At 43.9% G+C, this 60948-nt stretch overlaps 2 protein-coding genes across 9 annotated transcripts; one reads left to right on the forward strand and one right to left on the reverse strand.

Moving 5' to 3' along the window:
• Positions 1–26042: 26042 nt before the first annotated feature.
• On the reverse strand, positions 26043–35894 carry SLBP (stem-loop histone mRNA binding protein). Its single transcript, XM_070751435.1, has 8 exons — positions 35441–35894; positions 32542–32667; positions 32108–32212; positions 31676–31735; positions 31283–31414; positions 30027–30176; positions 28411–28495; positions 26043–26773 (listed from the first exon to the last, which is right to left on the reverse strand). Exons 1-8 carry the CDS (start codon positions 35485–35487, stop codon positions 26732–26734), a joined length of 747 nt encoding a protein of 248 aa, XP_070607536.1. The 5' UTR covers positions 35488–35894; the 3' UTR covers positions 26043–26731.
• A 1280-nt stretch (positions 35895–37174) lies between these two features.
• On the forward strand, positions 37175–59823 carry TACC3 (transforming acidic coiled-coil containing protein 3). 8 transcript variants are annotated; one of them, XM_070751442.1, is made up of 17 exons: positions 37175–37443; positions 39570–39732; positions 41606–41739; positions 42706–43063; positions 43139–43401; positions 45339–45423; positions 46418–46568; positions 48761–48804; positions 48974–49104; positions 50039–50132; positions 50678–50839; positions 52301–52377; positions 54294–54337; positions 56199–56347; positions 57684–57790; positions 59056–59176; positions 59391–59823. In XM_070751442.1, the coding sequence occupies exons 2-17, from the start codon at positions 39571–39573 to the stop codon at positions 59457–59459; spliced, it is 2151 nt and encodes a 716-aa protein (XP_070607543.1). In that variant the 5' UTR covers positions 37175–37443; position 39570; the 3' UTR covers positions 59460–59823. The 8 variants fall into 8 exon arrangements, with proteins under 8 accessions (XP_070607543.1, XP_070607542.1, XP_070607539.1 ...); XM_070751441.1 differs by having other exon boundaries at positions 37200–37443; positions 42703–43063; XM_070751444.1 differs by having other exon boundaries at positions 37287–37443; positions 46430–46568.
• The last annotated feature ends 1125 nt before the right edge of the window (positions 59824–60948 follow it).

The following is a 60948-nucleotide window of genomic DNA, read 5'->3' on the forward strand; positions in this document are numbered from 1 at the left end:
AAGAGTGAATGCTTGTACGTATTGAAGCACTACAGCTTTAAGAGTTAGTGTTGGAGATTGCCACAAGAGGGAGCCAGAAGCGTGATTCTCTCTCTCTCTCTCTCTCTCTCAGTTATTTCTCTGTTTGGTATAGCTGATTCATTGTGACTGCTGTAGTAAGAACTGTGTGTTCGATGATAGTTTATGTCTTTATAAGCTGTACAATAAGGCTTATAGTATTGTTAATGTATTGAGAGTTATTGACTGATTTGACTGTGTATGATTGGACTGTTTAACTTGACTACAATATTTGTTAAAGTAAATACTATTTTAATAATAATAATAATAATAATAATAATAATAATAGTAATAATAGTAATAATAATAATAATAATTTTAATGTATCTGATTTGTTGGACTGAAACATTACTCATATCTCCTCTATCTACTGGATATCTGCTAGGATTCCACGTTTCTTTTGCACATGTGCACCCGAATCTTTGGAGAGGGGCGGCATGCAAATCTAATAAATTATTATTAATTATTTATTAATATAATAATGATAATGATAATAATAAGAAGAAGAACAACAACAACAACTCAGGGGTGACTGCACACTCCTTAAAACCTTCCTGTCTCATAACTGGCGTATAGTTATGTTTTTTGAATAGTGCAATTAGCACTCGCTTCCTGTCATTTGTACCTAGCATTTGACATTCCTCCCTCATCAACACTAATGGGCCAGCAATTAGTGCTGATTACTGGTTATTCTTTCTATTCCACTGATTTACAGATTGGCAGAAGCATCCCGGAAGCAGAGTCTTAATACCTGAACCAAAGGACAAAGAGGGACCTATGGCTTCTTCCGTAATAATTGTCGTTGAAAACCCCCTGCAATAATGGGGCAATGACTTGAAGTAGGCAAAACAGGCGGCCATGCTAACTGCCTGAAGGACCCCATGGTCTCCCTGGGAGTCAAAGCCCTGGAGCTTCGTCTGGGCTTCTCGAGAGAAATGCAAAGATTTCTTTGCAGACCACCAAAATTTTCTCACGGACCACCCGTGGACCACAGCACTAACTAACTACTATTGGAGATCACCGATTACTAGCAGACAATACATTTCACTTTTTAAGTCTCTGACACCAGTGAAGGGCTGCAATTTTTTTTACTTGGGGGGGGGGTGTAATTTTTTTTTTCTCCATACACAATTTTTCAATACATTTCAAAATAAGTTCATAATACAATAAAAACAGTATTGAGTTAGTATGACAATTATAACCCCCCCCAATTTATTAGTTCCCAATTAATTACCAAAAAAACCTGCCAAAATCTCGTACGTGAGTCTTTTGAGAGGGAAGGCATACAAATCTAATAAATAATAATAATAATAATAATAATAATAATAATAATAATAATAATAATAATTTTACTTCTGTGCAGTGAAGGGATGCAAAGGTTTTTACTACCAAACTCTGGGCATGGCTTATTTTGTGGGTGTGGCTTGCTGGCCATGTGACCAGGTGGGAGTAGCTTGTTGATCATGTGACCAGGGGGTGTGGCTTAAAGGTCATGTGACTGGCTTAAAGGGGGGCAACTTGATGTCACTCACGTTAAGGGTTAGGGTTAGGGTGCCTGGCCTCTCCGCACCTCAAAGAGATATAATTTTCCTATCTATTTATTGTCACTGAACATCCAAACTGTACTATTTAATTCTATCTTTGTTTGTTTGTTTGTTTATTTATTTATTTATTTATTACCGTAATTGGATTTATTTGTTTACATATTACACACAGGCACAGAAAAATATACATTATCTACTATATAAACTGTATGTGTATGTACACAAACATACGCACACACAGCTCTTCTAAAATTATACACATTCAACTTCATTTACTGCGATAGGAAAAACAAACCCAGAGCCCAGAAGGGGGAAAAAAGAAAAAAAAATCATAATTTTTCTACCGGTTCTGCGTTCCTAACCGTACCTGTAGGCACCCATCACTGCCTACCACCTTTAAAACAATATCGTTATTTATTTATTTTTTTAAAAAACCCAGCTATTTCAACCAACAAGCCCAACATGCAAACTTTGAAAACAATGGATTATTAGTAAACAAATGAGAAAAAAAACCCACTGTCCAATTCTTTTCATTGTTACTGCAAATATAAAGAGAAACTTCAGTGGAGACAATCAATTGACATTAGATAGGTTAATAGATTAAGAGGAGAGAAATATCTCCCTGTTCCCATAATCTTGCAAATGTTTACCACACCATGCTAAAAGCCCATTTTGCTAACCAGTTCAGACCCAGAATTGCACAAAAGTAGCCACGTTTGAGTAAGGCCCCATAGATCAAATGAGAAAAAAATCACTGTTGTCTCTTTATAAGAATCCTAATTTTTTTTAAGACGAGATAAATGTTCTTTGTGTTTACATGTGTAAATATACTTATGCCTCTTTCTGTTTAGCAGAAAAAAACCTAATTTATTCAACCAAACAAGTGACTACGTAGCCGATGAATAAATTAGAAACAATATAGGAAAGATCAGTAGAGACCTATGTTAATCAGAATAATATTGGTCTGGCTTTAGTTCCACTGAAATTAATTGAGACAACTTATTCATGACTAATTTAAAATCCTATTGATTTTGCTAGAACTAAACTGTGACAAAGCTCCTTGTGATCCAACCTATTAATAATATAGAAATAGATATTAACCAACCTGAAATGGAAATAAAATAAGTTACATAAACCAGCCCATTAATATTGCTTTTCATATTCATGCATCTTCCCCAAATACAGTGTGATAAAAACCATAAATCAACAGCCTTACTTTGTGCGTTAGTAAGATTATTTGCAAAAAGGATGAATAAGAATAAGGATATAGCCGCCTCTTGCTACCTCTTCATTGTAACAAATGGCACAAATGGTCATTAACATTTTTCACGAAGTTCGCAAGGTGCTTCCTGCAGCCTAAAAGGTATGTGTGTGTGTGTGTGTGTGTGTGTGTGTGTGTGTGTGTGTGTGTATATATATATATATATATATATATATATATATATATATATATATATAATTTTCTTCTCTTAACTGAAAATATTCAGTCAGTATTGCATTGCCACTGGAGTTCATGAAGTTTAAACGTCATCGCATTTACATCTATTTGTACTGTGTGAAATCGGCAATTTAGCAGCTGTCAACAAATTCAATGGCACCTGATAAGGACATAGAATAATAGAGTTGGAAGGGACCTTTGAGGTCTTCTAGTCCAACCTCCTATTCGAGCAGGAGATTCTATGCCATTTCAGACAAATTGTTGTCCAATCTTTCTTAAAGGTCTTCAGGGTTGGAGCACCCACTCTGGTGGCAAGCAGTTCCACTGGTTGATTGTCATTGCTGTCAGGAAATTTCTCCTTAGTTCTAGCTAGCGTCTCTCCTTGGTTAGTTTCCATCCGTTGCTTCTCGTCTTGCCTTTTAGTCCTTTGGAAAATAGTTTGACCCCTTTCATCTTAGTAGGAGCCCCTCAAATATTAGAACCCTGCTAGATGGCATTGAGCACCATCAAGATTGGCAAAGATATTTCCAAACACAAATTCGACCTGTTGGACTTGCAAAAAAAGATGTAGGAACCTTCTTTCACATGTGGTGGTTATGCCCCAAAGCCAAAAATTACTGGAAAATTACTGGCTGCAACAGATTGCAGAGAAGAAAATAGAATAGCTCCTGAATTTTATTATTTATTTTTTTTGGTATAACAAGAAAACAACATTTATTATTAATTATTATTATTATTATTATTATTATTATTATTAATTAGATTTGTATGCCATCCCTCTCCGTAGACTCAGGGTGAGGGATATACAATATTTATTACTATATATCATTACGGCAGCAAGAATTGCCTATGCCCAATACTGGAAAATGCATTGATTGATAAAATATACAGATGTGCTAAAAAGGACTAAAGGACTTGGGTTACTACAATGTTTGGACTAAATGGTACATTTGGATTTTTAAAAAAAGAGAGAGAAAAGGTAATGTGGGGGGAAAAGAAATAGGATAATGAAAAGTTATGAAGTATTGTAATTACATATGTAAATAACAAAGTATGAGATTTGGGTGTAGATTGGTGTAAAACTGATGTGATGTTTAAAGATAAAAAAAATTTTAAAAAGGAAAAACTGAAATGGCTATTTGGTAGCTATGATTCACATGGATAGTAGTTCTGTTAAAACGTATCACGTTCAGCACATATTAATTAAAATTTGCAGGAAAGGCATTAAGCAGGTTTCGATAGTTTATTGCTCCAGAAACCAACACTCAGAGTTTGCACCGCATAAAATGGATTATTCTCAAAAAGATCACACTGGAATGGCTTCCGTTCAAGGATGCTTTAATTGGCCATAAAATTCCAACCATTATTATATTTTCAAAAATGGTTCTATTGTCTCACTTGTCAAACTGAACAGTACACCGAGACAGCCCTCACCAGCGCTCTAAAACATTTCAGAATATTTTATCCTAGCCATCTTTCTATTTAGATTTCTTCTCCTAAGCGTATATGGTATAAATAAGGCTCGCATTCCAGCAGGCATCAATTTACCAAACGTGGGGCGAGAAAAATCCCCAAAAGTCCCTTCAGTTTTCAGATCAAGGATGATCTGAAATGAATTGATGCGTTCTGACTGGTGAGTCGAAATAATTCACTTTCCCCCCCCACCCCCGGTCTTAAAGCAAGTCAATTTTACCAAACTATATTTGATATCTTATTGTTTATTTTCAGTTGGCAGACAGCAATTTTCCAGAAGAGCTCGTGATCTACAGCTCTGATATCTTACAGGTCACATGTCAATCAAGAAAGGTCAACGATTCATTTAAAGTTAATCATTCTTCACATAAACAGGCAAATACCGTTTCATTCCCGGCCCCCTGGGCTGCTCGGCTTTGACAGGCCGTCCATACCGACACCGGAGAAGTTGCCTCCGTGGATGCCGGAGAAAAACCCTGGGTCGAAACTGCGACCAAATATTGGGATAAATTTCCAGAAAAAGGAAATTTCCCTAAAGGGGATTTCATTTAAAATCTCCCCCGTGTCTATTCTAGACTTTGGCCCTGGTCCTTTCTCATCAGCAGGGATGCCAGGATAGATATTATTATTATTATTATTATTATTATTATTATTATTATTATTATTATTATTATTATTATTTATTAGATTTGTATGCCGCCCCTCTCCAAAGACTCGGAGCGGCTCACAACAGTAATACAAAATACAAATCCAATGTTAAAAGCAAAAAAAACAGTTTTAAAAACCTTAATTAAAAGGAATCCTACAACCCAAACAAACCATACATAAAACGGAGCGGCTGAGGGGAATCAATTTCCCCATGGTTTTGATCTTTTGGGGGAAAGATCAAAAGCAACATGAGAAAATATTATTTCATTGAAAGAGTAGTAGATCCTTGGAACAAAATTCCAGCAGACGTGGTTGGTCAATCCAGTCACTGAATTTAAACCTGCCTGGGATAAGCATAGATCCATCCTAAGATAAAATACAAGAAACAGTATAAGGGCAGACTAGATGGACCATGAGGTCTTTTTCTGCTGTCAATCTTCTATGTTTCTATGCCTGGTGACAAAGGTGGGTTTTAAGGAGTTTGTGAAAGGCAAGGAGGGTGGGGGCAGTCCTAATCTCCCGGGGGGAGTTGATTCCAGAGGGCTGGGGCCGCCATAGAGAAGGCTCTCCCCCTGGGTCCCGCGAGATGGGACCCGTAGAAGGCCAACTCTGTGGGACCTAATTGGTCGCTGGGATTTGTGTGGCAGAAGACGGTCCTGGAGGTGTTCTGCTCCGATGACATGAAGGGCTTTACTGAAGATGTGGATTTAAGCACTGAGACCTCCTCAATACCCATCCTGAGACTTACAGCACTCCTGAATTGTGTGTGTGTTTGTGTGTGTACTATCCTACTATAAGGATAGTATTTCCTTATACTATTTCCTGCATTTTATCTTAGGATGGATCTATGTTTATACCAGGTATGTTTACATTCAGTTCCTGCGGATTGACCAACCACGTCTGCTGGAAGTTTGTTCCAAGCCTCTACGATTCTTTCAGTCAAATAATATTTTCTCCCGTTGGTTCTGATCTTTCCCCCAACTAACCTCAGATTGTGCCCCCTTGTTCTTGTGTTCACTTTCCTATTAAAAACACTTCCCTCCTGGACCTTATTTAACCCTTTCACATATTTAAATGTTTCGATCATGTCCCCCCTTTTCCTTCTGTCCTCCAGACTATACAGATGGAGTTCATTAAGTGTTTCCTGATACGTTTTATGCTTAAGACCTTCCACCATTCTTGTAGCCCGTCTTTGGACCCGTTCAATTTTGTCAATCTCTTTTTGTGGGTGAGGTCTCCAGAACTGAACACAGTACTGAATTCCAAATGTGGTCTCACCAGCGCTCTATATAAGGGGATCACAATCTCCCTCTTCCTGCTTGTTATACCTCTAGCTATGCAGCCAAGCATCCTACTCGCTTTTCCTACCACCTGACCGCACTGTTCACCCATTTTGAGTGTCAGAAATCACAACCCCTAAATCCTTCTCTTCTGAAGTTTTAGCTAACACAGAACTGCCAATGCAATACTCAGATTGAGGATTCCTTTTCCCCAAGTGCATTATTTGACATTTGGAAACATTAAACTGCAGTTTCCATTGCTTTGACCATTTATCTGTTTTTAGTATTGGATTATTATTATATGCTGTCTTATTATTGTTGTTAGCCGCCCCGAGTCTTCGGAGAGGGGTGGCATACAAATCAAATCAAATCAAATCAAATCAAATCAAATCAAATAAATAAATAAATAAACAAACAAACAAACAAATAAATAAATAAATAAATAAATAAATAAATAAATAAATAAATAAATCTTATCTTTGACCACTTATCTCTCTTCTCTTCTCTCTTCTCTATATTTTTCTCTCTCTTCTCGTCTTGTATTCTATGCTCCTCTCTCTTCTCTCTTCTCCTCTTCTCTCTCTCTTCTAGTCCTCTATTCTATGCTCTTCTCTCTTCTGTCTTTTCTATTCTTTTCTTTTCTATTCTATTCTATTCTATTCCATTCTAGTCTAGTCCAGTCTATTCTATTCTATGGTTTTACAAAGTGATAGTAACACTCAGGGGTGGGCAGCAGGCAGGACAGGGTGGAAGGCAGTTCCACCGGTGGAAATGAAGATGCGTGCGCAGTTCCAGCTGATTGGCGGCTGTCACTTCCTGGATTACTGGTTTCGGCTCAACTCTCCTTTTTCCCCCTGCTGCTGCTGCTGCGTCTGCGCTCCTTGCTTTTTCCCTCTTTCCTCCTTCCTGGCCTCGAACGAGCTTCCCTCTCTCCTGCCCGGCTCCCCTCCAGCCTGACGCGGCCACCTCCCGCCTGTGGTGCAAGCAGAAGGCGTGGATGGAAGCGGCACTGGCAGCACCCGTTCGCCTAGCTGTCCAGCCTGAGGCGGGGAGGCGACCCAGGAAGGAGAGCGCCGGAAATGCGAAGCAAATTGTCACCCCAGCGAGCGACACTGGTAAGGTTGTACGTCAAGGACTTAACAGTTCACTTGAACAATGATGATCGTTCAAGCCACTTCCACCTGATCCCATGGCCGGCAACCCACTCCTACCCAGTCACATGACCATTAAACCACACCCACAAAATAAGCCACACCCACAGTGTGGTAGTAAAAATTTTGGCTGCCCATCACTGGTAACACTTGCCATGATTTTGAGTCTACGCCCCTGTTCAGAGACTCTGGGAAAGGTGTGTGTAGACTCACCGTACAGCGAAAGAAGTTGGGGAGGTGCATTTGACGTGCAGTGTTGTTGTTTTCGATTCCTCTTAATGTGCCCCCAACCTTTCATCACAACCCAAGCCGTTGTTCCTGTTCCGTTGCTGGTTGGTTGATCAGCCTAAAGGAAACGACATGTGTGTGTAAGGAAGGAGGATGGATCGAGTTTGTTTAAAGCCAAGGGATTGGAAAACCATCTTTCAGCTGTGGCGAGGGGGGCGTTTGCCCAGGTTTGCCTGGTGCACCAGTTGCGGCCCTATCTGGACCGGGAGTCACTGCTCACAGTCCCTCATGCCCTCATCACCTCGAGGTTCGACTACTGTAACACTCTCTACATGGGGCTACCTTTAAAAAGTGTTCGGAAACTTCAGATCGTGCAGAATGCAGCTGCGAGAGCGGTCATGGGCTTTCCTAAATATGCCCATGTCACACCAACACTCCGCAGTCTGCACTGGTTGCCGATCAGTTTCCGGTCACAATTCAAAGTGTTGGTTATGACCTTTAAAGCCCTTCATGGCATTGGACCAGAATACATCCAGGTCTGCCTTCTGCCGCACAAATCCCAGCGACCTATTAGGTCCCGCCAGATGACAATGTCATCTGGCGGGACCCAGGGGAAGAGCCTTCTCTGTGGCAGCCCCGACCCTCTGGAACCAGCTCCCCCCGGAGATCAGAATTGCCCCCACCCTCCTTGCCTTTCATAAGCTCCTTAAAACCCACCTCTGTCATCAGGCTTAGGGGAACTGAACTAACCTTTTCCCCCTAGGCCTATACAATTTATGCATGGTATGTTTGTGTGTATGTTTGGTTTTAAATAAGGTTTTTTTAAATTATTTTAAACATTAGATTTGTTATATTCTGCTTACTACTGTTGCTAGCCAATAAATAAATAAATAAATTGAATTGAATTGAAATGAAATGAAATGAAATAATAAAAAATAAAATAAAATAAAATAATAAAATAAAATAAAATAAAATAAAATAAAATAAAATAAAATAATAAAATAAAATAAAATAAAATAAAATAAAATAAAATAAAATAAAATAAAATAAAATAAAATAAAATAAAATAAATAATGGAGGGCTGTCTTGGTGTCCATTGCTGGTCAACGGGGGTGGGGAATGGCCTCCTCCAACAGAAGGCATTTCTGTCCCAAAATTTCTGTTGTGAAATGAGAGTGTTGTTAAGTGAGTTTTATCCCGCCTCACAACCTTTCTTGTCATAGAGTCGGGGTTCCAAGTAACACCCTCAATAAAAGGAGACTCTGAAGCCAGAGGTTCCTCAAAGTTCCTATTCTGTCCCAGCGCCGAGACCCCCCAGGAATCAAATGCAGACCACCAGGTTTAAATAAATAACAGGTTACATAACTGTTTATATATCACATTTTAACATAACAGTTAAATAACTGATGTTGACACAATGGAGGGAGTCCAGAAATACTTCACAAGAAGAGTCCTCCACTCCTCCTTTAGAAACAAACTACCTTACTCCTCCAGACTTCAAATACTACAGCTAGACCATCTATGACTACGTCACCTCCAAACTGATTTAACTGCTGTTCATAAGATCATACACCATAATGTCCTTCCTGTTAGTAACTACTTCACCTTCAACAACAACAACACAAGAGCAAGTAATAGATATAAACTCAATGTAAATTGCTCCAAACCCTGTAGTTCAACAGTTCAAATCTCACCACCAGTTCAAGGTTGACTCAGCCTTCCATCCTTCCAAGATGATGGGTCAAATGAGAACCCAGATTGTTGGGGGCAAGAGGCTGACTCTGTAAACCATTGAGAGAGGGCTCTAAAAGCACGATGAAGCAGTATATAAGTCTAAATGCTATTGCTAAATAATACAATAACAATAGAGTTGGAAAAAACCTTGGAGGTCTTATAGTCCAACCCGTTGCCTAGGCAGCAAACCCTACACAGAGGGTTATCTAACATCTGCTTAAAACTTCCAGTGTTGGAGCATTCACAACTTCTGGAGACCAGCTGTTCCATGGATTAATTGTTCTGACTGTCAGGAAATTTCTCCTTAGTTCTAAATTGCTTTTCTCCTTGTTTAATTTCCACCCATTGCTTCTTGTTCTGCCCTCAAGTGCTTTGGAGAATAGGTTGACTCCTTCTTCTTTGGGGCCACCCCTGAGATACTGGAAGGCTGCTCTCATGTCTCCCTTGGTCCTTCTTTTCATTAAACTAGCCATGCCCAGTTCCTGCAACCGTCCTTCATATGTTTTATCCTCCAGTCCCCGAATCCTCTTGTAAAGTGGTATTAACCCTTCACGTGATCTTGATTCTCTCCCTCTGTTGATGCAGCCTAGAACTGTGTTGGCTTTTTTGGCAGCTGCTGCCCACGGCTGGCTCAGATTTAAATGGTCGTCCACTTGGACTCCAAGGTCCCTCTCACAGTTGCTATTGTTGATCAATGTACCATATATAATGTACCTGTGCATTTTGTTTTTCTTGTCTAAATGTACAACCTGACTTTTTTCACCCCTGAATTTCATTTTGCTAGAGAGCGCCCATGGTTCAAGTTGGTCAAGATCCTTCTGTATTTTGTGACGATTCAAGGCTCAAGAGGGCTTCCAGGCATAACACACACACACATTCATTGACTTTGTTACACAGTAGTTCAGCACGTTGTGCAAACAGGACATTCGACAGCTGTGAGAGCAACCAGGAAATTTTGACTGAAGAAAGAGAAACCGCTAAAGTCATTTTGTCCCTAAGGTCTCCTGAAGATGACATTGATCTCAAGATAAATCAGACTTCGATAAGATCTTACCACGTAAAAACAAAGTTTGCAGCTTGTAGGAAGCAGGTGATCCAGGGCTCCTTGAGGTCGCCTAGGAAAGGAAGAAATGTTTGCTTAACTGCATTCTTAGGGAGAAAACCACATATTTTTTTAAAGAATAAAATAGAATTCTTTCTTGGCCAGGTGTGTTTGGACACACAAGGGATTTGTCTTTGGTGCAGATGCTTCTCGGTGGACATAAAAGAAGAGACATTCATCAAGAATTAGGAAGTACAACAATGATTGTTCATAAGGGTCAAATAAGCAAAGAAGAAACAATCAATATTAATACAAATCTTAACGATACAAGCAACAAGTTATAGTCGTACAGTCATAAGTGGGAGGAGATGGGTGATAGGAATGATGAAAAAACTAGTAGTAATAGTAAATAGTTTGACAGCATTGAGGGAATTGTTTGTTTAGCAGAGTGATGGCGTTCGGGGGAAAACTCTTCTTGTGTCTAGTTGTCTTTGTGTGCAGTGCTCTGTAGCGACGTTTTGAGCATAGGAGTTGAAACAGTTGATGTCCAGGATGCGAGGGGTCAATCAATATTTTCCCCACCCTCTTTTTGACTCATGCAGTCTACAGGTTCTCAGTGGGAGGCAGGTTGGCAGCCATTATTTTGTTCTGCAGTTCTGATTCTCCTCCGAAGTCTGTGTCGGTCTTGTTGGGTTGCAGCACCGAACCAGACAGTTGTGGAGATGCAGATGACAGACTCACTGATTCCTCTGTAGAACTGGATCAGCAGCTCCTGGGGCAGTTTGAGCTTCCTGAGTTGGCGCAGAAAGAACATTCTTCATTGTGCTTTTTTGATTTTAGGTCTTGAGATATGATAGAACCTAGAAGTTTGAAGGTCTCTACTGTTTTATACCATTACTGTCTCATACTATTTCATCCAGTGAGGCCGTGGAGCACAGAAGACCTTGCTTACAGTCTGCCTTGCTCTGCAACCTTTTGAAGTTACGACAGTGCTCATCTATGTACAAAGTAAGACGTTTGCTTTAACTCAGGGTTGGTGCTCTGTTGATTTCCACATGAGAGCAAAGCCCACATCTGGATTGATATGGTAGATGATACCAGGCACGGGGCAATCTATGGGAGACCTTATGGTTCAATGGGCAAGGATAGCCTATTTCCTTTGAACGTCCATCATCTATTGCCTCATAGCTCACAAGAAGTTGATAGGATGTGCCAGAACGGAGCAACATCATTGCTCAGCTGTAAATAATCTGGAAATTAAATCAATAAAGGCCTGGCCATTATTAGCAGGGCATCTGCATAGAAACATAGAAGATTGACGGCAGAAAAAGACCTCCTGGTCCATCTAGTCTGCATGCCTGGGATAAACATAGATCCATCCTAAGATAAAATACAGGAAATAGCATGAGGGCAGACTAGATGGACCACGAGGCCTTTTTCTGCCATCTATGTTTTTTAGGGAATTGTAAAAAATTGGGATTGAGGACATCACACGTCAGTTAAGGTTTCCATCAGCTGAACCATGGCTGGGAGCCTCTTCAACCTATCAATCAGGAAAGCAGTGAGCAACACAACCCTGACCAACATAATACAAAGGCCTCCAAATCTCAGGAACCCCCCCCCCCTCACACCATTTCTCCCTGAGTGGATCGGGCCCTTGTCTTCCTTCCAAGCACTTCTAAGGTGAAGTCAAAGTTCATTGCTATGCGCTCTGTACTTGGCGCGATGATGGTTTTATATTAGCCATTGACTCAACCTTCATTGATCCTGGAGAATGTATCGCACAAATCATTTTGCACTAAACTGCTCAATCAATGGAGAAATCTCCTGGAAAATTTATATTAAAAGTCACTGTTTGCCTAAATGAGTTCCCACTGCCCCGTATTGAATATTTTGCTGATGAATTGAGCGAGTTTAAATTTGAACATTGCAGACCCATTAAAGAATGAATTCTTAAATCAAATCCTGCCATTTATGATTGAAATGAGATTTCCTCTGCCGTGGACTCGCTGCTGTATAAATCAGTTGTGCATTTTATACTGTGCTATAAACAAGATATAATTCTTTTAAATACACAACAAGTGCCCTAAATCTTCTGATGCATCGTGCTTTTATCTGATGTTATTATTGCTATATTTACACCAGCTTCATGAAAGAAGAAAGTTTTTGAAGGTTAAGAAAACCAAAGAGTTCCCTATTAAGTTTCCTTAATTTTCCAAAATAATTCATCAGCACTGGGTGCAGGTTTTACTGAGAACAAACCATTTCCATCCAAATTAAAATATTTATTTATTTATCTATTTATTTATTTATTTTTATTTGTTTTGTCCAGTACATGTTGGTGGTATATAAAGATATAATATTTATATACATGATACTAGTAAAAGAGAAACATGAGGACAGGAGATGGAAGGCACTCTGGTGCACTTATGCACGCCCCTTACTGACCTCTTAGGAATCGGGAGAGGTCAACAGTGGACAGTCTAAGGGTCAAGTTTTTGGGGTTAGGTGATGCTGCTAGAGTCCGGTAGTGAATTCCAGGCATCAACTACTCAGCTACTAAAATCGTATTTCCTGCAGTCGAGTTTGGAGCGGTTTACTTTGAGTTTGTATCTGTTCTGTGCTCTTGTGTTGTTGAGGTTGAAGTAGTCATTGACAGGAAGGACATTGTAGCAGAGGATTTTATGGGCTATGCTTAGGTTGTATTTAAGGTGACGTAGTTCTAAGCTTTCTAAACCTAGGATTGTAAGCGTAGTTGCGTAGGGGATTCTGTTGAGAGTGGAGGAGTGGAGGGCTCTTCTAGTAAAGTATCTCTGGACATTTTCTAAAGAATAGAATAGAATAGAATTTTTATTGGCCAAGTGTGATTGGACACACAAGGAATTTGTCTTGGTGCATATGCTCTCAACGTACATAAAATAAAATATACATTTGTCAAGAATCATGTGGTACAACACTTAATGATTGTCATAGGGGTCAAATAAGCAATGAAGAAACAATATTAATAAAAATCTTAGGATATAAGCAACAGGTTACAGTCATATAGTCAACATGGGAGGAAATGGGTGATAGGAATGATGAGAAAAACTAGTAGAAATAGAAGTGCAGATTTAGTAGAAAGTCTGACAATTTTGAGGGAATTATTTGTTTAGTAGAGTGATGGCGTTCGGGAAAAAACTGTTCTTGTGTCTAGTTGTCTTGGTGTGCAGTGCTCTGTAGCGACGTTTTGAGGGTAGGAGTTGAAACAATTTGTGTCCAGGATGTGAGGGGTCAATAAATATTTTACCCGCCCTCTTTTTGACTCGTGCAGTATACAGGTCCTCAATGGAAGGCAGATTGGCAGCAATTGTTTTTTCTGCAATTCTGATTATCCTCTGAAGTCTGTGTCGGTCCTGTTGGGTTGCAGCACCAAACCAGACAGTTATAGAGGTGCAGATGACAGACTCAATGATTCCTCTGTAGAACTGAATCAGCAGCTCCTTGGGCAGTTTGAGCTTCCTGAGCTGGCGCAGAAAGAACATTCTTTGTTGTGCTTTTTTGATGATGTTTTTGATGTTAGGTGACCATTTTAGGTCTTGAGATATGATAGAACCTAGAAATTTGAAGGTCTCTACTGTTGATACTGTGTTGTCTAGTATTGTGAGAGGTGGAAGGGTGGAAGGGTTTCTCTTAAAGTCTACCACCATTTCTACGGTTTTGAGTGTGTTCAGTTCTAGATTGTTCTGGTCACACCACAAGGATAGTTGTTCAACTTCCCGTCTGTATGCGGATTCATCATTGTCTCGAATGAGTCCGATCACTGTTGTATCATCTGCAAACTTCTAAAGTTCTAAAGTTTTCTAAAATTCTGCTGATCTTCTTTCAAGTGGAATAAACCTCCAAACACTTAGGCAGATGTGTTATGGGGTTTTCTTCTCCACTTAAAGGCATTTATTTCTACCTGAGTTTCGGTGCGTTTTTCCACCCTAAAGACCCCTTTAAATCAGACGTGCCACCAAAGGGTTGAATCGCTCACTTCCACCAGGTTGTAAAATTTCAGCACTGCAATTGTAGTAACGGATGTGTTTATGTCTCCATGGGCCTCTTTCATCCAAGGACAAACATCAAGGGTTTTATAACTATCACTTGATAATTTCTGTTAAAGTAGAGGAGGTAGATTCTCAGAGAGATAACGGAAGTATTATCTCTACCCAGGGACAATATAAAGGATATTGAGCTGATAACATCTCACAGAAGGTTCCATTTTCCACGTGCCAAATTGTTTTCATGATTAATTGATTTACATCAACTTGGCCTCATCGGAAAAGCATTTTTTTAAAACAAAAACCATTGCTTTGGGTATTTTCTTTCAATTAAATCATAGAAGCATAAAAACTAGGCAATATTTTTTCCCTAAGAAGCGCTTGCAATTTTGGGTCAAAAAATACTATGGTGATTATTCAGACGGCCGGATACTTCCTTATGAAAATATCATGCGACAGATAATTTTGAATGTATGGAATTCAATCCTGGTCCTATTAAATCATCATTGCTGATGATGAGTCCTGAATGGAATCAGTTGTCAGCGTTTGAGGTTTGTTCCTTTTAAACCAGCTTTCTGCGTCATCTGTGCAGCTACCGTAAGTTGAATTCCCAATATTTTTGATGCACGATGAATTTTGGATTTATTTGGCTTTTTGACAGGTGCATTTATCTCAACCTCTGAACCTTTTGCCCCAATAAATTCAGCTCCACTGCAACTTTCACACTAATGCTTTGCTTTCGGTTCAAATTATAAATTCATTTCTTTTGCACCTTTCACATCCCTTGAGTTGAGAGATTGGTATAAAGCAGTGGTTCTCTGTTATAAGGGAGCCGAAATTTAACGCCTTGAGGGCTTTAGCTCATCAGAGGATTTGATAATTACAGTGGAGGGGCCTAGCTATGCTGTAACTTAAGCAGAAATCTCACTATCATCCCAGTCTGGATCCCTTTTTCTTGCAAATTATGGAAAGTCTTTTTTCTTTTCCTTTTGGTCCCCATTCTTTCCTAATTAAGAAAAAGCATGTCTTTGGGGAAGGAGTGGCCGGATAATAATTGCTTTCATGAGCTCAAGCCAATATATTTCCTTTGTCCGTTTAGCTTTCTAAATCACTTTACACGTATGGAGCGTTTGTGTGTAATTGGATGAAGGCGCTTAATTCACATTTTTTTTAAAAAAAAGAAGAAAGTCAAATTGATATTACTTCATCAATCTAATAAAGCCTGGGAATATCTGAGAGTAAAGAGGGATATCGGCTCTTTAATTAGGAGAGGAATTTATTCAATGGGTTATTGGAGGAGCCCATTTGCTGAGCTGGATTTTGCCGCCCGTGTCCAGGACGTGGGGCCGGAGACTTTCCCAGAACTGTGAAGGTGATAACCTTGCGATAACCCACGTGTTCATCAGTCAAATTACTGTCCCCAGTAATGATAATGCTAAAGCTCTGGAACACCGGGGCAGCTAATCTGTATTCAAATTACACTCAATGAAAGAGCCAGCACCATTCGAGTAATAACTCACTGGAACTGAGAGGTGAAGGGAGAAGCCCAGGCCCCTCCACGCAGATTGGACATTATCATACATTTCTTAGGTGTTGGACAGGTCTGCATGAGAGGGCCGTTAATGAAAATATCAATCAAAAACCTCTGCTGACTTAATGGTCAATTTAAATTAATTAATTGGAAAAAGGGGGAAGAAAAAGTTGAGAGGAGCCACATTGATTGTTTGGCTCAAAGCTGTTGGGCAAGAAGGAGAACGAGGATGCCCAGACCACAGACAAACAAGGTTTCTCCAGGGGGGGGAAGGGGTGTTTTCATGCATGTATGTATGTATGTATGTATGTATGTATGTATGTATGTATTTATGTATGTATGTATGTATGTATGTTGCTCAAAAAAGTAAAGGGAACACTTTAGCAACAGAATATAGCTCCAAGTCAATCAAACTTCTATGAAATCAAACTGTCCACTGATTGACAATCCATTTCACCTGCTGTTTTGCACCTTCAACTTTGTACAGAACAAAGTATTCAATGAGAATATTTCATTCACTCAAATCTTGGATGTGTTCTTTGAAGGTTTCCTTTATTTATTTTTTTTGAGCAGTATGTACATATGGATGGATAGATGATAGAGATTAAATAGATAGAGATTAGATAGATATAGACAGACAGACAGACAGACAGACAGACAGACAGACAGACAGACATATATATATAGATAATGGATAGAGATGGAGAGAGCAAGAGAGGACATAAAGAAATTAATAGATAGTATGTATGTATGTATGTATGTATGTATGTATGTATGTATGTATGCATGCATGTATGTATGTATGTATACATACACTGCTCAAACAAATAAAGGGAACACTTAAACAACAGAATATAACTCCAAGTCAATCCAACTTCTGTGAAATCCAACTGTCCACTTAGGAAGCAACATTGACTGACAATCCATTTCACCTGCTGTGGTGCACCTTCAACTTTGTACAGAACAAAGGATTCAATGAGAATATGTCATCCATTCAGATCTAGGAGGGGTTCTTGGAGGGTTCCCTTTATTTTTCTGAGCATATATTCGCTCGAGCACAAAGCCGAAAGCATCAGCCTGAAGATGACGACTGGGACCTCGTCGAAATGTCGCCAAGAATCTCTGAAACTTACACGGGAAGAAACCTGAATATGCCAAGACTACCTACAGTATATGTGTGTCTGTGTGTGTCCTTATAGTGGCTATTCAAATAATAATAATAATAATTATTATTATTATTATTATTATTATTATTATTATTTATTAGATTTGTATGCCGCCCTTCTCCAAGGACTCGGAACGGCTCACAACAATACACAAGGTGCAAATCTAACGTTAAAAGAGCAATTTAAAACCCTTATTATAAAAAACAAACACACAACCTAACAGACCATACATAAAAACCCATCATAGCTAAGGGGCTAATTTATTTATTTATTTATTTGTTTCAATTTTTTATGCCGCCCTTCTCCTTAGACTCAGGGCGGTTTACAACATGTTAGCAATAGCACTTTTCAACAGAGCCAGCATATATGGTTCCCCTACAATCCGGGTCCTCATTTGACCCACCTCGGAAGGATGGAAGGCTGAGTCAACCTTGAGCCGGTGATGAGATTTGAACCGCTGACCTACAGATCTACAGTCAGCTTCAGTGGCCTGCAGTACAGCACTCTACCTGCTGCGCCACCCCGGCTCTAATGGGACTTAATCAATTGAAAAAGAGTCCCAGCACCTATTTGAAAACTTATCTTGGTCGGTAAGCCACTCCCATTTGGCCACATGATCTTTAAGCCACCCCGTCACATGATTGTCCAGCCACTCCCACCTGGTCACATGGCCGGTAAGCCACTCCCACCTGGTCACATGACCATCAAGCCACACCCACAAAATAAGTGACGCCCACAGTGTGGCAGTAAACATTTTGGCAGCCCATCACTGTGTGTGTCGGGATGTCGGGCACCTTCTGGCCATGGGAAGTGCACTTGGTTCCATCCAGTATTCGGTTCCTACCTTGATTGGGGGTGGCGGACAGCGTTCTGGTAGCAAAAATGGAGCTGCACACAAATCTCCATGTGACTGGCGGGCGCACAGGCGCATCGGAGCAAGATTTGGCTTCTGTGCATGTACAGGAAGCAAAATCTCATGAGAGGATGCACAAGCTCTTTCGTTGTTACTCTTTGCGAAGAATGTTTTCCAAGCCCTAAGTCTTCCCAGGGTTTTTTCCATTGCTCCACTTCCTCCGAATGTTTCTTCCCAGGTGCTAATGATGTTCCCAGCTCTTACTGCCTTGCAAGCTCTTTCATTGTTACTCTCTCCAAATAAGGTTTTTTTAAAGCCCTAACAAGGGGATAAAATAATGTGCTGGCTAAGGACGCCAGCCAGGTGAATACCTGGTAAGCAGATTCTTTTCCTTATTTTTCTCCCCAAAAACGAAGGTGTGTCTTATACTTTGAAAAACATGGTACATGACAGGCTATCAACTTGCCTATATAGATTAATCATTCCTTTTTTACCTATTTATTTTCCCAATACAGTGTTCCCTCGATTTTCGCGGGTTCAAACTTCGCGAATGGCCTATACCACGGTTTTTCAAAAAATATTAATTAAAAAATACTTCGCTGTTTTTTTCCCATCCAATGATGTCATACGTCATCGCCAAACTAATAATTTTTGCAAATAAATAACAAAAAAAAAATTGTTAATAAATAATTATGTTTAGAAATATCAGGATCACTAAGTGTCTTATTCAATGGTGAGTACCAGTAATAATGCTGAGTAAATGGTTGTTAAGGGAATGGGAAATGGTAATTTAGTGGTTTAAAGTGTTAATGGAAGGCTTGTGATACTGTTCATAGCCAAAAATGGTGTATTTACTTCCACATCTCTACTTCACGGAAATTCAACTTTTGCGGGCGGTCTCGGAACGCATCCCCCGCGGAAATCGAGGGAACACTGTATACACGGTATCTAAATTCGAATTAATTTTGAAGCTCCCCATCATATTCACTAACATCTGATCTTGGTTCTTTTTTTCATCCAGTTATATAATTTATTCCAGGTGTGTCCAATTGGTCCTTCAACTCTAGTGTCAGTTTTGTCCATCTCTGTGTCTGGAATTTTAAACAAATTTTAAATAAAATTTCTTCTCCTGCCAGGGCATCTTTACTCTCCCAATTCTGAGCATAGGCTATCTATGCCTATGCGCTAAGATATGATGGCAAGAGAGATTTTTGCTTAGAATTCTTTGTCCCATGCCGGATACTTTCGGGCCAATTCCTGTTAATGTCATGCATGGTGAGTTGACGTCCATTTGATCTGTCTTTCGGATATTTATTTTATCAATAAAGGAGATATTATGCCTCTGAAGATAGTATCATTTATACGAATTGTCTATTGACGGACACATTTAACAAAGGGTGTTTATGTGCTGAACAATCACATATTTTATTTATCCAATAACCACATGATCGATTTTTTTTAAAAAGGATATCGGGTTGAAGGACTTCTTGAAGACGTAAAGATTTGCCGGGATTTGAATATGTCTAAAACATTCAATTTGTGTCAGGGCTGTGTTACATTTTATTAGTATTGTCCTTTCGAAGATCACATATTGATACCAAGTTAAAAAAAAAAAAATCAAACCCAGGATGTTGACTTAAGATGATTGCCTGCTTGTGCGTGGAAGTTAATTAGTGTGCCTCAATTGATATCTTACTGTATAAAACGGGTTGAGGCCTCTGCTGCCCTAATCAGAATAATGGAGCTGGAAGGGATCTGCGAGGCCTTCTAGTCCAACCCCCTACTCAAGCAGGAAACAATTTCAGCCAAATGAATGACCAAAACTTCCAGCGATGGAGCAGCCACAACCTCTGAAGGCAACTTCTGTTCCACTGGTTAACTGTTCCGTCAGGAAATTCCTCCTTAGTTCTAGGTTGCTCCTCTTCAGATCTCCAAATCTCAACCAAGAAATGCCCTGTCCTACACATTGGCAAAAAGAATCCAAACACTAAATAAATACAAACTGAATAAAGAAGACCTCACAGACAACCCTCACTCCATAAAAGACCTTGGAATACTCATATCCAACGACCTAAGTGCCAAAGCCCCCTGCAACATTGCCAAAAAGGCTTCAAGAGTTCTTAACCTAATCCTACGTAGCTTCTGCTCACACAGCTAACCAGAACATACAAAAACTTTTGCCAGACCAATCCATGTTATCTACTCCTGCCAGCTTAGTATCATGTGAAAAGTCCATGGAGAGGGGCGGCATAGAAGATAGATATAGATAGATAGATAGATAGATAGATAGATGGATGGATGGATGGATGGATGGATGGATGGATGGATGGATGGATGGATGGATGGATGGATGGATGGATTAGATAGGTAGGTAGGTAGATAGATAGATAGATAGATAGATAGATAGATAGATAGATAGATAGATAGATAGATAGATAGATAGATAGATGTGGTGAGTTCCCCTTCTATTCCCTCAATTAAGTCATTAATGAAGCTTGTGGTACCCTATTGCTTACTTCTCTTCATGTAGTCTTAGACCCATTAAGGAGTACTCATTGAGTATGGTTTGTCAGCCGTTGTGAATCCATCTGGTGGTGAAGCTGTCTATCCCACTTTTTTCTAGTTTATGAAGAAGCATACTTTGTTGAATGTCTTGCTGAAGTCTAAGTATCTTATGTCCCCACTATTTCTCTGGTCGGCTAATTTAGCCACTGTGAAGAATGAAATAAGATTGGTTTGGCATGATCTATTTTTAACAAACCCATGCTGGCTGCTAGTTATAACTTTACTCATTTCTAGGTGTTGGCAGATGTTTAGAAACATAGAAGATTGACGGCAGAAAAAGACTTCATGGTCCATCCAGTCTGCCCTAGATGGACCATGAGGTCTTTTTCTGTCGTCATTCTTCCGTTTCTAAACATCTGCCAACACCTAGAAACAAGTAAAGTCATAACTAGCAGCCAGCATGGGTTTGTTAAAAATAGATCAATTAATTGTTTAATTATCTTTTCCAGTACTTTCCGTGGCATTGATATTAGGCTGATTGGTTTGTAGTTTTCTGAGTGTTCCCCCCACTCCCTTTTTGAAGATGGGAACCACATCAGCTCTTTTCCAGTCCTCTGGTATTTCCCTGGTGTTTCAGGAGGAAGGAAAGAAGGAAGGAAGGAAGGAAGGAAGGAAGGAAGGAAGGAAGGAAGGAAGGAAGGAAGGAAAGGAAAGAAAGAATCCATCTGGTCCTGGTGATGTGTATTCATCAAGAGCAGACAGGTGTCCTCTTACTTTTTATTTATTTATTTATGCTTATTTTAACTTTTATTTCCAGTCTGTTTTTTAGAGTGATGTTACTGGTGGTTGGGTTATAGTTTCTTTTTGTGTGAGGACCCATGCAAAGAATGAGTTAAGGAGCTCTGCTTTCTCTCTATTGCCCATTACGTCTTTGCCATCATCTCTTTAGTGGACCAACTGTTTCCCTGATTTGTTTTTCTTGTTGTTTATATATTTGGAAGAAACTTTTTTTAAATTATCTTTCATTTTTGTTGCAAGGTTCATTCTGAGCCTTTGCTTTCCTGACTTCATCCTTGCAGATTCTGGCTATCTGCTGACATCCTGACTTGGTTATGTGTCCTTCTTTACATTTTTGTAATTTTATTTTTTTTATGGTATTGTGTTGTATCTTATATTTTATACACTGCTCAAAGAATAAACGGAACACTTAAAGAACACAATATAACCCCAAGTCAACCAAACTTCTGTGAAATCCAACTGAAGCATCCCTGATTGACAATCAATTTCACCTGCTGTTGTGCACACTCAAACTTTGTACAGAACAAAGGATTCCATGAGAATATTTCATTCACTCAGATCCAGGATGGGTTGAGTGTTTCCTTTATTTTTTTGAGCAGTATATTTTATATTTTTTATATTTTATTATTTACATTTATTGTAATTTATGTTAATTTCTTGTACAGCTAAGTAGGGTTATCCTCTGTGCCACATCCCAGGTCAACACAACCAACGCCCTTCATGAGATGGTACAAAAGTCCATATTTTAGGAGCGTGATTCAGGCTCACATTGAATTATTTGAATGTTTTTTCTAAATACTGATCTGAAAGCAAAGGAAACTTTGTTGTGATGTTTACAGCCTCAATGTAGTTGGAGCAAATACAAAAAATCAGTTTCCACAGTAGCCAATGCTAAGATATCCCCAAAATGTTCATGGATTTATTATAAAGTCACCCCTGAATTCTTGTTACACAATTAAGGAAACCCTCAATTCGTTGCTTTAAAAACCACGCGCTCTTGATACTGTTATTGTTTGAATGTTTTCCTTAATTCCAGGCTGGCTTTCTCCTTGTAAGTTTCCATTCTTTACTTTCCATCCTGCACTCAGGTGCTTTGGCAAATAAGTTGACCTTCTTTCTTTCCGCAGTGGCTCCTCAATTCCATGAAGATGATCACTCCCAATCCTTCTCTCCACTAGACTAGACCTTTCACTATCCAGGCATGTACATTGCTCAGGGGGGGGGGGGGGGGGGATATCTCACCCAGAAGAGGAAGGTAAGCAAGGAAACTTCGATTTCACCTGCAATTATTCTTGGCTGCCTGTCTGCTGCAAAGTTGGATTTCTGGAACGCTGGCGCCATCTAGTGGTGGAGTATAATAGCATCCATTGTCCTGCAAAGATGGCGTCTTGCCTACTGTTAATACATTTGGGCCACACTGTCACGTATATTCTTGCTGTGTATGGAGTTACACCTGCCTCTGCTCCCATTCGTTTTGGTCTTAAATATGGGCTGAAGAAAAGATTGCTTCAGACCTTCCCTTTCACTCTTCATGCTCTATATAAATGGCCTTTGCGATCACGTTACAAGCAATTGTGTTCTCTTTGCCCACAATGCCAAACTTTTCACCACTGATATCACAGCTGTGCTCCAGAAAGACTTTAACTGTGTCTGGTCAAACATCTGGCAACTCCAAATCTCAACCAACAAATGCTCTGTCCTGCACATTGGCAAAAAGGATCAGAACACCAAATACAAGCTGAAGAAACAATACTTTACAGACAACCCTCACTCCGTCAAAGATCTTGGAATACTCCTATCCAACTCCCCCTGCAACAATATCGCCAAAAAGGCTTCAAGAGTTGTTCACCTAATCCTACGTAGCTTCTGCTCTGGGAGTCTCACACTACTAACCAGAGCATACAAAACGTTTGCCAGACCCATCCTCGAATGCAGCTCATTTGTCTGGAACCCCCACCGCATTTCAGACATAAATACTCTAGAAAATGTCCAGATACTTTACGAGAAGAGCCCCCCACTCCTCCACTCGCAACAGAATACCAACTAAAATTACAACCCCAGGTTTAGAAAGCTTAGAACTACGTTGCCTTAAAACAAGACCTAAGCATAGCTCATAAAATCATCTGCCATGTCCTTCCTGTCAACGACTACTTCAGCTTCAACCATAACAACATACGAGAACACAACAGATACAAACTCAAAGTAAACTGCTCCAAACTCGACTGCAGGAAATACGACTTTAGTAACCGAGTAGTTGATGCCTGGAACTCACTACCGGACTCTGTAGTGTCATCACCAAACCCCCAAAACTTTACCCTTAGACTGTCCACTCTCCCGATTCCCAAGAGGTCAGTAAGGGGCATGCATAAGTGCACCAGTGTGCCCTCCATCCCATCCTAATGTTTCTCTCTTACTAGTATCATGTATATAAATATTATATCTTTGTATACCACCAATGTGTACTTGACAGAACAAATAAAGAGAGTCCGAAAGGAGTTGGGCAGCTTAGAAATCTAACAAATATAATAAATATCACTTGGGGTAAAACTAAGCCAGATAACATTGGAAAAGTGGAATCCAATTTCTTCTTATTTCTTAATTTTTTCTCACAGCTTTCCATTTCTGAGAAATCATTTCCAGTAACTGACAAGAAGGAACGATAAAGTGGGCAAAGGGAGCGTCCGCTCATCCATCACAGCTCTATCTTGTTCCAACTCATTTTGCAGGTCTAGATAAATATATTTAGGCTATTTAAAAACTGGGGAGGATCAGGGAAGCCTCCACACCACGTACGTAGCCTCAACCGATGTCATGAGCTCTTGCAGGGATGGCTTTTGCAATCTGCCCTTAGAGAAACCTGGCCCCAAATCAACTAAGACGCGAAACGCAGGCAGGTGGCGGCACAGCTTTGGCTAGGAGAAATGTGCCAGCTACAGAAAGCGACTTAGGGCAGGTCTTAACCCTTGCAACTGTTGTTGTCCCTGGTCACATGATCAAAACTGGCATAGATTGGCAGTCTCCCAGGATCATCACCTTTGCAACCTTCTGTCAAGCAAGAAATGATGCCAGTCACTTAACTTGTGTTACTAATTTAACTGCAGTCACTGAACAGTTGGGCAAAGCTCATTTTAACAGTCTTGCTTAGCAACAGTTGGGGAATAATTGTGGCTACCTGTCGAGGACCCCCTGTACCTCCTCCACCTCTGCAAGGCCAGCTGTGTTGTGGACAGAATAAGAGAACTGGGAAATTTTATTTTATTTTTATCAAACACCGTATCAAACCAGCCATTGGGAATCAGATGGCTAGTGGGTTCACCCATCACTTTTGTTGTTTGAATGCGTTTGAGAAAAAGGAATTTCATTTCAGTTAGCCGACACTGGAGTCGGTCACAAGGCAGAATGGTTCAAATGTAGGGGGGGGAAAAGACAAAAAGCCCTTTACATACACACACACAATTTCCCTGTAGACGTATGCAGAGAATATCTGAGCTGCTTGGAGAGAGCGCAAAGGCCAAGCATGAATGAAACACAGGGAGTCAGATAACCTGAGAAAGGAAACTAAGGTGTGGCTAAATTGTTGGTATCTTTTCCAATTAAATATTTTGTCCTCCCAATTAAACTTCTCAAATAATTCAGGTCAAAAGGTAAGAGTGGCTGTAAATATGAGGTGTAGGCTCCTAATTGAACAGCTACAGAGCACTGACAAAATTGTGCATCAGACCAGCTGGAGACTTCGATCCAAATCAGACCTGAGCTAAAAGCCTCACAAAAGAGCTCTCGGAAGGCTTCCCTTCATCGCTTTCTGCAACCAAAACAGACTTTCTCCATGTGCGTATGCGCATAAACAATTTGAGCTGCCATGTGTCAGGAAGGCCCAGGAAAGGATGCAGCCTCCTGAGGTGGTATGAAAAAAAAAAAAAAAGTGCAGGCAATTGGACCCAATTAAAACACGGCTGTTTCCCGGGCCAGTTTTGGTGCGCCCGTTTATTTGAGAGCAATAATGCTCTTAAGCACAAATGCTCCACATAATCGAAGGGCATTTCTTGAAGGGTGAATGGACTATTGACTCCAGAGAGCAGAAATCCAATCAGTAATTGCTCAGCTGTAGCAGAACAGGCCAACAATGACCAGGAAAAGGGATTTATTTATTTTTTTGCTTAAAACAACCACATCTCCCAAGACCAGCCATGTCTCTTCTATTGGTTTTTGGAAAGTAAAATCCCTTTCTAAGTTGGGACTTGGGCAGCTCAGTCTTGACTTTAAAAAGTTGTTTCGGGGTCTGCAGATTGCAAAGCAAATACAATTTAAGTCCGAGACTCCCAAAAGTTTTGCACCAAAGGCATTTGTTTTGCGAAATCAATTTCATTTCCTCTTTCACTCAGAAACAAACCCATCTGATTAAATTCAGGGCAATAACCCAAACTATGCAGCTTCAATTTCAAAATGACTTTTTAAAGAATTAAGATATCCCTGGTAGTTAGTCCTTCACAAACCAGCAAACAGCTGGTTTGAGTTATTTGGATCTTTATCGGCATCTCCTTTCAGAATCCCCGAAAACGACTTTTATTCAGGTTATACAAAGACAATCTTGCTTTATTTAGATTGTATTCCATACAAAAACAGCAACAATAGAAAAAAAATTATATTAAGAATGAATAAAAATAACATTCCCAAGCTGCCTTCATTCAAGCATCCTGCAGAAAACTATTTACAAGCTATCGGCTTAAAACTCAGTGAGGTTTGCCGCCCGAAACGAGGCCTGCATCTGTCCTGGGGGAAGGTCTATTGCCAATCGCTTGGTAATTCTGAAATTATTTAAAAAGCGTCAACTTTCACATTGTAAAACATATCAGGGCAGGGGGGCAAAACCACTTCTTCCTTTGTCTACACTTGCCTCATGGTGAAAAAACATTAATCAACTGCTAAAACTATTTTCTTACAAAATGTCAAGTTTTAAAACTGTGGCAATGAGGCCACGTTTGGGTTTTTCTCAACTATAATCCAACTGCTCACAAAGCCTCCTGGTTTTCTATGCAGGGCTATAAATTAGGCAGTGACTCAAATAGACAGGACTCCGTTTTTATGCTTTCAAAGGAGGTCAGAGAAACATTGGTTTTCATCTTAAAGGTTTTCGCAGCTCACGCAATAAAAGTTCTTGCTTCTGTTTGGATCTTCTGGAAACGGACCCTGCAGGACACAAGGTTCCATAAGCTTCACCCCACAAGGCGCCTCCAGCTGGGTTTGAGTCGTCAAATCAATGCTCAATACTTCTTCTCACTTTGGTTGGTGTCTGTACAATTCACCTGCAATGAAAGGCCACCCAATTAACAGACCAGGAACTTCATATTACAGTATTATTGGTTCATTCCTCTTGAGAACCACGCTGCATTTCTTGGGCACACTACATCAAAAGGCCAAGAATCCCAGAGCTGGAGGGGATTTTGGAGGTCCACAAGGGAGGAGGCCCTTATACCATCCCAAATGAAATTTTTATTTATTTATTATTAGAGCTGGAAGGGACCTTGTAGGCCACCTAGTCCAACCCTCTATCCACGCAGGTGACCCTACACCACTGACAAATGGCAGCTCAATCTCCCCTTGAAAGTCCCAAGTGTTGGAGCGCATAGTTTGACAACACAGTTCCCAGTACTCAGAAGTGCAGGCATCCCTCAACTTATGACCATTCAAATATAGAACGGAAGACCCAAATGGGGCTTCTTACCACGTGGATTCAAAGTTCTGATATGTACTCACTCCCACTGTGACCATGTGACCCCACATTTTGGGTTGTTGCCAACAGATTTTACTAAATCTGCACTTCTATTCTACTAGTTTTTCTCATCATTCCTATCATCCTTTTCCTCCCACTTAGGACTGTATGACTGAAACTCGTTGCTTGTATCCTAAGAGTCTTCGGAGAGGGGCGGCATACAAATCCAAATAATAAATAAATAATAAATAAAATAAATTTTTACTAAAATCGTTTTGTTTCTTCATTGCTTAGTTAACCCCTATGACAATCATTAAGTGTTGTACCACATGATTCTTGACAAATGTCTCTTGTTCTCTTATGTGCGCTGAGAGCATCTGCACTAAGACAAATTCCTTGTGTGTCCAATCACACTTGGCCAATAAAATTCTATTCTATTCTGTTCTAACTGGCTCAAATGGCTGTAGGTAGCGCCCTGCGGCCACATGGCCACGATTTATGGTTTTGCAGAACCCACAAGTACCCCGCTTTCCCCAGCAAAACCCATCACATAGCCAACAATGAGTCTGTTAAACAGCCATGCTGTTTGCTCAATCACCAGGGCTCTTGCTTTAACCACCACCACCACCACAGAAAAGGAGGTCCGGTCATATGGTGACCTGTTTTACAACCGTCGCAACCTACGAGCATAATTGCCAAGCTCAATTGTAGCCATAGCTCAAGGACTATCAAGTGAACAATCTACCTCAAGAAAGCACAATTATTCTCAATAAAATGTACATGACAACCCTCCCCCACTCCTGGGTGCATATTCACAGCTGATTTTTCTACACACACCACAGACTTATTCTAGAGAAAATACTTTAAACTTTACTCTGACAATTGCAATGACATATCTTAGTGAGGGGGCATCACTACGGTGTCACGTCCACAACGGATGCCTCCTTGGTTAAGCCTCACTTAATTAAAGCAGTGACTGAACTAATGGCAGAAAACGTAAAGAAAGGTAAGGAGAAAAAGACAGCGTGCAAGATGACTAGGAAATGAAGGAAAAAAGAGAGGAAATTCAATGAGGGTGAGAAGAGGCAGAGAGCAGAGGGGAAGATAAGGGGGGGGGGACCCTACTTCGGAATGGCCAGGGATGGACTACTCCTGACAGACACTGCACAATTATCAATTTACGCAAGCTGACACAATATTGCAACTGAAACCAAACTTCCAATGGCTTACACTGTTGTCTTGGGAGCTTCCCTGTAGCACCAAGGAATCACTTCCTACTGATTCTGTTTCCATATCACCGAGATCAACAGAGCTACTGCAAAGATAAAACACAGAATTAGAAATATTAGAAAATATGTTTCTCATGTTGAGATAAAGGAGAGAATTTACCTTAACCCATCATTTAGCCTCTCTTTCGACCAGGGGTTCTCAACCTTCCTAATGCCACGACACTTTAATACAGTTCCTCATCTTGTGGTGACCCTCAACCACAAAATCATAAAATTATTATTAGGGGTGGGTTCTAACTTACCTCACTGCCGGTTCGCTAAATCCTGCGCTGCGTGGCCATGCCTCATGGGCTTGGGTACCCTTCGCAAACACATGCCAAAAAATTTCAAAAAATTGCAAGGGAATAAAAAACCCCAAAACAAGATGGCGACGCAGGCAGTGCCAGAAATTCTGCGCACATGCTCAGAAATTCCCATGATACAGATTATCTATGTATATATATATAGATATATATTGCAATATTCTATTTGCATGTGGCTGGACCCACCTGGAGATGGGTAGAGGAGCCAGGTCTCGGTTCCTCAGACCATCGGAAATATGTGTTTTCTGATGGTCTTAGGTGACCCCTGTGAAAGGGTCATTTGACCCCCAAAGGGGTCGCGGCTCACAGGTGGGGAACTGCTGCTTTAGACAAAACCTGCCTCCCGATTTACCCAATGACCTCAATATTTGCTGGAAGTTAGGAAAATAGGAACTGAAAGCATAAATCACATGTCATTTCCAATGATTTCTAGTGTTACATTTAAATAATTCAGAAAAGTATTCCAGCAACTTGTTTAATTGATGCTTTGTTAATGTATAGATCCATTTGTATTTTAAACAAGCAGACAGCAATATAAACAAAACCTTCAGGAAAATAATTTGTTTTAAAATAACTGCACGTGCTCTATTGCACCAACTATGTTTTGGAGGGGGCACAAAATTCTGATAACCAGTACATCATATTACACTGTTCAATTTTTTTCAAGAAAAAAATAATAATGAAACAAGTTAATTCATTACAAAGACTAGGAATTGTTATATCAACATACGTAGCACTATAGCTGCCTACATTTGTAGAAAACTACGCCTAGTCCTCACAATTAAGACTAGAAGCAATCTTACTAAGCCCTGTGGCCCTTGAGCAAAGCACCACAGGACCACAATGGACTTAAAAGTCTCGACTCAAATTCGGCTGTTAAATCACGTGACCCTAATTTGCCCTTTCACTGCCACTTTCTCCAATGACTCTGCTTATCCGAAAGAATATACGAAGGTCAGTCACGTGACCTTGTGATGCTGCAACCATCACAAATGCCTGCTGGGTGCAAAAGGCTGGCAGTGCTACTTTCTTTAGCACTCTTGTGACTTGAAGCAGTTGCTAAACGAGGCAGTCATTAATTAAGTGAGGCCTGCCTGTACTATGGCCATGGAACTCAATCCCACAAAAAAGAAGGATAAGAAACAAGCCTGATAGATTTCAGGAAACTTGCCACTGCTGAATGATTCCCCAGTTGAAACAGCCCTTGGCCTTGAAAGGCTTTACTCAGAGCCTCAGAGACACTGCTGCTACTTACAGTCCTTGTACGCCAGAGCCTTCTTCGTGGGGAGGGTCCCAGAAATGCAACGCGACCTTCCAAAGCCTGATCTGTTGATCCCAGGATCTCCGGCTGTACTTTTTGAATTTATTTGGAGTCCTTGGATGGACCCCGGGGACCCGTAGACACCTGGGAAAGGAAGAGTCCAGCTACTTTTAGCACATCACCAACTTTCAACAACTTAGCACTGCAGCAATTGCTGGGTGGATTTTCCCAGAGCAAATAAAACAGCCCTTTCTTAATTGCAGGGCTGTTCAGAATTGGGACTGCTCGCCCCCCTCCTCTCCGCAATGCCCCACTGGAGGAGTTTATATTTGTTTCAATATTTACACAGAGGGATAATTTAGTGACATCAGAGACATCCAACTTCTCAGAATATTCTGCCAGTCCTCAATGTAGCCATTCATGAGAACAGAAATGAGAAATTATACTACAGTGGTACCTCTACTTAAGAACACCACTACGTAAGAACTTTGGTTCTAGATTTTTTTTGCCTCTTCTTAGGAACCATTTTCCACTTAAGAACCCGAGCCCGGAAAAATCTCCCAGGAAATTTGAGAGCGGCACGAAGGCCCGGCCAGTTTCCTGCCATTCCCCCTTTAATCCCGGCCATCTCGGTCTTTTCTGGGCTGCCAGAGGAGCCTTTCGGTGGCGCTTAAGGAGGCTTTGGCAGCCCAGAGTGAATGGAGCATTTTCCTTTCTCTGGGCGCTTGGAGAGGGAATAAACCTCTGCAAGTGCCCAGAGAAAAGAAACGCTCCCTTTACTCTGAGCAGCGACTGTCCTCCTCCTCCTCTTCTTCCTCCTCCTCCTCCCACCCAAATTCCGAGCTTTTATTTCTTTCCTAATGGGTTTGCACACATTATTTGCTTTTACATTGATTCCTATGGGGAAAATTGCTTCTACTTACAAACTTTTCTCCTTAAGAACCTAGTCAAGGAACAAATTAAGTCCATAAGTACCACTGTACCAATGTTTCTCCGAAAACACGACCCACCCCAATAAGCCCAACTCTTTTTGGGGGGGTGGGGTGCTAATATTACATCTAACCGCCAAAAGTCCTGGGGCAGCACAAATACCGCTTCTTTTGCCCTTCTCTCTCTGGTCCCAGTGCTCCTGCGTGTTAAGCCGCTTCTCTGAAGCCGGGAACTTAAGCTTAAGTTTGCCCCGATGCTTACAAATCAAACCATGCTTTGTTCTGAAAAGGACCCCCACTCTGGGGGTAAAGAGAGCTTACCTAGGAACCTCCTGAATATATCTGTCATATGCCAACGTATTCTTCCCATAATTTATTTGTTTCTGTCTCCTCATTAGAACAGCCTCGTCAGTCTCCAGTTCCACAGCTGCTGTAGATTCCTTGGAATCCGAACTGGAAAATATATATATTTCTTCATTAATTCATGTTTCATGGCTTTACCTTCTCAGACACAAGCCAAAAGAGGTTTATTGGGCGGATCACCCCTGCTTCTACTACTACTATTCTGCCCTTATCATGGCAAATGTCTTCCCTTTTCTTCATTTCCCTCATCCCTCCTCTTAATATAGCCACGCTTCAATTATTCATTCTCATCAGCCTCCATTTCACAGATCACCCCTGGTAGATTGGCTATGAGCAATGCTCTTTTTTTACCTTCCAGTAGAGGTCTTCCTTTCTCTTCCAACTTCATTTATCAGAAGCTTTCTTTTGTATCTGTAAAACATTTGTTTTTTAAATAGTCATTTTCAGTGCATGTATCGCTACAGGGCTGTTCTGTTACAGTATTGTTGGTGTCTCGTTTAATAAATGTAAAACAACAATATTCTCACACTTGTTAGTTAGATGATAACACTCTTATTACCCACGTTCTCCTGACCCACTGCATTTACCCACAAGGACTAGCTTTTTCACAGCACATTCTCCAACGTAGCCTTATAGCATGACGTAGTTTTCTATTTTGAATGCAAAAGTGCATGTCACATGGAAAAGGGGCAATAGCTTCTCTCCCTTACTCCATCTCCCTATCTCAAAGATTTGCTTTCGACCTTAGGTAAGACAAACTGTAGACAAATTGCAGCTCCGTACCTGGCCATTTCTCTGTTGACATTAGTCCTCATTTCATCTTCTTCAACCGCACTCCCCCAGTCTGAGCATCTCGAATGGGGCTTGTGACCCTCTGGGGTTGTGAAACTGTGAACACCAAGTTGCAGGAAAAACAAAGTAGCAGCTTTGTCGCAATATTTAAAACATACAACATAGTGTACCCATCCCAACTGCGTTGCAGATGAAGCAACACAATCCAAAATGCATTACTGAACCTTTCATGTATCCTGAGGTGCTCTTGAATTACTATAGGTAGAACAGGGCTTATCATCCTCTGGGCTATCACAAGTATGCTACTTTAAAAAGATTTAGTCCAGTGCTAAAATATTACCAGGAACTAAACATTTCATAGCCAACTCTGCCTTAAATAGACCTTAACTGTGCTTAATAGTGAGGAAGTATTCCTCTCTACCCACCTCTCTGATCTGCCATCTGCCAGACTGTATGAATCGAAGTCAATGGTTGGGTCACTGGGCTCGTGCGTATTCCTGTGCTTCCCATCTGCATCGCGCTTCCTGCCTTGACTCCATGAAGCGGTTGATCTGCAAAGAGGCAATGAAAAAGAATAGTAAGGAGGGGGAGTTACAATCTAGGGGTTCCATCCTCTTAATTAGAAGCTACATAGGCCAAGCTGGCCTGGAGATCAGCCATTTTGAATTGTTCCCAGCTCTTGAATGCAGGCAGTCCTCGACTTGATAACTACATTTCAGCCAAGGTTTAAGCTGCAAAGTGAGAAATTTGTTCAGTTACATTTTGCCCCATTTTACGATTTTTCATGGCACGTTTGTTAAGTGAATCCCCGCAGGTGTTAAATTAGTAACCCAGTAGTTAAATGAATCTGGCTTTGCAATTGGTCAGGTCGCAAAAAAGGATCACATGATCCTGGGACACTGCAATGGTCATAAACATGAACCAGTTGCCAAGCATTGGAATATAGATTGCGTGACCACGAGGATGCTGCAAGGGTCGTAAGTGTGAAAAATGGTTGTAAGTCACTTTTTTCAGATCACTCAATGAACTGTCTTGAGTCGAGGGGGAAAGAGCTCCATCCTGCCAAAGCTGGTCCTCAACTTACAAAGCACCACTGGGACCACAATTTCTGTCCCATAAAGTGAGATGGTTGTCCCATGCTCAAAGAAGGGGGGTGGCACAGTGGTTAGAGTGCAGCACTGCAGGCTACTTCAGATAATTGCTAGCTCTAGTTCAGCAGTTGACTCAGCCTTCCCTCCTTCCAAAGTGGGTCAAATGAGGACCCAGATTACTGGGGGCAAGAGACTGACTCTGTAAACTGCTAGGGAGGGCTGTAAAAGCACTAGGAAGCGGTAGATAATTTTATATATATTTCTTTTCTTAATTAAGTTTATTTTTATAATTTAGATAAGTCTAAATGCTAGTGCTATATCCAAATTCCGACAGAGTCAATAAGCAAATCAGGTGACTGTTACATGAATCCAGCTTTCCCTCATTGACCGGATTGATTGTACCTTCAAACGTGGTCACCAAGCAAGCAGATGTAAACTGAGGACTTCCTAATAATGGGGACTTTGTGGAGGGGGGGGGGAAGCAGAAGTGGGAGGGAGGCCAAAAGAGAAACGCCATTTTCATCATCAGCAATTCCTCCTCTTCCTCCTATAGTCTCCTACCCAGAGCCAGGCAGCTTCAAATACATTTTAAAAACTTTCCTCCCCAACGAAAGCTCAGGCTGGGTTTCCCCTCCCCCACCTTGCCTCCATCTTCTTTTGGGCCAGACTGAGATCCATCTGAGGGTTTTTCCTTTGTTTTGCTTTACTTCACACATGATGGGTCTCAATTGTATCCACTTAGCATTGTATTACCTGTTTATACACACACTGAATTTAACTCTGGCAACTATCCAGCTTTTGGCCTCCAAGACCCCTGACAACAACCCCAACCCTGTGAGGGCGACCTCCCCCCCATATTGACCACATGATCAAGGGTTTTTTGGGGAGGGTTCGACATAGGGCTCTCCTGAGACCACCCCCACCAAGATCCATGGAATTGGGCGGCATATAAGTCAAACAAATTAAATATATATTTATTTGAATTTCTAGGCCGCCCTTCTCCAGGGGACTGTGTGTGTACACACACACACATATGTATATACACACAAACACATATTGGTTTTCATAGATTTTCATGGGTATATGTATGTAGGATGTTGTGAGTTTGAGTTTTTTCCCCATGTAATATTATATAAAATATATTATATAAAATAAAATACATTACACAGGGGAAAAAACCAAACTCACAACAACCTATATATATTGTTTGTGTATACACACATATATTGGTTTTCATAGATTTTCACGGGTATATGTATGTAGGATATTGTGAGTTCAGAGGTTTTTCCATGTAATATTATATATAAAATATATTATATAAAATATTACGGGGGGGGGGGGGAGAACCCGAACTCACAACAATCTACATATATATATATGTATGTGTTTGCTGGTTTTTTCTTTTTGGTTTTTTGTGTAAATGTCACAAGCTTCAACCTCTTAAAAAGACTTTCAATAGTAACAAATGAATAAATATTTTTAAAAACCTTCCTTCCCCTCCCCCACTTTCGGCCCCCAGCTTCTTTTGGGCAAAATTGAGATCCGTCTGAGGGGATTTTTTTGTTTTGTCTTACCTCAACAAATGGGTCTCCACTATATCCACGTAGGATTGTGTATATACATGTTTATACACACAGATACATATTTTTAGCTCGGGGTTTTTATTGATTAGTTTTATCGGGTTTTATTATTTTTATATTTGACTTTTCACGCAACACTGTTACTTTTTATTGTTGCAAGCCGCCCTGAGTTCCCAGGGGAATGGGCAGCACAGAAGTCAAATAAATTAAATCTGAATTTAACTCGGGCGACTGTCCAGCTTTTGGCCTCCATCTGAGGGGAGGGGGGGTATTTTATTTTACCTCACACCATTGTATCCACGTAGGATCGTGTATATACATATTTATACACGTACAAGAGAGAGAAAGTGTTTTTTATCTTATTTTTCCCGTCTAAAAAATCCACATTTTGGCCTCCAAGGCCTGGCAAACCCGAGACCCCCAACAACAACCCTGTGAGGAAGGGCCGACCCCCCTCCATATTAACCACACGAATCCAGGTTTGAGGGGGTGTTTTCGGCACGGGGCTCTCCCCTCAGGCCGTTCCCGTCAATATCGGGCCGAGCTGAGGCGTTTCACAAGAGCGAATCAAAGGCCTCCGGGGCTCGTCGGACGGAAGGAGGACGATAAGACAGCCCCTCCGAGGCAAGCCGCAAGCTCCACGCGGCCCTTACCTGCTACGAGTCCGGCCGGCCAAGGGGCTCCGCTGGCGAAACGACATGACAACAATTCCCACTCACGACGACGGTGCCAACCTCGCCAACTGAGGCGCCTCAGAGAGCGCCGCGCGCGCCAACCTGAGCGGACGCTACCACTTCGAAGAAAAGGGGGAGTTTCCCTTAGAAGGGAGCCTTTTCTCCCCACTTCTTCTCTTTCAGAGCCAGCCGGACAGACCCAGCGGCCTAAATTCTCTGCGATTCCGAGGTCTTACCCTGAGAGTAGAAAAAGGCCTCGGGGAGGCTTTTATCCTCCACTCTTCCGAAGCAGATTCCCCCCCACCTATAAAGCGGTGCGGCGATGGTTCGCTCCGGCGCGCGGAGCTCCGCCCACTCCATCTTCTTCCCGCCCGCCTCTCCTCTTATCTTTGGCGGGAAAAATTTGCAAGCCCGGACGGAGCTTTGCTGCAACGCAAGTTTGCAGCGCTGAGGGCCTTTTATTTTTTGCTTCCTTTTGTTTCCCGGCGCTTTTTTGGGAACGGGATATTCCTGCACGCTTTGGGATCCTGCCACCTGGCTCCTATTTCGTGCTTGCGAGCAAAGAGGGCCGAGGGCAGGCAGAAGTCGGGTTATAAATCAAATACAGATAAAAATGAAAATTATATTCGGGCATGCATCAGCCCACCATTGTGCCTAGTGTCCCATTGTCTAAGTTTACCTGCTAGTGTTTAAGTTTATACCAATGCCTACTATCTCGTAGGTGCTCGACAAAATAAGTAGGTACAGTAGATTGATTGATGGATGGATTGATAGACAGACAAATACAAACATGATAGATAGATTGATTGATTGATAGGCACAGACATAATACAGTAGTTGATTGATTGATAGGCATACAGACAGAAACATGATAGACAGAATAGTAGATAGATTGATTGACAGGCACAGACAGATAATAGAATAGTAGATAGATTGATTGACAGGCACAGACAGAAACAGACAGATGATAGAAATAATTGATTGATTGATATTCCAAGGCAGATAAACTTTTTATAGCCAACAACTATAAGTGTAACATATTTTTGCTGATAATGAAAAGGAAAGGTTTGGTGGCCTGTGTTATTGTGCCATGATGTAACATAAAATGACCAGAGCTTAATAAGGTGAATTTCTTTACCTTGAAAGATCTTCGACCCTTCAATATCCCAGCCACCATTCCTCCATTTTCAAAAGTTGTTGGTGGGGTGTTTTTTTGGGAATTTTCATATCAATATTTACAGTTTAGACATTGATTTAAGGCTGGAGAGCTATTGCTCCTCAAAGGTTTTGCACTAGCTTAAAAAACCGCCCTGCATTCATTTATTTTCATTTATTTATTGGTTTGTTTATCAAAACATGTACAAGATGGCAGGTGCACAGTATTGGTATGAGCAGGGGGTTAGACTAGATGACCTACAAGGACCCTTCCAACTCTAATAAGTAAATAAATAAAAAATAAATGAACATAAACAAAAGCAAAGTATGTACAGGTAATGAGCGCGACCGTCCCTGTCCTACTGCCCTCTTATCCTTACTTTTTTTACTTATGTTATGTTTATACTACGGACGCGCGGGCGGGCGCGCAAAACACACAAAGGCGTCTACCCTCCGCTTCCGGCCCTTCCTCAGCCAACAGCGGGCCACGCCCCCTGGCAAACTCCTCCCTCCTCCCGGGAGAGAAGCTTTCCTGTATGTCTCCCTAGGCGCATGCCCGGGCGTCTCCGCCCTTTCTGCCCCCGCCTCACGCGTGACGTCAGTCCAATCCAGGCTCGCCATTGGCGGGGAAGCGTCGAGGTTCAAATTTAAAAATGGGAGCTGTCGTTGAGGGCGCATTGTTGGAGGCTCGAGCAGCGGCGTTCGGAGGGCTGTGAGTGAAGCGGGTTGACGCGCGTCTCCGGGCCGTTTCCACGTTTGGTTCGTTCCTTTTTCTTGTTCCCGCGCCCGTAGCTGAGAGCGGAGGGGCTCCGTGGCCGCTTCCTCAGGTGAGTGCGGGGCGGGTGGGGCGTGTGAAGGCAGCCCCGGACTCGGTCCCGGTCGGCAATGTCCCGCGTCCGTCGCCCAGGCGGCCCCACCAGCGGCCTTCCCCCTCGTGGGAGGACGGGCGGGCAGCCTCGGAAAGCGGCCGCCATACGAGTCTAAGTTTCAATTTTTATTGTTTTATTGTAGTTGTTGTTATTATAATTATCGTCATCGTCCTGCGGGGCTGAACAGACTCGGGGGCCTCGGATTGATTTATTCGTTCGGCTTTTCTGGCGCACAATTTATTTTATTTATTCATTCGACTTGTATGGGTGGATGTGATTGAGTAGACTGTTTTCTATACAATGGGATTTTAGTTACTGTTTTTTAACTACTACATTTGTATCCATCTTGTTTGTATTGCGTGTCGTGAGCCACTCCGGGTCCTCGGAGAAGGGCGGCATGCAAGTCTAATCTATTATTATTATTATTATTATTATTATTATTATTATTATTATTATTTATTGGATTTGTATGCCGCCCCTTTCCGTAGACTCCGTAGACAGTTTATAACAAATCTAATAATTTACAATTTAAAATATTTTTTTTAAAAACTCCCCGTTATTAAGCAGACATACATACAAGCATACCATACTTAAATTGTATAGGCCCGGGGGGAGACATCTCAGTTCCCCCATGCCTGAGGGCAAAGGTGGGTTTTGAGGAGGGTGGGGGCAGTTCTAATCTCTGGGGAGAGCTGGTTCCAGAGAGTCAGGGCCGCCACAGAGAAGGCTCTTCCCCTGGGGCCCACTAACCGACATTGCTTAGTGACTTAGTCAACGGGACCCATAGAAGGCCCACTCTGTGGGACCTAACCGGTCGCTGGGATTGCGGCAGAAGGCGGTCCTGGAGATATTCTGGTCTGATGCCATGAAGGGCTTTAAAGGTAATAATAATAATAATGCCACCCAATCCCAAAAGACTCAGGGCGGCTTGCAACAGCAGCACAAATACAATAAGAATAAATACAAAACAATAAAAGAAGTCAAATAGTTTACCTGAAGTAAAACATAACAAGCTTAAAACTAAAACTCCCCATGGGGCTCAGGGTGGCTGTAAATTATCCTAAAAATATTTTTATTAATTTATCTATCCATCTTAAAATTATATTTACTTATTTGTTATTTTTATTTATTTTATTCTAAAATTATATTTATTATTTTGTTTGTTTGTTTACTTGTCCCAAAGTTATATTTTTATTTATTTATTTTACTCTAAAATTATATTCATTATTTTATTATTTAATTTATCATTTTATTTATTTAATTTATTGACTTGTCCTAAAATTATCTTCCTTAAATTATTATTATTTATTTTATTTATCCTAAAATTATATTTTTCCCTCAACGCCATCACTCTACTAAACAAATAATTCCCTCAATGCTGTCAAACATCATTAAATATTGTACCTCATGATTCTTGACAAATGTCTCTTTTTCTTTTATGTACACTGAGAGCACAAATTCCTTGTGTGTCCAATCCCACTTGTGTTGTAATCATAGGTTTTTAAGCACTGAAATTTGGAATGGAATATTACTGGAGGGTGATAGTAAAGAATTCTATTTTATTTTTATTTATTTTATTCTATTTATTTAATTATCCTAAAATTATATTTATTTATTATTGTATTTTATTGGTTAAATTCATTAAATAAATAATTTATTTATTTAACTATCCTACAATTATATTTATTTGCTTTATTTTTTATCTTATTTTATTTATATGCCGCCCAACTCCCCAAGGTGGCTTAACAAAAAACAACAACCAACCCAACATCTAAAAGAGCAATTTAAAAATAATTTAAAACCCATTAAAACCATGCATATACTGTATATATTATCCTAACTGCTGCTTAATGCTGCCATTTTTGCAAATCTGAAGGAGATGTAGGTCTTTCATTCCTGCTTGAGTCCGGTTTCAAAACTGCTGCCTGCGGTGAATTAATTTAAAGGAATGAGGTGCCCGCCTTGTTGCATTCTGAGGTTGCTCTCTTGGAGAGGCAGAAGGATGGATTTGGCGATCTGCTCCATCTGCTGTCCTGAAGCAAAATTCATATATCGTGTGTTTTTTTACATGCTTTGCCTTTTAGAATGAGCCTACACTCTTCAAACGAAGACAATGCCGGTGAAGGCACGGCATCCCGAAACTCTGCGCTGCTTTTGACCCCCGGAGAGTCCACGGCCAGGGCCTCTATTCTGCGGATGTCGCAGAAAGAGAATTTGCCACCCAGAGGGATTGTTAAGCCTATGAAGGTACGTGTTGATGATGCCCGGCAGTCATTACGAAAAAAGGCATCTTGGCTTTTGCGGCTGGGAGATCATCTAGCTATCACCTTATCTAGCTATCGACAGAACACTGGGTCCTAGAAGACTCGGCTGAGCACGGTGTTAGAAGAACATAGCAGTTGTGGGTTTACAAAAGAGATGCATTTATTAGACCAGGGCTACTCAATTATTTTATATTATGTCCCCCTAGGAAAGAGTAAACACTTCACTACCACCACCCTAGTTCTCCACCAAGACAATTGTTTGCAATATTAAATATATTTTCGCTGAAAAAACTCAAGCGATTGGGGTGTGATGTGCCTTAATTTATTTGGCTTCATGCTGTGCCAACATTTTTAGACCCAGTAAACATCCCGGTCTTCCCTCGTCTCCCACCGTAGTCACAGGGAAGTCGAGTGCCACATAGGCTTCGCCCTATTTCTTCATGTCAGCTTTCAGGAGACTTAGGTTTGTCTCACGATCTCCGTCTCTCTCCTCCTTTCTTTTCATCCCTGTTAAATATTTTTCCATGGTGTCTCTTAAGGGTTTGTGACTTGCACTTCATATCTCCTGCTCCCTGCGGCAAAAAAAAGCATGTTCCCTGGGGCCACGCACCACCCCCACGGCATTGCTCCGTGCCCCCCAAGGGGGGGGTCTGCCCCACTATTTCAGAAGCACTGGTATAGGCCCAAGTCGGCTTGGATGGGGTTGATTTTCAGAGTGTCAAGTTGCACCTTAGTTTTGGGGGAGGGAAATAAGAAAAAACTGTTTGGGGGAGGGGATGGATCAGGCAACGGTTCCTTGTCTCCGGCGCTCCTGGTGCGTTCCTGGAGACCGGAGGGCGTGCGTGCGTGTGTCTGTCAGCGTGAGATTTGGCTTCTGCGCATGCGGCAGGAGTGAAATCTCACACAAGGACGCTCGTGCGCATGAGGTTTCACCAATTTTCAGCCATTTTGCTCCGTGCATGTGCGGAAGGAAGAAAACCCCCAAAATTGTGAGATTTTCCTTCCGGCGCATGCGCAGAAGCCGAACCTCACGCGGGGGGGGGGGGCTTGGGAATGCGGTGATTCAAACGCATCTCCATTTCCACTACCAGACTAGTGTGGCCCGTACTGGGTACAACCCACTCCTGGGTGGAGGGCCTGCCTGGATACCCTCAGTCAGCTGCTCCCAGTGGACTTTAGCCACCGGGGGCTCATTGGTTGTGGGCTCTGGGCCTGGCTTCTTCGGCCCGTGAAACCTCCGTTGGAGAGGGTGGGCCGGGCTGCATTCGGTGTAGAAGATGCATCCAAATTTTCACCCCCTTTTAAGAGGGAAAAAGATGTGTCTTATGCTCTGAAAACTACTGTATTTGCACACCACTTTTATTGTTTTTAGAAATAATTCAGGGTGCTGACTGAACATATCCAACGCACGTTCCTCCTCTTGTTTTCCCCACAACAACCCTGAGCTGAGAGAGAAAATGGCCCCAAATCCCTCCGTTGGCTTTTGCGCCTGAAGTGGGACTTGAACTGGTGGGTTTCCGCTTTCTAGTCTAGTGCCTTTGCCATTAGACCAGCTGGCTCTGACTCTTGGCTTGGCCCAGCCACTGACCCTGGAGAAGACCGAGGGATACAAATGGATATTCATTGCTTGGTTTTTAACTTTAGAACTGGCTTGTTTGTTTCTTAAAGTTTTCTGGATTTTTTTTTTAATGTCTGGAACTTTTAAAAGGACTATTTTGGCCTCCTGGTTTGTGGGTCTGTTGGGAATGAAATGGCTGGAGGTTAATATCCTTTTAAATGTGTCTTCAAAATGTAAGTTTTCCCCCTGCTATTCTGAACAGGGTTGTTCCTCTCCCTCCCCCCCCTCCCTTTTGCAGGTGACTTTCCAAACCCCCGTGCGGGATCCACAGACCGGCAGGATCTTCAGTCCAGATCGAAAGAAAAAGTCTGAATCTTCTCTCGTCACCGAGGTTACAGACAACTTTCTCCTCTCGCTCCCGTGCACCGCTGTGTGAGTAACGGCTTCTCTACCAAGTGTCTGGAGAGTTTTTAGACCAGACCAAAATAAGTGTCCAGACTTCACCCTTTGGAGCAAGGGAGCTTCTTTGCTGTAGAAATTGGCATTTGTATCCCTTGGAAGCCTCCGGAAAGAGGGCCCTGTGCTAAAAGTGCTTAATGGTTTAAAAGCATCGTTTAAATAGGGTGGCTATCCTTTGTCTTTAGATCTGGAAAGGACAGCGGCCTTAGCCTGGACTCTCTGTGGTCAAGCCTTTTGGTGCTTCTTGCCTTCTCTTTGAGGGGCTACGTGGAGACCCTCAACAACCCGTGGTTGAGTTGGCATGAAGACCTTTATTTTGGTTTTCTACATGTCAGGATTCTTCTAAGACCATTAGTGAGTTGAGTCTGGGAACAGGTTCAGGATGGTTTATATTCTGTTTGGAATTGTTCCTTTTTACTTTAAGAACATAATAAGAGCCCTGCTGAATCGGGCCAAAGCCCATCGAGTCCAGTCTTCTGTGTCACACAGTGGCCCCCCAATTGTCCATGGGGACCTTGAGCAGAAAGAGAAGGCAAGGCTCTCCCTTCCCCTTGACCCCCAACACATGGGACTTAGGGGAACCCTGCCTGCCTCAACCCAATGTGCTGCCTATATACTTGGTGTGTATCTACAGGGTCATTGTGCTCTGGGGTCTCCAACCGTGGCCACTTTAAGGCAGCTTGCTGGAATTCTGGGAGCAGAGGTCCACGGATCTTAAAAGTGGCCACGGCTGGATAAGCCTGCTCTGTGAGGTGTGTTGTTTTCTTGCAGATGTTTCATTCAATATTTGTTTCCAAATCCTTCCCATAAGAGTTCAGATCAGACCAGCTGTGGGTGTTCCAAAGAATAAAATCAAAAGCATCCCAGGAAACACAAGTCCATTCAGTGTAGCCGTCCTCTAAAACTAAATAAAACGAACCCCGTGTATCTTTCCAGCAGGAGTCAATCCACAATGATCCCTGAGATGACATCTGGGAAAGAGGAGGTGCCAACAGGAGGAAAAGGCCTCATTCCTGATCTGTCAGACGATCTAGACTTCCTTTCTGCTGTCCATCGTGTTGAGCCACTTCAGAGGCCAGGAGGCCTCCTGAATCTCTCCAACGGCCAAGAACTCTCCTTTTTGGGAGATTTTACTGGGGATGAAGAGCAAGATGGACCGGCCCTTTCACGTGGTTTGCTTTCCTTGCCTCAAAGCGTCCCGGAAAATACTCCGTCCGAGGAAGCAGGCGGCAGAACCAAGGATCGTCGTTCTCTCCTGGACTCCTCACTGCACGACGACGTCTTTTCCGAGCAAATTGTAAGTTGTGATTGTGCCCTAAGCTTTGTCTCTGAACGTACGTGCGACCCTGACTTGCAAAATCCTCCCTTGCAGCCCGTTCAAAAATTCGGGAGCTTTGAAAATCTCAACGACGAAATAAAGAACGCAGACAAGGAGACCAGCGCTGAAGCGAGAGGGACCTGGGCTGCCCCTTTCCCTGACTGCATGGTCTTTGACTCCGACACTCCAGCCCCCGGACCTCCTGCACCCGCTTCAGAGGAATCTGGTGTCCCCAAGTATGAAGCAGACACCGTGCAGACCCTGGAACCGAAAGCAGCTGATCCATTTGAGGCAGTGGACTTCACGCCCAGCAGCCTGTGAGTATTTGTGGGGCTGTAGCTGGAGGAAATGCGTGGGTTGGGGAAGGCCAGAAATTTACTGTATTTTTTCCCAGAGTATAAGACACACACCTTACTTTTTGGGGGGAGGAAAATAGGGGAAAGGATCCGCTTACGTCTTTAGCCAGCACATTATTTTATCCCTTGGTTAGAGCTTTAAAAAAGCCTAGGTCTAACACCCCAGAGAGTTAAGACCATTCAACCACATTCATCCCATCGCATTCATCCAATCAGCCAGGGTAGAGTGTCAGTGCTCAACGGCCTCCAGCAAAGGTGTGTTTTTAAAACCTTGCGAAAGGCCAGGAGAGTGGGGGCAATGTGAATCTCTGGGGGGAGTTGGTTCCAAAGGACCAGAGCTGCCACAGAGAAGGCCCTGCCCCACAGCTTGACTGACGGGACCTGAAGAAGGCCGACTCTGTGGGACCTGACCGGCTGCTGGGATACATGAGGCAGGAGACTGTCCCGTAAGTAATCTGGTCCTAAGCCATGTAGGGTCTTATAGGTCGTAACCAACACTTTGAATTGCGTTCGGAGACCCCTCAGTAGCCAGTGCAGCTCACGGGGGGATGGTGATAGATGGGTATATCTGGGTAAACCATTGACTGCTCGCGAGTCTGCAGTTTGAACTACAGTGGTCCCTCTGCTTAAGGACTTAATTTGTTCCGTAACCAGGTTCTTAAGTAGAAAAGTTTGTAAGTAGAAGCAATTTTTCCCATAGGAATCAATGTAAAAGCAAATAATGCGCACAAACCCATTAGGAAAGAAATAAAAGCTCGGAATTTGGGTGGGAGGAGGAGGAGGAGGAGGAGGAGAGTCGCTGTCGAAGGAAGAAGGGGAGGTGGAGGGAATCAAACAAATCCAAAACTTTAAGGCTTTTTTAAAAAAAGAGGGACTGAGGCAGCGAGGAGGAGCACCCACCTCCCATACACCCGTCGTGAGGCTGCTTCCCATACACTGGTTGCTGCTGCTGCTACTACCTGCTTCCTCTTCCTCCCCATGCTGAAGGGCTCCCCTCTCTCGCTCACTCGCTTTGTAGCCAGCGCCTTTCCTTCGCTGTGGTGACTCCTCAGCTGCCCAGAGCGAAGGGAGCGTTTCTTTTCTCTGGGCGCTGGCAGAGGTTTATTCCCTCTCCAAGCGCCCAGAGAAAGGAAAACGCTCCGTTTGCTCTGGGCTGCCAAATCCTCCTTACGTGCCACCGAAAGGCTCCTCTGGCAGCACAGAGAAGTGTGAGATAGTGAGATTAAAGGGGGAATGGCAGGAAACTGGCCGGGCCTTTGTGCCGCTCTCAAATTTCCTGGGAGATTCTTCCAGGCTCGGGTTCTTAAGTGGAAAATGGTTCTTAAGTAGAGGCAAAAAATCTTGAACACCCGGTTCTTATCTAGAAAAGTTCTTCAGTGGAGGTGTTCCTAAGTAGAGGCACCACTGTAACTGCAGTCTCCAAATGTTCTTTAAAGGTAGCCCCAGGTAGAGCGCATTGCAGCAATCGAGCTCCAAAGGTGGCACGCATGCCATCGGTTCACCTAGAACAGGAGGAGGCCAAGTTGGCTCTTCTATGACCTGTGGACTTCAACTCCCAGAATTCCTGAGCTAGCGTGAGTGGCCCAGGAATTCTGGGAGTTGAAGTCCACAAGTGATAGAAGAGCCAGCTCTGCCTACCCCTGGCCTAGAACCTTTGGGGCATGCTAGTAATTTACACCTCCAGATATTTGAAAGAAAGTCTTAAATAGCGGTACGGTGCAGAGAAAGCGGGAGAAATCGCAGATGTGCTGAATTGCAGACGACATCCTTAAAAAGCACAAAAAGGTTTGCCAGTCCCCTCGAGTCACTCGGTCGACTTCAGCAGCGACAGGAATGAAATGAAATATCAAACTTTGTGGCGGTCGGGCGTTTGAATATCAGCCTTCTGTGTTGCGCAGGAAAGAGATCGAAGATCCTGTTTTAGCCAAGAGGCAGACCGTGGCCGAAAACGATGGCGGGCGTGAACCTTCACACGAAGACGAGGTATCGTCCCTAAAGCCCTCGTTGTGTTTGTGCCATGTGGGCCTTGCAGAAGGCCTCTGCTTCTGGGGGCCTGGCGGGGGACCCTCTTCTCTCTCTCTCTGCCTCTGATTCCGCCATGCCTGGTGCTCTCCATAGGGGATCCCAGGGAAATGCTCAATTCGATTTACAGTGGTCCCTGGACTCTCGCGGGTCCGACTTTCACAGAAGGGCTACAACACGGGTTTTCCAAAAGTATCAATGCAGGTTTTTGGAACATTTGAATGTTTTCCCGCGTCCGATACTGTGTGTTTTAACTCTCCTCCCCCTCCCCCTCCCCCTCCAGCTGTCCTGCTTCTTGAAATAAGAGCTCCGTTTCCGCCCCAGACGCCCCATCCCTCCCCTTTAATTCTCAGAGCCCCTTTTTCCGCCGCCATCGCTTACTGCCGCCTGCCACCGGCGCCTCTTGTTCCCCCACCCACCTAAGCCTTAGTGGTAGCGTCCAACCTCCCAGCTGACCGGCCTGGAATCCCGGCTTTGAGTCCTGGCCTGGATCCCTCTTGCCTTGAGCTTCCCCTGCCCTGACCCTGAGCACCCGTGCTGTTGCTGCCTCCATGGGAGACGCCGGCAGCGAGCGCAGCAAAGCCCCCAGTTTGCCGCTCCGTTGCCCCTGCGGGTTCTGGGGGTAGGTACAACCAGGGGGGGAGGGGGAGGGGGGAAGGGAGCGTCTCCACTTTGCGGAAATTTGACTTTCATGGGCGGTCTTGGAACGTATCCCCCGCGAAAGTCAAGGGACCCCACTGTGTTCCATAGCTGTGCGTTGGGTTATCTGACACTTGGCATTGGCCGAACCAGATTAGCGGGACCAGACTTCCGCTAGGAAACTCTGCCTGCAGTGGCCATTGCAATGACCAGCCATTGTGCTGCTTTAGCACCGCTCAGCAGAACGAAAGGGAGAAAGGTTAAACACCCCCCCCCCCCCCGTGTGCCATTGGAACTCACAATATTGTTTCCCTAGGGGGCGCCAAAGAGCACCTTCTCTGAGGCCTCTGACCCAGACCACCTGCCTCTGAGTGGGCAGCTGCCCAGGGCCCTTTGCGGAAGGAGAGAACCTGCGGGCGAGAGCAACCCGCCCTTTACCGAGGACGAATTCAGACCAGCCATTGAAAGTAGGTGTGAGCCTTAAGTCGATGCCGGAAGGTTCCCCATGAGCAGAACTGAGGAACTAGTCACAGGGCTCCCTTTCGAATGACAGGGCTTTCCCCTTTATTTATGGGATTCCCTGTGTATTAAACCCTCAAGGCAGACTGCTCTCTTATATCTTTCCTGACATAGATCTTGCCACCAAAGCACAGAGTTTTAGTTTTCTTTTCTAATATGTTTTTTTCCAATCTATGATTCATTATATAAAAATAAATTAATAAAATCTTTATATATACAGGGTGCGTTCCAAAAGTAATGCAATTAATTTTTTTAAAAGTAATTTATTTATTTAATTGGATTTGTATTTATTTACAGTATTTGATTTTTATGCCGCCCTTCTCCTTAGACTCAGGGCGGCTCACAACATGTTAGCAATAGCAATTTTTAACAGAGCCCCCAGCCTCTTGCCCCCACAATCCGGGTCCTCATTTGACCTCCCTCGGAAGGATGGAAGGCTGAGTCAACCTTGAGCCGGTGATGAGATTTGAACCGCTGACCTCCAGATCTACAGTCAGCTTCAGTGGGCTGCAGTACAGCACTCTACCTGTTGCGCCACCCCGGCTCCGAACAGATTTGCACAAACACTTAAAATTCTTCAAAGTCCTGTCCTTGGCCCTCCACATTTTTTCCAGTGACTCTGCCATGACCGGTACGTGCCCTGGAAGGCGTCTTCGGGGACCTCTCGCAAGGTCTTCGTCACGGCTGATTGGATCTCTTCTATGGATGAAAAACATGCCTGGCCACAACGTGCAATGAGTCCGTGAGTTCCTGGCCAAACACCAGGTGCCAACGCTGCCTCATTCCCCCCCCCCCCCCCCCACAGTCCTGACGTCGCCCCAGCAGACGTCTTTTGTTCCCAGCCCTGAAAGGAACCCATTTTTCGTCCATAGAAGAGATCCAATCAGCTGAGACGAAGACCTTGCGAGAGGTCCTGGAGATGCCTTCCAGGGCACGTACCGGTCACGGCAGAGTTGCTGGAAAAAATGTGTAGAGACCCAAGGACAGTACTTTGAAGAATTTTAAGCGTTTGTGCAAATCTGTTCAATAAATTACAGTAGTACCTCTAGATACGAGCTGCTCCACATGCGAGTATTCCAAGTTACGAGCCACGAGGGGAGAGAAATTTCTGTTCCAGACCCGAGCTCAAATTCAGGATACGAGCCGAGCTTCCACTAGGTGACGCAAGAATCCTTGCTTCTGCTTATCTTGGAGGGGGAAAACAAAATCTAAAGCCATTTGTTCCAGATACAAGTTGTTCGACATACAAGCTCCCTTCTGGAACTCGTATTAAACTCGTATCTAGAGGTACTACTGTACTTAAAAAAAAAAAATTGCATTACTTTTGGAACGCACCCTGTATAAGTAAGTATAAGATGATGCTCCTGTCCTTGTCTGTCCACATCTAATTTTAATATTAAAGATTGTTTGTTTCTGCTTGTTGTGTTTCAAAGAAGTTTGGAACACTTATACAGAGCGCAGCAAAACCTTGTAGACCAGGGGTTCTCAACGTGGCGGATGGGACCCCTTTGGGGAGTTGAACGACTATTTCAAGGGGTCGCCTAAAACCATGGGGGGAAAACCAAAATTCCCATGGTGTTAGGAACTAAAGCTTCTATTCTGGTGCCTTGGAACATATTTTTACAGACCGACCAATCGGGCGTTTTCAGTGGGGGTGTCCCTCTGACCTTCCTGCCAATCAGCTCCAAGCTCTGTTGGGAGAATTGGCACTAGGCTTATGGTTGGGGGTCACCACATCATGAGAAAGGTGGAGAACCCACTGTTAGACCATAGCAACCAAACTAAGAAACCAAAAGATTTTGCCCGCTGGGTCAAAATAGAGAAGAAAATTTAGAGCTGCGACAATCACTCCGGGCAGTTTTTTCCCCCGGCTCAGAAATGCCGTTTCAGCCAAGGTGGAGTGAGCCTCCAGGAGAAAGCCACGGTCATTTCCCCCATTTAGGGAAATCTCTTTAATCCACAATCCTAATTATTTCAGAATCCTCTTTGATTGGGAGCTTTGGCAAATAGTTTCTCTCTGGTGGCAGCAAAGAGTGAGGCGGAGGGAGTGGCAGGGAGAAGGGTTCACTTTGGTTTGTCTCTGGAAGCCATTTCTCCTGCAACAACTTCTGCATTGCCCCGCATCTCTTTCTCCCCCTAGTTTTCGGAAGCCTCGACTACCTGGAGCAATTTGGAGTGGGCTCGGTAAGTAAGGACACGGCCCTATTCATTCAATTGTTCATTGGGTTTACACCCCACCCTTCTCCGTGGACTCGGGGCGGGTTATGGATCCGCACCCTGCCTGCGCACCCCCACAAGCACAAAAGGTGCAATGTGGCAGCCTGTGTGGACTTGACAAGCGCATTTCTTCCAGCTGAAAGAGTCCGACTTGAGGAAGCAGTCGCTCTTTCTGAGGTTTGACCCTCTGCTCAAAAACAGCCCCAAGAAGGGAGGCCCGGAGCCTGGCCAAGCGGCTTTCCCCGTAGCGCCATTGCTACCAGCTGGGTATTTATTTTATTTTATTTCTAAGAGAGGGTTTTAGAAGCTCCTTTGGAGGCTTCTTTCAATGCAGCATTTATTCCTCAGAGTTGCCTTTCTATGGGCTTGGAATCTGGGAGCCCCCACCCTCTCCTGCAAGGCACAGGCAGCCCTGGTGGAAGTAGGACCCCTGGTTTAGCCCTGAGCTTCTGTGGTTGAGCGGGAGGTGCTGGTTAGGTGGGTTTTGTCCCATTTAATTTATTTGATTTATATGCCGCCCAATCATAATAATAATTATAATAATAATAATTATTATTATTATTTATTAGATCTGTATGCCGCCCCTCTCCGAAGACTCGGAGCGGCTCACAACAATAATAAACAATGTAACAAATCCAATACTTAAAAAACATTTGAAAACCCACATCACTAAAATAACTAAACAACTCGAACATACCATACATCAATCATATTAGCAAGGGGATACCTCAGTTTCCCCCTGCCTGGCGACAGGTGGGTTTTCAGAGTCTTGCGGAAGGCGAGGAGGGTGGGGGCGGTTCTGTGGAATCAATCTGAGCTGGGGCCACCACAGAGAAGGCTCTTCCCCTAGGTCCCACCAGACAACCTTGTTTAGTCGACAGGGCCCGGAGAAGGCCAACTCTGTGGGACCTAATGGGCCGCTGGGATTCCTGTGGCAGAAGGCGGTCCCGAAGGTATTCTGGTCCGATGCCATGTAGGGCTTTATAATCCCATGGGAGTCAGGTGTCATAGCTGCTACCGCAAGGGAAGGATGTCTTGCTTTTGCTGAGATATTTTATACAGTTAAACCTTCTGCTGGTAAACTATTAGCAATGACGTGCTTAATACTTGTCAACTCCGTGTGTGGACCTATTTCTTTGGGGGGGGGGTCATCGTTTGGACAGTCCCACCTGCAACCTGCCTGCCGTTGTTTCTTTCCAAGCGTCCCTCCTAGACAACCTGCCCGCCCTGAAGCCAAAGCGCCCGAACAGGAAGGGCTCCTGGTGGAGCTGGACTTCCTCGTTTCCACGGAGCTGGTAAGCGCCATCCCAATACTTCCGGTGGCTTCTTCCCTTCGGTGCTTTTCTAGCGTGGAAGCCCAGCGCGTTTTCTCCGTCCTCCGGGTCATGGCTGTCCCGAAGAGGACCTCTTGGTTTGTTTGTTCAGTGAGCTTTGCCCCACTGTCTTGCCACCTTTCTGGCCACAGCCCTTAAGCAAATCCCCCTGTGGTTGTTAAGTGAGTCACACTGTGGTTGTTAAGGGAATCTGACTTCCTCCTTCACTTTGCTGGTCAGAAGATCGCTAGAGGGAGGGGATCACGTGACACACACACGACACTGCAGCCGCGCTCCCAGTGCATGCCATGGGCTAAGTCTCTGGAGTCTGACCACATCACAAGGATGCTGCAATCGCCCTAAGTGTGGAAAGGGGTCATAAAAGGGGTCACTTTTTTTCAACACTCTGGTCCCTAAGTGAACTCTTGTAACTCGAGGACAACCTGTATGCCACTTGATTAAATGAGCCTTTTCTGGAATGATGCCGTGGGTGTTCTTAATCAATGGGGCCCGCCTTCTCTTTCTAGGCAGAGCCCACGGCCCCTGTGGGCATCCCCGCCAGTCATAGGGTGCCGCCCTTCTCCTGCGCTCGGCCTTCGGAAGCGCAATCCAGGGGGGAGGAGGAGTTGGAGGAAGCGTTGGAGCAGTTGGAGCTTGAGAGGGAGAGGGTCCAAGACCTGACGGCCCAGGTAAGAACAGACAGTTATAAAATCCAACCCTGAAAGCTGCATTTGAAAATCCAAACATTTAAAGCCTAATCTTAAAAACCCCAAACATTTAAAACCATTCAAGCAACCTCATCTCATCCCAGTCGTACTATTCGGCCAGAGCAGAGGGTCAGCGCTCAGCGGCCCCCAGCCCTACCGGCAAAGGTGTGTTTTTAAAACCTTTCGGGAAAGTGGGGGCAGTGCGAATCTCTGGGGTGAGTTGTTTCCAAGGACCAGAGCCACCACAGAGAATGCCCTTCCATTAGTTCCCGCCAGGCAGTACTTGCTCTTTAAATTGCATTCGGAGGCCAATTGGCAGCCAGTGCAGCTCACAGGGTGAAGGTGATACATGGGTGTACCTAGGTGGGCCCATGACTGCTCACACGGCTGCGTTTTGGACCAGCTGCAGTCTCCAAACTGTCTTTAAAGGTAGCCCCATGCAGAGAACATTGCAGTAATCGAGCTGCGAGGGGATGAGGGCGTGAGAGGAGACTCTCTGTCCAAATAGGGCCACAACTGGTGCACAAGGCGAACCTGGGCAAATGCCCCCCTCGCCACAGCTGAGAGATGTTGTTTTAGCCTCAGCTGTCGGTCAAGGAGGACTCCCAAGTTGCGGATTCTCTCTCGGTTTCGAACCTCCCTCCGTGTCCATTCTACCAGAAGTTCATACTTCATTGTCTTACCTAAATGGATTAGGAAGACGTTAGAGGAGATAGTCAGTGGATAGACCCTCGCTATGGGAGACTGCTGAGAAGGCGAGAGGAGTTGCATAGTAAAAGGTGTTAGTCTACAGCCTTCCCTCTTTGCGGTGTGATGTCACTTCCAGGCAGGATGAAGGCAAAGGATTTGGGGTTATTAGGTGTGGGGTTTCAACACCGTTCATTGGAAGAGGTTGCTGGAACAAGGCTTTAAAACCATGATTTCTGCCTCAATAAAAAGACATTTTATATGCTGGAGGATTTTTGCTCGGGCTCTCGGTGAGCTGATTCCTGTGCTCAAATGGTCAATGGACTTGTTCTCTAAGGAATTCCAATCAGGCTGAGTTTGGTGCCTTTCCCAGACTCTGTTGACGTTGAGCTCCGGAGAGAGAAATCACTCCCTTTTCCCTTGAAATTCAAATCTGCTTGTCGCTGTGGGTGCTTTTCTCAATAGAGAGTTTGCTTTTTTTACCATGAAATGAGGGTCTTTTGAGTCGGTGGGTTCGCTCCGAGGGCCGTGCGCAGAGCATGTGCTACCCTGAGTCGGTTAAGCAGGGCGGCATAGAAGTCAAATAAATGGATCACAGCAGTTCTATCCCGTTCCCCCGGTGGGGTTTCCATGGCAGGAGGAGGCGCAGCGTTTCCAAAGGAGGAAGGCCACAGTCCTAGGAGGCCCAGCATCAGCGGCGTTTCTTCCGCGCCCTCCCGGAATCCTCTTGCCTGAGGCCTTCTTTCTCTTTCACAGGTCCAGGAAAAGGAAGAGGAGGCTCTGGAATGGAGGACGAGGCATGACAACATGTATGCTGAAAATAAAGAAATGGGGTAGGTAGAAGTGGGCCGTGTTCGATTTGCTTCGCAAGAGAGTCTGGGCTCCCTTTCCTTTCCTTTCCTTGGAATATATATTTGTTCTGTCCCAGTGTCGAGCCCCCCAAAATAAGATGCACATCCCGGATTTAGAAAGAAAGAAAGAGTCCTTGGAGAGGGGCGACATACAAATCTAATAAATTATTATTATTATTATTGTTGTTGTTGTTATTATTATTATTAATTATGTAGTACTAAAAGTTTTACTCGTAACAAAAGTCTTAGCAGTTTGAGTCTTTTTAAAAAGAGAGTTAACATGTTACAAAGGCTTCACCACGCTGATTATAATGTCTTAGCAGCTGGCCAGAGTCCCAACAATAGGTAAACGCAACAGTAATTGTAGCAACGTTCCCTATCGTAGACTTACAGAGGTTGGCTGGTAGCCCAGAGCTAATTAATGCAGACAAGAATGTGGTTCTTTCAAAACACAAGCCAGAGACAAGAGCTGCAACAAGATTCTGGAACGAATGGCATTGTTCTCTGCACCGAGGTGGGTTGGACTGAGGCTGACTGGCCCAAAGTTATGCAGCCTTAAGACAGGACTAGAACTCTCAGTCTCCTGCTGACTTTGACGCAGGATTAGAACTAGCCAGGTACCTTTAAACCCTGGGTTGACTCTGTTGTTTTCTCATCCATGTCCTGCGCAGCTGGTCATGGATTCCGAGGATCAAGAGAGGGTTGTGGGCTGGTACCCTAGGCCCGTGTACCTGGCATCCGATTCTGATAGCGAAGAGGTCGGAGCGGATGTGGGGTCAGAGGCTGAAAGCCAACCAGGGTCTTCTGCACCTCCTGAGTGGCTCAGGAGAAGAGGAGGAGCCTCTTCTTGAATGCCAGGGTATGCAGAGCTGCCCAAAGGCACGAATGGCTAAAGAAGGGGAGGTCTGCGTGAATAGATCTCAAGAATAATTGGCCACGCCCTTTGGCTATTTAAAGTTGAGCCACGCGACGTCTCAGTGCGGAAGTCAACTTTCGTTACGTTTCAGATGTAAGCTTGGGTTTCTCTCCTGGGATATTATCATTTCAATGATGAATTATGAACTGGGGAGTTGTGCTCATTATCTCCACACTTCCTGCCAACTCAGAGTGAGTCAGTTAATGAGAGTTGTGTGATGAAAGAAAATATCTGTGAGTTTTGGCTTCTGTTTTGGACTCTAATTAACAGCTGGTGCCAAACAGACCTCCCTGCTTCTAAAATATTACAATTACATGCTTAAATCTTGGAAAATCAGTGTGTGTGTGTGTGGGGGGGGGTATTTCTTGGGGGGCTTGTTGCTGGGACAGGACGCTTCCTTCTCTCACCAGTAATCTCCAACACAGTGTAGATCAGTGGTTCTCAACCTTTCTAATGCCGCGACCTCTTAATACAGTTCCTCTTGTTGTGGTGACCCCCAACCATAACTCTAGCGCCAATTCTCCCAACAGAGCTTTAAGCTGATTGGCAGGAAGGTCTTTAAACACCTGATTGGTCGGATTGTAAAAATATGTTCCAAGACGCCAGAATAGAAGCTTTAGTTCCTAACGCTGTGGGAAATTTGTCTTTTCCTCCCAGGGCCTTAGGCGACCCCTGTGAAATGGTCGTTCGACCCCCCCAAAGGGGTCCCGGACCCCAGGTTGAGAACCACTGCTGTAGATGCTCCTCCTGTTTCCTTGTTGCAAATTGTCTGTCTTGCCCATCTCAAAATAGCGCTTCTTCCTTTATATCTTCCCTTGACCTCCTCCCCTGCCTGGTTTTACTAGGAGGGGCCCAGGAGGGGAAAGGAAGCCCCACCTTCGGAGAATGGCCCATGTCTGAAAGGCACTTGCTGACAGACAGGGCGACGTCGGATTCAACGTCCTGGTGGCATGTTAGAATAATGGCCTTCTTTTGTTTTCAGGAAAATTGTGCTCGAGTTTGAGGACATCATAGAACATGTGATAGGTAGGTTCCGATTGCGTGTTACAAGTGACCTATTCCCAAGGAAGGAGCAGCGCCCCACGGTCACCTCTGGAGTGGGCATTCGGTGCCTGAGGCTTGAAGCTCGGAATGGCCTCATCTGCCCTCGACTCAGAAACCGACTGGATGCACACATTGAGGAGTGGTGACACTGCACAACTTGTAGCACCAAGATGTTACGATCAGGGCCACGGAAGGCTGGGAACCTAATTCTGTGACACTGGGAGGGTTTCGGGTCAGGAGACCCTGAGAGAGAACCCCCTGTCCCAAATGTCTAGATTTTAAGATGCCCCACGGGGGCTTTTCCAAGAGGCAACTGGACTTTCTGTTGTTTGTTCGTTCAAGAAGCTTCCTAAGTTCTGACTGCGTGGTGGGGATTGGAAGGATTTACGGTGATACCTCGTCTTACGAACTTAATTCGTTCCGTGACCAGGTTAATAAGATGAAGCCATTTTCTCCATAGGAATCCATGTAAAAGCAAATAATGCATGCAACCCCATCCCAAATGTCACCCCTTTTGCCTTGCGCCGCTGGGAATCCCCACCTCCGGACTTCCGTTGCCAGCCAAAGCGTGGGGATTCCCCTGAGGCTCCCTTCGCTGGGATTCCCTTCATTTTTGCTGGCGCTGCTATGAATCCCAGCGAGGGGAGCCTCAGGGTAATCCCCACGCTTTGGCTGGCAACGGAAGTCCGGAAGTGGGGCATCCCAGCAGCGGCTCGGCTTCGTAAGGTGAAAATAGTTCGGAAGAAGAGGCAAAACAATCTTAAGCACCGAGTTCGTATCCCGAAAAGTCCGTATGATGAGGGGTTCGTAAGACGAGGTATCACTGTACATCCCTTGCAGGCAGCTGCTTACTTGCATTTCTTTTTGGAGAGTCATTGAGGCCCCTTGGAGGTTTATCTCTGTCCTGTCTCTCAAAGGATGCAAAGGGCCAGCTATCCTCAGTGAATATAAATGTCCCAATCCGTGTACCATCTAGCCAGAGCGGAAGAATCTTCTTGGATGAGAAGGAAAATGTCTTCAAAGCCTCTTGAAAAAGCACCTTTGGGACAGCCGTCAGCCTGGAGGACTGAGAATCTCCGTAGACATTTAGTTTTTAAGGTCCATATTTGAATAGGTCTCTTAGTTTGGGGGTACCTCCTTCTGGGCCTCTACATATTCCTAGAACCGTGGCTCCTATTCAGCAGTGTGCGGAGTGACCCCTGAGTTATCAAGGATGCGTATGCGCAAAGGAAATGTGAAATTCTAGCAGGAGATAGGGGTAATGGTTCAGTCATACAAACCAGGTATAATAAAGTCTATAAAACTATTTACTTCAGCAAAGACTGTAGTCAAACGGTCCAGTCACACACAGTCAAATCAGTCAATAACTCTCAATACATTAACAATACGACAAGCCTTACTTGTACAGCTTACAAATACACAAACTATCATCGAATGCACAGTTCCTACTACAGCAGCCACAATGAATCAGCAATACCAAACAGAACAGAGAGAGGGAGAATCATGCCTCTGGCTCCCTCTTGTGGCCATCTCCAGTACTAACACTTAAAGCTTCAATACATACAAGCGTTCATTGTTAGCTTGTTTATTGCCAAACCCAAACTGCTGGGTACATAGTAATAATCGTTCTCAGCCTTTCTGGCACCAAGGACCAGACATTCCCCCCCCCCCCCATCGACTGGGGGGGGGGTTTATTGGGGATGGTTTCACACGGAACCCAGATCCTCCACGTGTGTGGATAAAGCTTTGCTTGCCCGCTGCGTGTGAAGTCCAGTTGCTGACAGGTTGGGGTCTCCTGTCCCTAGAATGCCATGCCAATTTAACCGGCTTGTTTTCCCCGCAGGGGATAATCAACTTACGAAGAAAGAACTGCAGAAAGCCTTGGGTGAGAAACAGCAGGCGGTGTCTGAGCTGGACACCCTGGAGAAGTCTTTCTCGGAATTCTTCAACCGGTTTACCAAACAAAAGGAGGCCATGGAAGGATTTGTGAAGGTGAGCAGTTGGGGTTGGGGTTGTTTTTATCCAGCTGCGTCTGACGCCCTGAAACTTCCATTTTTTTCACGAGAAGGGTTTGGGCTTTAAAGGATTGAAGATTTTGGATGTCAAAAAAGGCTGCAAAAAGGGCCATGAGAATGGTCAAGGAAATGGGGTCCTTCCCTTATGAAATGAGGTTGCAACGCCTCGGTCTCTCCAGCCTTGAAAGACGGCGTTGAAGGGGGGACTTGATCGAAGGGTATAAAATCCTGCATGGGAGAGAAAAGGTAGATAGAGGGAAAAAAAATTCTCTATCACACAATACTAGGACGAGGAGGTCACTCCCTAAAGCTCACAGGTAAGAGAGTGAGGGCAAATAAAGGGGGATATCTCTTCCCCCAGAGGGTCCTTGGTTGATGGGATTCCCCTCCCGAAGAGGCCGTGACAGCTGTCAGCCTGGAGAGCTTCAAGGCAGGATGAGACAGATTCATGGATGCCGAGTGTATCCGTGGTGGTGATTGAAACGGATGTCCATGTTCCTATGCCTCTATGTTGGTTGAGGCAGGCAGGGTTTCCTTGGGTCCCATTGGTTGGGGGTCAAGGGAAAGGGAGGGTCTTACCTTCTCTTTCTGTTCAAGATCCCCATGGACAATTGGGGGGCCACTGTGGGACACAGAATGCTGGACTCCATGGGCTTTGGCCCCATTCAGCAGGGCTCTTCTTGGGCTCTTAGGTTGACTTTAACAATGTAAAACTGCTTAGTCAAGGTGAATCTATGGATTGTAATGTAATCTGATTGGTTGACAAACATATATACCACGATGCACCTCTGCCAAGGTTTGACTTAGTGTGGCTTGTGGTGGCTAATTGTTTTGGAAGAATATCATAGCTGAAGACTTGTAGCTGCGTATTGTAACTGAATAGTACAGATTTGTGAGTATTGTGTATAGCAGTGTTTCCCAACCGTGGCAACTTGAAGATATTTGGACTTCAACTCCCAGAATTCCCCAGCCAGAATTCTGGGAGTTGAAGTCCAAATATCTTCAAGTTGCCAAGGTTGGGAAACACTGGTGTATAGTATCACCTGGAGAGATAGCTACAGTATAAATGGTGTAGTTTTGCTATGAAAGAAGTCAATGTTTTATTTAATTATCTTCCAGATTGCAATTCCTGAGATCCTGGTCTGAGGCAGGCTGGCTAGCCGCTTTAGCTCTCTGGGTGGGCTAGCTTCTGCACCACAGGGGCTTGTTTGGTGTGGTGGCCGAGCGGTGGCTTTGTCTAGAAGAAGACAGTGGGGAAGGGAGGGGACTTGTCCTGGCCAGTGAAATCCAAAGGGCTCCATCCCACCCTCTAGAATGAAGAGACACTGAAGAAATGTGTGGAAGATTACGCCGAGCGAATCAGGAAGGAAGAGCAGAGGTACCAGGCCCTGAAGGCTCACGCAGAGGAAAAGTTGGACCAGTGAGTCGGGCGCCGGAGTCCTTCCGGGTTCAGTTCTTTGTTCACTGTGTTTATGTGCCGCTCACTCCAAAAAGGTCTCAGAGCAGCTGACAATAGTCGCAAATAAAAATACTGCAATAAGATCTAAACTATCCTAGAAACCAGGCATACTTGCAATCAGTTCTAATTCCAGGCCTGCCAAGGAAAGCCCGGCCTTTCTGGAAGAGCGGCAAGGAGGAGACCTGGGGGCAGTGGATTCCAAAGAGTCGGAGCTGCTACAGAGAAGGCCCTTCCCCAAGGCCCCGCCAGCCGACATGGTTTGGTGGACGGGGCCTGGAGGAGGCCGCTCTGTGGGCCCTTATTGGGCGCCGAGAGGTGTGCGCTATGCATGGGGCTACCTTTGAAGAGCGCTCGGAAACTACAGATCACGCAGAATGCAACTGCGCGAGTGGTCATGGGCCTTCCCAGATACGCCCACCTCTCTCCAGCACTCCTGCGCTGGCTGCCAATCAGTTTCCGGACACAATTCAAAGTGTTGGTGATGACCTATAAAGCCCTACTTGGCATCAGGCCAGATTACCTGCGAGACCACCTCCTGCCGCACGAATCCCAGCATCCGGTCAGGTCCCCCAGAGTCAGCCTTCTCCAGGTCCCGTCAACTAGGCAATGTCGCTTGGAGGGGATCCAGGGGAAGAGCTTTCTCTGTGGTGGCCCCGGCCCTCTGGAATCAGCTCCACACACACACACCCCCGGGAGGTTCGCACTGTCCCCACCCTCCTCGCCTTCTGCAAGAGTCTTAAGACACACTTGTGCCAACAGGCCTGGGGAGTCATCAGCCCCTGCCTATGAATGAATGGATCTTCAATGGAGTGTGTGCTTGGTCTGTTAGAAATGACTGGTTTTTTAAATTAAATTGGGGGTTTCGATTGTTGTTTTTGTTTAATATTGTATTTCAGATTTTGTATTGTTCTTTTTATATGCTGTAAGCCGCCCTGAGTCCTTGGAGAGGGGTGGCATATAAATCCAATTTAATAATAATAATAATAATGTGGTAGGAGGTGGTCTCGTACATAGTCTGGCCTTGGGCCATTTAAGGCTTTAAAGGTGATAAGCCACACCTTGAATTTCGCTGGGAGACCTATTGGGAGCCAATGCAGCCTGTGTAAAGTCGGAGTCATGTGGGCGCCCCTGGCTGCACCCGTTCTTGCTCGTGCCGCTGCATTGCAACGTTGGGTTGAATGGTTCCATGTGCAGGGCCGTGTTTTTTATTTTCCCTTCCCCCGCAGAGCGAACGAAGAGATCGCCCAGGTGAGGAGCAAGGCCGCCTCGGAGGTGGCTGCCCTCAATGCCATCCTGCGCAAAGAACAGCTGAGGGTCCAGTTGCTGGAGAGCAGCATTGAGCAAAAGGTCGGCGTTGAGCAAAAGAGTGCGCCCCCCCCCCCCCCCCATTTCAAGCAAGGAGGGGAAACTCTCTTCCCCACTGGGTGGGCTGGGGTGGGGGAGAGAGAGAGAGAGACCCCTCTTCCTATGAAGGAGAACTACATTTGTATAGAGGTTGCTTTCTGAGATTGTGTTTATATGACATCTAACATACAATGTTTTTCTTTTGTTTCTTTAACAGATAAAAGAAAATAAGGAGCTCACCAAAATCTGCGAAGACTTGATCTCCAAGATGGAAAAACTGGGCTAAGGTCTCTGCAGTCCTCCCATTTTGTTCCGGTTCCCAATCTTGGGATAGATTATTTATTAAATGTATTTCTACTCTTCAGTGTCCCTGGTTTTAGTAATATTACTTGACATGAAATAGTTCTTTCTCTCCCCAGTTTCTGTTTCTTCAATAGTTGACGAGGCCTCCTGTGGCTCTTCCGTGGATAGCACATTTGGGGGCATTTCTGTTTTTAGCCTACGCTCTTTAAACTACCCCCTGTTTGATAGTAATCTCTCTTTTTATCTCTTTTTTCTCTATAATAAAAATGTCGTTTCAGTCATTTTGTAAATTAATAACTAAGTTGTATATTTTATAACAATGAATAAAGATGATGTATTTATTGCCAGTAGAAAGCTCAATTTATGACTCATAATTTTTTAAGACCATGTCAATATTTGTTAGAAAGGTTGAGATTTGTTTCAGATTTTTCCTAGCCAGGAACGTACCGTAAAACTGTTGTGGTTGGCTCATGGGCAGCTCCTCCGGTGGCAGGTTTTGAATGAGCCATGCCTGTCGGAGCACCGGAGACCTGTGTGGCTCTCGGAGGGTTCAGACAGTGAGGGGGAAGGAGAGATGGAAGCTGAAGGTGCTGGAGAGGTGGAAGCCCCTGCAATGCCTGTGGAACCCCCAGCTAGGGCCCCATCCTCAATGTCCGGGTGCGTGGAATGATGGGACAACAGGAGCAGCTGCACAGACGCAGAAGAAGATCTTAAACCGCAGCTGGGAGTAATTGGGGGGTGCTGCAGCAGGCTTAAAAGGGGAGGTTTTGTGGGAGAGCTGTTCGCAGGAGTTATCGTTTGTGGTTTAACAGAGACAACGAAGCAGAGTTCTGTGTCTAAACCAACATATTGCATCTTGGGAAAACAACCCAGTTTTTAGACAATTGTGTTTCAAAAGACTGTAGCTCTTGAGCAATAGAGTGAGTACCTTTGCTGCAGCCCAGTCTGAAGGCCTTCTTTACCAACCTTGGGAGGTTTGAGACGTTGGTTATCGGCTTGGCACATAACCCCAACCTTTTGGTCCTTAATAGACGTTCCTCTGCCATCATTGCGGCTCTCAGACAATTTGTAGAGCAATGTATTTTGTGTTTCAGAAGCCTCCAGTCTGCGTGTGTGTGATTTTGTAGTTCCTTGCTGCTCAACTGGGCCCCTTAGGCAGAACAAAAGCTAGTAACATTTATTATTTATTTGCCGCCTGTCATGGGGCTACTTTAGGTGACTTAGCAAAGTTTGTGTAGCAGAGGTGCATAATGGGCCATCTTAAGGGCCTCCCAGATTGCTCTTGCTGCCATAGTTTGCACTTCTGAGTGGATTTCAAGGTTGGCCCCATGCAGAGTGCATTGAAGTAGTCCAGATGAGATGACTGAGCTTTCAGTAGCTTGAGCAAAGGGAATCGAGATCCAGGAAAGGTCACAGCCGGCACACAAACGAGCTGTGCGAAAAAGCCTCGCTTAGTCACACTGTGCCTAGAT

The sequence above is a fragment of the Erythrolamprus reginae genome, chromosome 4, assembly GCF_031021105.1.
Source record: "Erythrolamprus reginae isolate rEryReg1 chromosome 4, rEryReg1.hap1, whole genome shotgun sequence".
Lineage (NCBI taxonomy): Eukaryota > Metazoa > Chordata > Lepidosauria > Squamata > Dipsadidae > Erythrolamprus > Erythrolamprus reginae.

Coding starts and splice junctions, on each gene's coding strand:
- SLBP (XM_070751435.1), bottom strand. CDS start 35,487: ATGTCGTTTCGCCAGCGGAGCCCCTTGGCCGGCCGGACTCGTAGCAG. Junction 32,668..35,440: donor GCCGGCCGGACTCGTAGCAG/GTAAGGGCCGCG, acceptor GCCTCTTTGCAG/ATCAACCGCTTCATGGAGTC. Junction 31,736..32,107: donor GTCAACAGAGAAATGGCCAG/GTACGGAGCTGC, acceptor AATGTTTTACAG/ATACAAAAGAAAGCTTCTGA.
- TACC3 (XM_070751436.1), top strand. CDS start 39,571: ATGAGCCTACACTCTTCAAACGAAGACAATGCCGGTGAAGGCACGGCA. Junction 41,740..42,702: donor TCGCTCCCGTGCACCGCTGT/GTGAGTAACGGC, acceptor GTATCTTTCCAG/CAGGAGTCAATCCACAATGA. Junction 59,177..59,390: donor AGAGCAGCATTGAGCAAAAG/GTCGGCGTTGAG, acceptor TTTCTTTAACAG/ATAAAAGAAAATAAGGAGCT.